General features: G+C 38.5%; 3 protein-coding genes across 5 annotated transcripts; 1 reads left to right on the forward strand and 2 right to left on the reverse strand.

Annotated features, from left to right (window-relative positions):
* Positions 1-19,631: 19,631 nt before the first annotated feature.
* Positions 19,632-22,627, forward strand: LOC114461600 (keratin, type I cytoskeletal 13-like). Of its 2 annotated transcripts, none has more exons than XM_028443834.1 (8): positions 19,632-20,146; positions 20,460-20,542; positions 20,623-20,779; positions 20,892-21,053; positions 21,190-21,315; positions 21,908-22,136; positions 22,227-22,240; positions 22,336-22,627. In XM_028443834.1, exons 1-6 carry the CDS (start codon positions 19,727-19,729, stop codon positions 22,130-22,132), a joined length of 1,173 nt encoding a protein of 390 aa, XP_028299635.1. In that variant the 5' UTR covers positions 19,632-19,726; the 3' UTR covers positions 22,133-22,136; positions 22,227-22,240; positions 22,336-22,627. The 2 variants fall into 2 exon arrangements, with proteins under 2 accessions (XP_028299635.1, XP_028299626.1); XM_028443825.1 differs by having other exon boundaries at positions 21,908-22,128.
* Positions 22,628-32,864: 10,237 nt separating this feature from the next.
* On the reverse strand, positions 32,865-58,463 carry LOC114466499 (stromal membrane-associated protein 1-like). Of its 2 annotated transcripts, none has more exons than XM_028451967.1 (10): positions 58,161-58,463; positions 45,572-45,704; positions 41,839-41,927; positions 41,668-41,746; positions 41,509-41,571; positions 40,256-40,331; positions 38,885-39,012; positions 38,403-38,622; positions 36,801-37,138; positions 32,865-33,648 (listed from the first exon to the last, which is right to left on the reverse strand). In XM_028451967.1, exons 3-10 carry the CDS (start codon positions 41,910-41,912, stop codon positions 33,514-33,516), a joined length of 1,113 nt encoding a protein of 370 aa, XP_028307768.1. In that variant the 5' UTR covers positions 41,913-41,927; positions 45,572-45,704; positions 58,161-58,463; the 3' UTR covers positions 32,865-33,513. The 2 variants fall into 2 exon arrangements, with proteins under 2 accessions (XP_028307768.1, XP_028307773.1); XM_028451972.1 differs by having other exon boundaries at positions 33,514-33,648; positions 38,403-38,601.
* A 797-nt stretch (positions 58,464-59,260) lies between these two features.
* Positions 59,261-67,267, reverse strand: cenpk (centromere protein K). Its single transcript, XM_028453454.1, has 10 exons — positions 67,197-67,267; positions 66,853-66,942; positions 64,609-64,665; positions 63,957-64,020; positions 62,594-62,640; positions 62,408-62,490; positions 62,202-62,300; positions 61,953-62,088; positions 61,827-61,880; positions 59,261-59,621 (listed from the first exon to the last, which is right to left on the reverse strand). The coding sequence occupies exons 1-10, from the start codon at positions 67,197-67,199 to the stop codon at positions 59,466-59,468; spliced, it is 789 nt and encodes a 262-aa protein (XP_028309255.1). The 5' UTR covers positions 67,200-67,267; the 3' UTR covers positions 59,261-59,465.
* Positions 67,268-69,216: the final 1,949 nt, after the last annotated feature.

Below are 69,216 nucleotides of genomic sequence, written 5' to 3' on the forward strand. Positions count from 1 at the left end.
ATAAGTCAGGAATCACAATGAAGACAGTCTTACAAGAGGCACATGAATGCAAACAAACCCACACCCCACCCAACCCACCCAGCTAGGCCAAGGAAAGGAGAAAAATAAATAAAGAAACAAAGAAAAGAAAAATAATAAAAACTATAAATTCAATCAAAGAAAAAAAGTAATAATAATAATAATAATAATAATAATAATAATAATAATAAAATAAAAAAACACCTATTAAAACAGCCCACTTACGTTAACTTGAGTCTAATCATCCTCCAAGTCAGGAGGAAGATTAAAAGAATCTATAAATCTCAAAAAGGGATCCCAGGTAGAATTAAATTATTTGACTGAACCTTTTAGTGAAAACTTAATTTTCTCAATTTTCAGATTGTAGAGCACTTCACGAATCCAGTGGACATGTGAGGGGGGATGAGGGTGCTTCCAATTTAGTAAAATGAGTCTTTGAGCCTGCAGAGACGTAAAGGCTAAGGTGTAGGTGCATTCGGAACAGGTGGAACACCAAATATACAGTAGCAGAAATCGGATTGAGGGAAATAGTGAATTTATAAACCCTATATAGGATTTAGAAAATATATGCCCAGAATGGACTTAATTTGGGGCAGAATTCCACTGTTGATTGATCAGCAATATGTTAAGGCTCTTTTCCCAAGCATTTTTAATGACGTTAAAAGATGTTGATGTTTCTAACCAAATAGACCTAAACAGGACCAAGATACATCCTCCAGTAAAGGGTTCACAGAAAGAAGAGAGTCGAGGATTTTGGGGGGCAATTTGGAAAGTAGGGGAAAAGATGGTGTTTTGGGAGCAATCAGTTGGTCAAAGGACGAAAAGTCTTAATTGATTTAATCCCTCGATGCCAGATCCTGAATGCTGAATCAATCCTCGATTGATATATTCTTGTTGTTATTTTGTGTTTTTGGAGTTATCTTCATGTATTTTTGTTGTCGTTTTGTATACCTCCCTTTCATTATGATGATTTTTGTTAGCACAATGTGTATTATGTGGATTTTCTTTGAAAGTAAATTTGTGTCTTTTGCTGTATTTCATACCATTTTGTACTTGTAGAGGTCAAAATTGCAATTATCGATAGAGTAATATAACGCAATGTATTTCTTCGGGATATATTGCATCATGACATGCAAGTAGTGAATCATCTCGTCAGATTCAATGCATTGCACTCACCTCGTAAAAGTAAAAGTTGCTAGTTACTTAGAAAATGACCACAGACTGAACACATTCAGGAACTTCAGGGACATTTTAGTGGAAAAAAAGCTGCTTTTTACTCATTCAAACACTGAAGCTTTAGCTTTGGCTGCTTCACACTGACTTTGATTGAGTCCAACTCTACAAACAAAGCACAACAGAACCAACTTTGTTCTGACAAATCTCTTGTTAGACTAAAAGCAAAACTAAAATGCAGGGTGTCTAACATTTTCCAGTTTAGCACAAGCTTCTGTAAAATGTCCACAGAGTAGCAATAAAAACTTGAAAAGGCTTTTTTTTTGGGGTCTAAATTCCCCATTCAGTGTTTAAAACAATCAAGCTGTGTTCAGAGGGGGAGGAAAGGGGAAAAGTAGCAACATTACAGTCCAGACCAATCCAGATGAAGCTCACACTCACCACCCTTCATCTGCTCTCCACACCCACTTTACTAACACACTCACACACACGCACACACACGCTCACACACTCATGAACAGCTAAGTGATGAAAACACTACGCCAGAACAAGAAAGACGACATTGTGTTTGCGGATCACTCAATAAGTCCAAAGCTCAGTTATTCACGCAGACACGCTGTGAAAGTGCAGTTGTGTGTAAAGAAACACACATTGTGTGTGTGCGTGGATTTGGTTTTTAACCCTGCTGTAGTAGAGTTACACCAGTCACATTTAATATGCCTTCTATTCAAACCTGATTAGGAGGAGTTCATTATCTCTTAAATTGTGATTATAAGTGAGATTTGTGACTTATCTTGAGTAGAGTTTGCATGTTCTCCCCATGCTGTACACACCCATGGTACACTTACCATGTAGGGATGAATGTGTTTCTCTGTCACATGATTGTCTGATTATATCATCCCATTGAAAATGTGTTAAAAGTTTTACATTTCTGTAGCATTTTTGTCACACACAAAATTTTAACATTTGTTAAATTATCATTCATCTAAATCAGTGGTTCTCAAACCTTTTTGGTTCAAGTACACCCTTTCTCTTATTTCTAAATCCAAGTACCCTCTATGTACAACTACAACATTTTGCTCAGATTATTATGAAAAAACAACTATAACGATGGAATGCATGAGCATTAACACATATTTTGAAGAATCACATTTTGTAAATAATGTTTTTGTTTTACTGTAAAATGAAACTACAAAAAATGAAATGACCAGACATCAATCAAATGCATCACATCATAGGCGACCAATCAGATCAAACGTAATGCATTGTTTTCCTAGTTTTTGAGTTCATAAATGTAGCTACACTTAGAGCATGAGCATTTTTTCATTTTGAATTGAATTCATTGGTGTTATTTTATTTAAAAATTAATAATTGTTTTGACAAACCTTTTATTTTATACAAACACCTTTATTGAAAATAAATCAAGTTCCAATTGTGGAAGACTTTGGTCTCTTCCTTTTTAAGTTTATATATGAGATGCATGTTTACTGTATATAAGGAAACCCTGGCAAAATGTATTACCAAAAATAAACATTAAGGGTGAAATTACCAAGTAACTTTTACTCTCAGTACTACTGCAATAAAATAACTAAAAAAAAAACACAAAATTACAGGAAAAATACCCAAAATTACAGAAAAAAAATACACAAAATTACTTTAAAAGAAAATCCACATAAACACATTATGCCAACAAAAATACCCATAATGAAAGAGGGGTGTACAAAACAACAACAAAAATACTAACAAATAATAATAACAACAAAAAACACATGATTAAAAAAATCGATTTGGACATTTTTTGCATTGATACGATAATCGCATGGTGAAATGTCACAATATATCGCAAATGTATTTTTTTTTCACACCCCTAATTTTTACTTTAAGTACTATTTAATTGAGCTTTTTTTTTTTTCCAAAATTACGGAAAAATATACAAAGCTGCAATACAATTATATGTAATAACACAAAATTACAGAAAAACAGCCAAAATTACAGAAAATTACCCAAAACAAGAGAAAAAAATACACAAAATGACTTTAAAAGAAAATCCAGATAAAATACATGATGCCAACAAAAATACCCATAATGAAAGAGAGGTATACAAAACGACAACAAAAATACTAACAAACAATAATAATAATTATAATAATAATAATAACAAAAAAAAAACATGATTAAAAAAATCGGTTTGGACATTTTTTGCATCGATACAATAATTGCGCTGGGAAAATCATAACATATTGCCAAATCTTTTTTTCTTACACCCTTTATTTTTACTTTGAGTACTATTTAATTGAGCTACTTTTTACTTACTTGAGTACAGTTTCAATTTGAGATGGCCCGATACAACTTTTTATATTAAATGGTAAAATGAAAAAAACCAAAAAAAAAAAAAAGACATTTATCATAAACCAATGAATTACATATAATTAACCTTTTGGAATAAGAATATTCTATGATTGAATCAAAGAAATTAAAATATAAAATAGAAGAAATTGAAAAGAAAAGAAAAAAAACAGTATATATTATATCGGGGGTTTTGGATGCAGTCTGATAACATTTTTCTGGCTGAAATCGATCGGATCGGGACACCCCTAGTTTCAATCCAGAAACAGTACTTCTCCATGAGTAGGATTTATATCAGTCCTCTTTACACCTCTGCTGTTACTGTAGCTTTGACTGCTTTCTTAGGTGTGAGAATAGTGAAGGTGGAGTCGTTTGAGCAGTGATATGATCAGACCTCACTAGATGGTGCACTACAGCAGGATATATGACCATCATCAGTGGAACAGGAAGGGTGTGGCTCAGGGAGTTTCTGGGCGAGCTATGCTACATACAGTACTTCACTAGAGTCAGTGTTGATTTCCTTTGAGATTACAGTGCTTTTTAATGAGTCCTTTGTCTAGTAGTCAGAAAAACAGGTTGATGTAACGTTGGCCTTTTTGTCAGTGGTGTTGGAGAGAGGAGGGTGTAACTGTAACTGTGCAGCTAACACCCAACAACAAACAGTCAAATCCATATCAAGTCAGATAAACCTCTTCAGTCCACATGAATGTGTCTAATATCAACCTAATAATTGCACTGTTAAAATGAGACGGGGCAGGTCAAGTACGCAGGTCGATTTGTGTCTTTATTATTTATTAATGAAAAAAAATAAAATAAAATCAAACAAATGAACGATCACGTCAATCAAAAAAACAAAATCAAACAAGAACATTTCAATCTAAAAAATTCAAAAATAAAATATTTGAAAACCAAACATATGCACTTTTTTGTCTTTGATTGAACATGTTTTTTTATTATTATTATTATTATTGGAAAGTTGTTTTTTTTAATTATTGTTAAAGTCATCTTTTTGTATTTGGGCCATATTACGGATAGTACATTTGTCTCTTTATTATTCAATTAAAATAAATATAACATTTCAATCAAAGAACAAGAAATAACATGTTCAAATATATATATTTTAGCATTTTGACACTTTTTTTTCCCTTTGATTGAAAATATTTACTTTTGATTGAGGTAAACTTTTTTTTTTTAATTTTAATTATTATTATTTTTGAATAATAAAGACACTAGTCTACCTCCATTGTCCAGATGCTTTGGGTTCCTACAGCTGTAACTGTGTCTGTATAATGTGTGAGTAAATGTTTAACTTCATCCCACATTGGCCAACAAGTCACCCCATGTAGTACAAAGTGACACACACACACACACACACACACACACACACAGTAGTGATCCCAGCACTCAGCACATTTCACTGCACATGTTTAGTCAGTGGATCAGAGCTGGACCTTTGACAGATTGGCAGCATGAGGCAGAATATTTGAGCAGGATGTGATACAGTCTGAGTAAAGGTGTGGCACATTGAGAAAAGACTCCAACGACTCACTCTGTGTGTCATGAGATCCAACATTTAATCCTAGTGAATGTTTGCTCGCCAAACAGCAAAGTAACTCTCAACACAGAGCCAGGGGTGGAGCAGCCATTTTAAAAGTGAGGGTGTTCTAAGTGTAGGGCAAACGTGTCAAACTCATAAACCTTGCCTTCAAGATGGATTCTCCTGGTGTTCACAAACGTCAGAATCCATCTTGTGCTGCTCCCGCCCTTACCTTTGGTAAGCCAACCGAACCGGTTAGAACCAATCATAAGGCAGTGTTGTGGTTTAGGGCGGGACATCCGTGTGTGACGAAGGCAGAAACGCGAAAAAAACTGGCGCATGCACAGTTGCGGGGAGAGGAACTAGCTGGGCTACCGCTATTAGCATAGCTCCGAATCAGAAAAAAAAGATGTCGACGCAAGAGGATGAACGTGTGAAAGCCTGTTTATGTGACCAAAAAAGTCATAATTATGAGTTAGTAAATTCATAATTATGAGATAGAAAGTCATAACATACAAAACATACAAAAATGCGACAGCATAATTTTGCAATAAAGACTTATTTATGTACTTCTACTATTTTCTACATTATGTACCATGTGTTAAATCCCAAAAACTGAATACAACAAACAACAAACAGTCAAAATATGTTTTGAATAAATTATTATTCAAATTGTAATTAAGAATGGTGACTTAATGGTCAGTAGACTGCTGCACTTGCTCAGTTTGTATCTCATAATTATGAGTTAGTAAAGCCATAATTATGAGATAGAAAGTCACAATTATGAGATGTAACAGTGACATTCAAAACATATTTTGGCTGTTTATTCAGTTCTTAGAGTTTTTTATTTATTTATTTATTCAGTTTATTTCCGACATGGTTACATTCACTTTTTTTACATTTTTTTGTTTTTTGTACATGCCGAAAAAGGAGACGAGAGAAGCAGTTTGCTCATCTCGGTCCCGTCCCCCGTCAACACATAGTGTAGAAATGTGCATGAATATGTTTTTATTGCAAAATTATTCTGTCACATTTTTGTATGTTTCTTTGCTACTTTACATAAAAAATAATTTTCTCATAATTATGACTTTCTATCTCATAATTATGAATTTACTTTCTCATAACCATGATTTCCATAGTCTTTTTAAAAAAAATTTAGCGGTGGAAACAGGTTTCCATAAATAACTCTAGCAACAGTTCATTCTTTTTTTCTAGAATACAAGCATTCTAAATTGTTGCAGTAAAACTGCATCAAACAACAAAACGATGTAACAAAAGAAAACTAAACATCACTCGTTGAGTTAAAATCAACTTCTGGCCGCATCACTTTTGCAGTGCTTTACTGTTGACTCTTTGTTTACCTTTTTGGAACAGCGGCTTTGTCAAATAGCTGGCTGTGATTGGCTTGATCACCATTCAATCGATCTAAAACTGGACCAATACATTCTCAACAATGAATCCCTCTGTAAAAAGTGAGAGGGATGATTTTTTGTTTTTGTGAAAGTCCACCATGAGTGAAACGTGCCTGGACAAAGCCGAACCCTGTGCTGCACACAAAGGTCACAGAGGTGAGCGCAGGTTAACGACAGTGCTAGCTTCTACACAGTTGGACAGCCATGTGTTTACTGCACAAATACTACCGTGATTAGAAGCCCAACGAAAAGGGAAGAGTGTGAAAAAAACAAAAAGAGTGCTCCACGGCAACAGAATCATAACGACACCAATGCGCGCTCATAAAGCCTTTAAATCTGTCAGTACAGTTTGTTAGCATGTCAAAGAGAATACATCAAAGGAAATGGATGGGGCTAATTCATTTGCTTCTGTGTTTGTTTAGAAAAAGAGTAAAAGTTAACAATCTAGATGTTTGTTGTGGTTCTCATCCAACTTTTCCCAAGTTTTGTGTATTTTTCTGTCATTCTTTGTTGTTAATTTGTATGTTTTTGGAGTCATTTTCTGTATCTTTTGTCGGTTTGTGTAATTATGTTGCTATAATATTTATTATTTCTATTTAATAGATAAGTATCCTAAAATAACCTTAAATGTAAACTTTGTACTTTGTGGTGCTGTGTTTTCTGTTTAAAGTTAGCTGGTTTAGGTTCTTCCAGTGCCAGTACGGTCACTCTGGTTACTCATGGTTTCCTCCCACGGTCCACATGCACGCTTGGTGGAATATTTCAATGGCTGACAGTGTGGCCTGTGTTTTCTTTACTTCCTTTTTTTATGAAGGGGGTCATGCTTTTACATACAATTGTGAAATAGTGAATACGCTGCATTCACATAACCAACTGGTTTTATCACTTCAAAGGTAACCAATGGTTGCCATGGTAGCGCAGACTGACCCGTTTTAAGGTGTTTTCCTCGTTCAGCTGGAATGCATGTGTGGATCTGTAGTAAGATGGCTGATAGTGGCCTATTATTATATCATATATCATACAAGAACACACACGAAATTCCAAAGACACACAAAATAGCAACACAGTTACACAAACCAACAAAATAATACAAGAAATAACTCCAATAACGTACAAATTGACAACAAAAACTCAGACAATGACAGAAAAATACACAAAATGACAACAAGGGCACAGAACATATTACAAACACAAATAATGACTGGAAAATAACACAACTTGACAGTAAAATTTCCCTTCAAAATAGCAGTAAAATACACAAAACAACAGCAAAAATAAAAGAAATTATTTCAAAACCGCACAAAATAACAAAAAGTCATATTATAGAAAAATTACAAAATGGTTTAAAAAATCTACAAAGTGACATTAGAAATCCAAAAAGCCAAACAAACAGACAATAAACAAAGATAAACAATTTGTTGTTTGTCTCTATCTTACTGGGCTTTATCACTATTTGCACAATTAATAGGAAGAATTTGCATTTTAAATTTAAATTACGCCCAGCGCCCAATGAGAGACCCTGTGAAACAGGAGCAAGTGGGTTTGAAAATGGATGGATGTTTAGATCCCCTAATAGGTGCCAAGCTTCTGCTTTGATGTTAAAAACCACTCGTTATTTGATCACTTTTTGCATATTTGTCAAAAAAAAATCAACCTCCAATGCAAACCTGCTGAGCTTAAATATTTAGAAAAGTAATGTGAGCTGCATCATGTGACAAACTGTAATGAAACTAAGAACGATGTGAAGCATTTGTGTCAACAGTGACGGAAACAAACTGACACATTGAACAAAGGTGCATTGACGTGTCACCTTCATACGATATATCATAAAGTTCAATAACAGAAGTCTTCAGAGTGTTTGAGCACCATGGGAACATCAGCCACGTCCAGTTCCCACTTCATCATGAGAGTGATATAGAAGATGCTGCACCCGTCTAAACTCAGATGCAAGAATCCAGACATTCCAGAAGTGTAGACAATAGAGGAGATTCACACCTGAGCAGTGACACATCCACTCTGACACCCTGACATCCGCTCTGTTGCTATGCTGCGCATAAACACTAGATTATTTGTGAGATCGCTGGTGTAGCTTCAGCAAATTAGCCCACTTCCCTTCATGTCTGAAACATGGCCTTGATCACCTCAGGTCTCGACTCTCTTTGTTTTTTACATTGAATGGGAACCAAACTCATCATCTCACTGCTGGGGAAAGAACAAAGCGAACATAACAGGATGAATGAGGTGCTCATAGCTGCTGTTTTCAAAGGAAATCTTTCTGATGATTATTCAGTCTAGGGCAGGGCGGTATAACCAAAAATGTACATCAAGCTATTTTTCAAAATTCTAACAGTTTCACGGTGTACGACGGTATTTTTTTTCATGCATAATCAGGTGTTCACAGCATTTTCTACTGGTTGAGAGATGAATTACTGCAGTAGACTGATTTAGGACAGTTTTACTGTCATGATGAGTGAATATTGTAGAATAATTCCACACTCGTAGTAATACAAGTTTGCAACAGCAGCCCAATGGCTAGCTTAGCTTTAGAATTAGCTCGATTTCTAGCTTTAAATGTTGCGTACTCAGTGTTGTGGTGGTTTCTTATGGTGAATAAGGGAGCGTTTTGTTTGCAGCTCCACCAGGACTTATTTCTGCTTTATATGAATTACAAATTGCGATCCTTTGCTCTATTTTTTTGTGTATTACTGCCGAACTGCCGACATGCTAAGCTAACCGTGTCTCTGTGTTCGTGAGTGTTGTTCTCCTGTAGCAGAGGCATGCGCACGCAGGCACATGCGCACATGCAGCGTCAGAGCTTTCAATTGTCTTTCTTATTCATTCACATTTACTTTTACGTGACTAACACCAGAGCGCTACTGTTTACCTTCCTATTTAGAAGTGCAACGTTGAAAAGGGTCCGATGTGAAACGCGTCGCAGCGTAGCGCTCCGAAAGTTGTGTAATCAAATACACCAGTAAGACGGTATAATAAAAATGTATATCATAATGAGAATATATACCGGTATTCGGTATGAACCGCTATACCGCCCTGCCCTAATTCAGTCCACAGCGCAACACTGTTAATCATGACCGCAAATTTAGATTTAATTTTGGTCAAAGTTTAGTCATCAGGTCTGTTTCAGTTATAGTCTAGTTTTAGCTAGCTAAATGACATCACAATATGTTACAGATAATAGCCACGTTTACATGAGAGCTTTAATTTCCGCTTCACTTCCACAAAAAAGTTAAATCCTCTTTAAACTGTCCATGTAAACACTTCATTCCAAATGCAAATGTAATTCCCAAATAAATCTAAATCTGAATTTGGTGGCTGGTTTATTCTTATTCTAATTCCAAATGAAATAACTCCATTATCTTGCAAATGCTTAATTCCGCTTTAAATTAATTCCGGTCTTCCTGCGGCTGCTCGACTTGTCGTGGCGATGCAATGGTGACGACATAAGTCGAGCTGCTGCTTCCAAAAAAAAAGTAAAAACAGTGATTATGTGGTCATCTATGTTGTAGCCGAAAATAAAAGATTTGGAGTGTGTTTTATCCCAATAGACTTGAATACGTCCAATCAGAACCCTTCCCAACCCCCAGACCTAAAGCGGAATTAAAAAAACCCAAATAAACCTGTTTTCCATGTAAACCTCAATTCAGAATGACTATTTCCATGTAAACACAAAGCAGAAGACTTTAATTCCGAATAATCTAATCGGAATAATTAATTTCAAATCAAAGAACATCATGTACCCGTGACCATGGTCAAAATAAAATATGAAGTAAAAAGGTGCGTTCACACAGAAAGTGACCAGCGACTCTGGTGACTAGATTACATTCAAAATCAATGTAAATGACGTCAAGAAACCTCCTTTCAAGTGATGCAACTCATGCAATTCCAGCGACTCAATCCGTAAGTATACATTGAGTGACCCTGGGGTCACACCCTGGGTCACAACATCCATTCGGACGTCTTGTCCGAGGTATCATAAAATAAAGTACCGCGTCTCAGCTTCCGTCATTTCTGGATTTTGTACAACAAGTACAGTGCCGCGATCTTGATCAGATCAGCCATGTTTTATGTCAAAAATAAAATGGAGCCAGAAACGGGCTTTGAAATTAGCAAGCAGCTGTAGTCGCTGAAGTCGCGTTCATTGGTCATTTTTCAAAAATTCAATTAGCATTGATCAACCTGATATTGGAGGGTTGAGTTCTGGTAGATTTTGTCCAATGTGACAAAATTATAGATTAGTCATATATAAATATCAATACATTTTGATGTAGTTTTTGTTTTATTTTTTTAAATTAGTCAAAATCCCATTATTGTCACGTTAAAAAATCTTGTCAACAAAAACTATGATGTCAATTTTTAGTCAACAATATTAACAATGTGGGACAACAAAAATAAATTAGGAACAGTTTGGCGCAGACAGTTTTCTTCAGTCATAATTGGACTGGGTAATGAATTTAGCAGTTTATGCCTCAATTCATCTCATTTTGAAGTATTTTTCTAATTTTCCAACTATCCATTAACATGTGATTGCTGGGCAAAAAGCCACAACTTTCTGCTGTTTGAACTTGTAACTTTAAGCTGTGTGAAGAAGTGCAAAGACATTAATGCAGTCTGACCCACTGTTCCCAGGCGTGCTAATGTGCTGTAAGAGATCACAGGGTTTGGCCTGTAATTCTGATCCATTTTACTTAATCTGTGGTAAAATTAGATGTGTTTTATATTTCACGTATTACATCATTAGGACAATACACACTGAAAAGTCACATTACATGGTGCTTTTAATGTATAGGGTGTGCTGGGGCTCAGTTATTTAAAAAAAAAAAAAAAAAAAACTTAATTTTTTTTATCTTTTGTGCAGTTTGATGTTTGATTTAATACATTTAACACCCATGCACTAAAACGTTGCATAAGTAAAAACAGATTGCATCGTCTTCCAGCCTGAACAAGCTGCTTCTGTAAAGGTTGAAGTCTATTTATGGAGGGGTCTTATCTTCTTTTGGGGCCTCCCAGTAAAAAGGAATTTGCAGTAGGGAGTGGATGGGGGTGTGAATTGTGAGTCACACAGTTGGCTGCAGTGAAACTTGGCTTTCAGAAAACAAAAGTAGACACATTCACATTTAAATACACTTGGGCATTTAAACGTGCTTTTAAACATTCAAGACTATAGCTACATAATAGACCATGAAGCTCCCATGCTATAGCTGCAGAATGAGCCAGAGTTTCTAAAACCCTGGAGGAGTCATGACATGTCCGCTCGTTCACAAAAGGATTTGCACAGTAAGTAACACTTAAAGCTTCGAGAAAATGAAAGGCAGTAGAGGTACTGTGGAGATTTCACTCGGCCTTGACCGCATGAGTCACACTGTTGATTTTGGAGCAAGACTGGGCGGAGCACACATGAACTCGCCCATGTTATCTCATTGTTCTTGTAAGACAGTCATTTGTCTTGATGAATCTTTGGACTGTACCTGCCTGTGCCTGCACCTCTGAGATATTTATGATTTACACATCAATAAGGGTTTAATTCATATGCACGCTGTGGTATTTTTTTGATCTAAATATCCTCAGTGTTTGGTTGGACAGAACAAGCCCCCAGTGTCTGGCCTTGTTTTTCACCAGTGAGGCACAGAGCTGCCCCTCACAGTGTGTGTTTGTTTGCAGGAGTGCACTGGCCATCTGCCGTACCGGGAATCATCCCGGTGGGCCGTTGACCCAAATCAGAGCGGTCCGGTCTGCTACGTCTTTGTTTTTTTACGAGCGAGTGGATATGGTAACAGGTGGCCAAAAATGTAGTGTAAAGTGACTAAAATAGGCCAAAAGCAGTCACGAGGGGCCAAAAAATGGGATAATTAGGTAATATGTAATGCAAAGGGTAGCATTAATGAGCAAAATGTGGCAAACAATAGTAAAATGGGCAAAAATGTGGAACAAAAACAGGCAAAATGTGGGGAAAAAATGTATTTATTGGGCAACAGTTAGCTTATTGGGATGAAAAGTGGCCTAAATAAGTTAAGAAAGAACATAAATTGGATTTAAGCGTCAAAAAGAAGTTGCAAAAATGAACACAAAATAAGGAAAATAGGGTAATTATTTGAAAAAGGTCACTAAGTTAGTAGTTACAAAATAGCCAAAGGAATAAGGAACAAGGGGGTTAAAAAGTTTCTTGGTGAATGATCATTAAAATTAAGACATAATGTGGAGTCCTCTGATAATGTAGTGGGCTGGTCTGGACACAAAATGGAAGGGCAGCATTTTTGTCCCAGTCCATCCGTGTTTGTGTGTGTGTGTGTGTGTGTGTGTGTGTGTCTGTTTTTTCCCCTCTGGGCTCTAAGTAGGAACGTTTTCATGTTCTCTGTGAGCATCTAAACATAAGAGTCTTTGTTCGGCCACTGGTTTCATTATGTGTGCGCTGACAGTTCACTTGAGACCAAGCATATGGAGGCAGAAGAAAAGACACAAAAAAACTCAACATGATTTCTTTCTTTTACTCAATCACTGCTCGCCTTGGACCAGCAAAGGAAGAACTTTAGGCTCTAGCTTCATTCAAAGTGTTAACTTTAGTTACTTCCCTTTCACATTTCTGAAACAACACAGAAACTCATAAATCTTGTTTCTACATTGTTTTTTAAGGCTATAAACAAAAGCATAGCCTTTTGTTTCCAAAATTCTTGAAAAAATCATCGCAGGCCAACTATGTGTTTATCTACACAGGAACAATTTAATACGAGAGCTTTCAGTCTGACTTTAGAGCCCATTATAGCACAGAGACTACCTTAGTAAAAGTAACCAATGATCTCCTCTTAGCCTCAGACAGAGAGTTGGTCTCAGTTCTGTTGCTCTTAGATCTCAGTGCAGCCTTTGATACAGTGGATCATCATCTACTGCTGCAGAGACTGGAAAGTGTTTTTGGGATTAAAGAAACGGCGCTATGTTGGTTTAAATCCTACCTATCAGACAGGCCCACTTTGTTCATGTTAATAATCTCTCCTCAGTGCACGCCAGAGTTAATCATGGAGTTCCACAAGGTTCAGTTTTGGGACCAATACTATTTACATTATATACTGTATGCTTCCACTAGGTAAGATTATCAGAGAACATAATATACATTTACATCGCTATGCAGATGATACACAGCTCTATTTGTCAATGAAATCAGATGAAACTCATCAGTTATTAAAACTCCAGGCCTGTCTTAAAGACATCACATCCTGGATGAGCCATAACTTTCTCCTTCTTAATCAGGATAAAACCAAAGTCATTTTATTTGGTCCAAAACACCTTAGAGAGAAATTATCAGAGCAGATAGTGTCTCTGGATGGCATTACTCTGTCACACAGCACCACAGTAAAAAACCTTAGTGATTATCTTTGATACTGACTTATCCTTTAACTCGCATATTAAACAAATCTCAAGGACAGCCTTCTTCCACCTCCATAATATCTCTAAAATAAGGAATATCTTGGCCCAGAGTGATGCTGAAAAACTAATCCATGTATTTGATTATTGTAACTTCCTACTGTCAGGATGTTTCAATAACTCACTAAAAAGTCTCCAGTTAATTCAGAATACTGCAGCTAGAATACTAACAGGTACAAACAGTAGAGAGCATTTTTCTCCAGTCGTGGCTTCCCTTCATTGGCTTCCTGTAAAATCTAGAATAGAATTTAAAATCATCATGTTAGCATAGAGCTCTACATGATCAAGCTCCTGTGTATCTTAGAGACCTGTTAGTGCCCTATCGTCCGGGCAGAACACTCTGCTCTCAGTTTGCTGGTCTTCTGGAAGTTTCTAAAGTGTCTAGAAGTAGAACAGGAACCAGAGCGTTCAGCTACCAGGCTCCTCGCCTTTGGAATCAGCTCCCAGTCTTAGTACGGGAGGCTGCTACTCTCTCCACCTTCAAAGCTAAACTCAAAACCAACTTATTTGCTAAAGCATATATCATATAATTGCAATAACCTGAAACGGACATGGTCTCGTTGTTTTGGTCCCATATTGACAAATTATGTAAAAATATCAAGTTTAATCTAGCAAATTTCCGCTCAATCCGAAATGAAATGTCAACCGAAGCTGCAATAATTTTTCTACATTCCATGATTTTCAGCCACTTCAACTATTGCCTAACAAGTTGGTCTCAGGCAAGTCAGAGTGCAAAAAGACCTTTGAAAGCATTATACAAACAAGCCATTAAAGTCTTGGATAAAAAATCAAGGCACTATCATCACTGTGCAATACTAAAAAAGTACAACCTTTTAAATTGGGACAGTCTCCACAGATTTGCAGATCTGAGTCTCATATACAAAGTAACACATGATTTGACCCCAGCTCCTCTGGCAGAGTTCGTCAGCCAAAGAAACAGCTCTGAGCGCGTCACTCGAGGCTCTGTAAGAGGCGATTGTGTCATCCCTCTGCGCAGGAGTGCTTTCAGTCGCTCGGCCTGGTCAGTTAGGGGCGCTGCTGAGTTTGTCTCATTAACATGTACATCTGCCAACATTAAAAGCCGAGCATGTTGCGCTGCATTGTATTGTATTAGATAACGTAGCCTTCTGAACACGTGTATTTTGTGTGTATTTAATATTGTAATAGGTAAATGTATTGTCATGCTTGTATTTTAATGCCTTTTTACATCTTGGCCAGGGGACTACAGATGAAAAATAGCCTTCTGGCTAATTCTGGCTTTTTTTTAACCACGTTTGTTCATGTGTTATATGGAATTGCACTGTCCCCTTTCAAATAAACCAGTCTAATCTAATCTAATCTAATCTAACAATCAAACCATTACACGTAAATGGTCAACACCTCAGACCACCTCAGACTAAACCCCAACCGGAGATTTCTTCTCGTTATAAAAACAAAACACGGGATTTTTTTCTTCCCACTGTCGCTAAATACTTTGGTCATGTGGATCTTGTTGGGTTCTTTCTTTCTTACTATGAAATGTATATTGCGCTTTGAGATGACTTTGTTGTTTTCTGCACTATATGAATAAAGTTGAATTGAAATTAATTGAATTGAATAAAAGCTGGGCAAAGTAAAACATGGGGCAAAGAAAAGATTATAGTTCTCATCAGTGATTAAAGATTTATGGATCTGTTCAGAGGTTTTATTGAGTGACCGTATATCTTACTTGCTATTAAGTAGTGATACTGACAGCTGATCGCTGCAGTAAGAAGTTACAATGACAATAATTCAAATTAAAAAAATTAATCCCACAACTCAAAAATAAAAATAAACATATTTGTAAAAAAAAAAATGTCCACAAAAACATATTACACAACATGTTGGCTTCACTGGTTTAGAACAAATGGTAAATACAGATTTAATTATCCAGACATGAGCAACTGGTGGCCAAATGTGGCCGTTGGTCAAATTTTGTGAAACCCCCAAAGTAAATGCCCAAAATTACTCCAAAAACACAGAAAATAAAACAAAAATACACAAATAAAAATCAAAAATAGACAAAGTGACTCTATAAACCACACAAAGTCACAGAAGAATAGCAAATACACAAAAGAATGGAAGATACACAAAATAGCAACTAATATACACAATAAACACACAAACCAACGGCAAATAAATCACAAAAAGACAACAAACAACGACAAAAATACACACAAAAATGCAACGACTATTGTTCTTTACTTATTAATGCTCATATTGGTCAATTTTCTAAATGCTGATAGGAATATTGATACTGTGGCCCTCGGAACAGAAAATCCCAATTTTGTGGCCCCTGCTGTAATAATGTAGAAGACCTGTGTGACACTTGATAGAATCTTTAAATATTGTTGAAATTGTGAACTGAATGACTAAAAAACACTCAAACTGAATGTGAAGATACTGAAAGCTGCTACGAAAAAAGCAAAACATCTGCTGGCCTTTAAGCGATACGAAACCCATCACATGATTAAACAATCCATGTGCTCCAGGTCCATGTCTGTCAAGCTTGATGCAATCAGATCAACCTCAGCGACCTGATTCAGCCGCAGCTTGTTTGAAAAGAGCCGTAGATCATGCTCCAGTATCAGCTGTTACTGATTAGCCTGCCTTTCATCAAACCGCCATTAGCGCCCATGCTAACAATAAGAGCGGCTCATATTGGAACTGTAGGCTTTTAAAAACACAATCGAATGTTATTACTGCAGGTTCAGTGCAAAACTCTCACTGGCAGTTTGATGAAACAATGAACTTTAAAGAAAAAAGTGATTATGCAATATTAATGACTCAAGTACTGACTATAATTTGCACGACATTTCAAAGTTTAACAGAGGATCAAACAGAATAAACACAAATGACAAAAAGGCTTACAGTATATACAGTTTAGTGCTAATTGTTATATGACAATAATCTACTTTAAAAAACTGCTTTATCTGAATAATAATTGTATATTATTCATATACAATTAAATAAATAATTGTATCAAAAAAGCTGCTTTGATTTACTGTGCTGGAATACATACAAAGTAACCTTTATGATTTATTTTTTTCACTATTGTTGTTTATTATTACTTCTCCCCTCTGCTATGTTGTTTTGATATCCAGTCAAGCTTTGATATCAACACACTGAAGAGTTTAAAGCTGCTGTAAAAACACTTTTATGCATTCTTCTACAACACTACACATCCCACAATGCAATGCATGATTATCTCAATAAGAGTGTTCACAGTGGAGATCAAAACTAACCTTGGAGTGCCAATTTTCATTTTTTACATTCTTTTTTGAGTAAATGCATCTTCCATGTATTGATCTATGAGGCCTACGATCTATGCCTTTAGGTGATAAAAATGTTTAATCTTCTTCACAGTGCACTGGGAGATTAGAAATGAGGTCATTCTTTTGAGTGCAAGCATGTGTGTTGAGCTTTAACCAATCCCCCTCAGACATTTGGGATTTATCAAGTTGAAAGGAATGTGTGAGGTCACAGTGACCATTAAACGGGCCAGTTCATCAGAAAGTCTGTGTTACAATTCATGGCTGAAGAGAAGATCTGTTGACTTTTTGTAGTCTTAAAACCAATTGGATCAAAGATAATGTCCATCCAACACTTAAACTACACAAAATAACTGGGCAACCTTAAACTGTAGCATTTGTAGCTCATTGTTTTTCAATGTTGACCATATGTCTATGGTTTACACAGTACAAACTGCAGCTAGCTTTGCTTACAGTCAGTCAGGCAGTAGACGCTCGCAGGTTAGCGCCTAGTTGGCAGTGGTGACTCTGATCTGACTTTACAGGAATTAGCGGCTGTCAAGTATTTTCCCTTTCTTGTCTGCCAAGTGCACAGACAGGAGTGTAACAATAACCGTTTTGTGTGTCAGAAAACCTATGCACTGCTTATAAGGGTGCACCGGTTTTTCTTCTATGTGCACACCCATGAGGAACTGAGACTGCACACATGGAGGTCTGTGTGTGTAATAATACTAGTGCAGTCAAGAGGTTTTAAAAAATTGAGCGATTAATTAATCATGCTGTGTAATTAATTAATTAAATTAATATCTTTGTCATTTATTGTTTTTAACAGACTTGAACCATTTATATTTCGCTGTGCTATAAAGTTAGCACATCATAAATAGTAAGAACACTTTCCTGAGCAATATAATTATTGAACACCAAACACGGCGTGCTCGCAACATGTTGCAGCTAGCACTGTCCAAGTGTCCGTGCTAGCTGTCCAGGCAAGCTGCTACATGTTTAGCATTGAGGTGGTAGCTGAGGCTGCAAAGCTCCGGTGATTGGCAAACTCTTTCTTGCACAATTTGCAACACAACTGGGCTTTTGTTTTCCATCCGATGTTTTTATGAGACAAAATGAACGCCAACGAAAGCTCAGTCTCCCATCTTGTATTGTAGTCTGTGCATTAGTATTATGGGTATACGAGAAACTCCTCAACTAAGAAAGGTTTGGAGTGCAAAAAAAGCGATTAACACCGTTATTTTTTTTCTGTAATGAATCAATTGCAATTACCGCGTTAAAGTGACGGCCCTATATAATACATCTAAAATAACATTAAAGGAAAAGTTTAAAAATATTAAAAAATGTTTTGGATTAATCGGTTTGTGGATCATTTAGTAAATGCCCATATTATCTTCACAGAAATCCAGATTTCAGATAAATTATGTAAAGCACCAGATGAAGGGCCAACAGTTCCCACTAACAGAACCAAAGAAGCATGATTCACTCACTCCGAATGAGTAGTGACCCCCGCCCCCTCATATGCCCCACAAGCTGGTTTACAACTCACACACCAACCTCCCCCAATGAACACACGAGTGTTTTGGTGATTCCCTTAACAACGGCCTTGAAACAGGAGCAGAAAGAAAGTAGACTCAGGATATAGGACTAAAAGAGGATGTTGTGTGGGATATGGGGAACAATGGAAGGCTTTGGAACTCCCACGACTGAAAATATAGGAAGAGTTTAAAGTTCTTGATGGAAAGCTTGCATGTTGTCAATAATAAAGTCTTTCGGTGCCATGACTTTGTTAACGGTTAATTATTACAACATAAAATACATCTTTTACTGACATTGATAATTGTCAATGTGTTCTTATGGTCATGGGTAATTTCTTCCTGATTAATGAGATGAAAAAAGAAATTCCTGTGCTGCGATGTGTTTATTGTGCATGTTGACTCATGGAGGATCATGAAAACAACAATTAGCTCTTTTGTTTGCACTAACCTACCTTCTTACTGCTGTGATCATTACTGTTATGAATGCTGACACTTCTCATACAAGGATGGGCACACACACACACACAGGCACACACACACACACAGGCACACACACACACACACACACACACACACACACACACACACACACACACACACACACACACACACAGGCACACACACACACACACACACACACACACACACACACACACACACACACACACACACACACACACACACACATACACACACACACACACACACACACACACACACACATTCCAAAGCTGTTTCCTCACAAATGTGGAAAGAAATTGAACCCTGGTCCTTGAGAGAAAACAAATGTCTGTTCTGCCAAGCCCATTTCTGAACTGTAAGGGAAAACTTTCTCCCTCCTTCCCTCCCTCCCTCCTCTTGGTCAGGACCGCCCTAAATCCTGGACTATATCAAGAGCCTGCCCTTCTCTATCAAACTCCACAGTCCTGCCACGGTCTACAGCTGTGTAACGGTCGTCTCTTCTCAACTTCTCAGTCAGCCAGCAGATAGTCAGCCAACATGTATACCCAGGTCAGACAGTCACGCAGCACCTATTCATCATCCGCTGCCCCTCGCAAGGCTCTCAGCATGTCAGGATACAACATGGGGGGCCCCCGCATTTCTTCCAGCTCAGTGCGCTCCGTGTCCTCTGGATATGGAGGCGGCATGGGCATGGGCATGGGTATGGGCATGGGCATGGGCATGGGTGGCTTTGACCTTTCTAATGCTTTGGATCAATCCTCCTCCACCCTGAACGAGAAGGCCACCATGCAGAACCTGAACGACCGTCTGGCCTCCTACCTGGAAAAGGTCCGCTCCTTGGAGGCAGCCAATTCCAAGCTGGAGCTACAGATCAGAGAGTACTACGAGAAGAAAGGCCCTGCAGCCGAGAGAGACGACAGCCACTACTGGGCCATTATCAATGACCTGAAAAACAAGGTATGGGAGTGGAGTGTGTGCCAGCCTCTGCAGTCTGCATGCCGGACCAGTTTAAATATTTGCAGTTACGCTAATGAATAACAAGGGAGGGCCGCCAAAGAGGGACTGCTTGATCCCTAGTGCCACTGATCCATTGTCAAATTTCAAATACTTTTTGATAAAAGAAGAAAATAAATGATTGTCAAGCACTGAGAAATGTGAAGATTTTAGACTCCAAAGGGATAAATTGCAAAGAAAAGCCCGTGAAAAATGTAACCCTGCATAGAAACATGACATACACATCCTGAAACCATTTCATTTTGACTCTTCACAGATCCATGGTGCCACCATTGGCAATGCAAACATCCTGCTCCAAATTGACAACTCTAAACTGGCAGCTGATGACTTCAAAACAAAGTAAGCAACACTCTTATGACTCTGCATCTTGGTGGGCTTAGATTTTGACGGTTGACAGGTGATGTGTCTATTCTTTTCAGATTCGACCACGAGCTGATGATGCGCCAGTCAGTCGAGGCCGACATTGCTAACCTCCGCCGCCTCCTTGACCAGACGACTCTCACAAAGGCTGACCTGGAAATGCAAATCGAAGGGTTGCAGGATGAGCTGGCGTATCTCAAGAAGAACCATGCTGAGGTGACCAAAGCACTACAATCCAGACTACAATACAGTAGCTTGCAATCATTTTTTAAATACTCCTACTGTGCTATCTTGCAAACTAAATGCTTTTCCCTTTTGGTCTGTTTAGGAGCTGGCAGCTCTGCGCTCTCAGCTCACTGGCACAGTTAACGTGGAAGTAGACGCAGCACCGCAGCAAGACCTGAACAAAGTCCTGGAGGAGATTCGTGCGCAGTATGAAGGCATCACCGATAAGCACCGTCGTGAGCAGGAAAGCTGGTTTAATGACAAGGTGCAAAGACTTTCCCAAACACACATCCATCATATCACCCACGCTGCAAATGATGAGGGTCACTGCCTCCACAGGAAAGTCTGTAATTAAAGAGCAAATCACTCATACTTTTATATTTGATCTCTTTTCTCTCTAGTCGGCAGCCATAAACAAAGAGGTGGCAGTTAGCACAGAGACAATCACAACGTTCAAGACAGAGATCAACGACCTGCGGCGCACCCTCCAGGGTCTGGAGATTGAGCTGCAGTCCCAGCTCAGCATGGTGAGTTCTGAAAAAGTTGTTGAAACCTAAAATCTATTCTCAATTTAGCAATGTTGCCTTATATGAGCATAAAAATACACACTTCCCCTGTCCTGTCAGGGAGAAGCAGAAAGTGATCGAGCGTAAAAGCAGAAGGGAGGGTAAGGGAGGGATGAGGAGAAAGACAAGCATGATGAAAGCGGCAGGGAAGAGGAGGAGGGGAGCCAAGCTCAAACATTTCACAGAGATCTGTTCAAATTCTGAGACAAAAAAGCTTGAGGAAAGCTCAAGGAATGTTGAGGTTCACAGGCTGAAAGTTGTACTACCATGAATAATCTGCACACAGACACTTTAGCAGCAACAGACATCCAGCGTTTCTGTAGAGAAGTGAAGTAGAGGCAAGAAGACACTCAAGAATAAAAAAAGTCATCCATCTGTCTTTTATTCCTGCTCAAACCAAGGCAAAAGCCTTCAGTGAGGGTGTGGCCTGAGGCAACATACAGTACTTTGTCAACTTGTTGTTCAACAAATGATTTATTCAGAGGAAATGCCGCGTCTCATGTCACAAGTGATGCGTGCGGCCGTTGATCTTTCCTTTCAATCCCTCTGATAGAAAGGAGCTTTGGAGAACACGCTAGCAGAGACAGAGGCTCGTTATAGCGCCATGCTTTCCGGCTACCAGAACACAATCAACATGCTGGAGACAGAACTTTCTAACGTACGTGCGAGCATCGAGCAGCAGGGCCAGGACTACAAGATGCTGCTGGATATCAAGACAAGGCTGGAGCAGGAGATCGCAACTTACAGGAAGCTGCTGGAGACCGAGGAGTCCAGGTAGGCAGGTAGAAACACACACCCAAAAACCCAGAAACCTTTCTATTCAGTTACAACTCACTGACATTATTTTTTCTTCTTCATCTCATTCATTTTAGACCCTTTAGCGGAGGTAAGTTGACCAACTAATACACAGCAACATGGACAACCCTCTTATCAGTACCTTAAACTGTGACATCATTCCTTCTTTCCTTTGTTTGTTAACAGGAAGCACAAAGACCACAATCTCCACCACCACTATGCGCACCTCCAACTAAGAAGTCCCACTGGCAGGACATGCTGTTCCTCAGACACACACTCCCCACATTCACACACATCTTTGTAATAAAGATTGTTACCTAGATGATTGAAACTGTACTGACAAGCCGAGCCGCAGATATGCTGGTAAATGAAACCCATGTGTGCAGAACTTTTAACACACCAGAAGAGGAAAAAACTGTGTGAGTGTGTGTTTGTGTGTGCCCTGTCTGAGAAATAAACATGCTGATGAACACCAATACAACATGTCTATTTGTGACTTTATAGTTAAAGTGGAAAACTGCACTTACATCTTTTTCCAATACTCTGCCCTGCTTATGTGGTTTCCTTGACAACTCCATTACTCTCTGGGAGGTGGGATTTGGGTTTGCGGAAATAAAGGTTACATAACAAGCCTGCTGTCAGGAAATGAGGGAACAATGGCTACATGCTCCAATCTGGATAGTGGAGGGATTTGGAGAAGGGGCTTTTGCAGAACTTAAACAGGTCAAGAAGACTGTGAGAAAGTGCAAGTTTTGCGGCCAGCTCTGAGGTTCGCCCAAGGAGCGTTCTCACACATGACTCACCCAAATGGTTGACTAATTCTTCCCTGAATGCTTTTAAGACACCGTGTTACCGCAGTCTCCTAGAAACAAGAACACACCCAGGTTAGGACTTAAACTGAGTGGGAATGTAAACGGCGTGTGCGAAAACAAAGAGTCATTGTAGAGACAGGTGCTATCACTACTGCACTTTGGCCTCGTCTATGAAGCCTTGATGGATTGTAAATTGTGTAAATATGTCACTTTCAGTGTATTGTTCAGGGCGAGGCAAAGGCGTGGAGATGTGTATTTTGTGTAAATTACAGACTAGAGTATGAGTGTGTGTCTGTAACAGGGCAGTTTGCACAGTTGGAACCTCTGAGATTGATTTAAACCCTGTTCAGAGTTCACACATATGAAGAAAAGATGGAATATTTGAAGAAGCTGGAATCAATCCTAACCCCACCTGGACAGAGTGGCAGTTCAGCCCTGAAAAAACATGTTACTAGTTTAAAATCAATACCTACTTCAAATGTATTTGTCTCAGGGAATATCTTGATGTGTATTTGCTTAAAAGAAAAGCAGGAAGGCTGATAAAACTTCAACCACAGGAAACATAAGGGTTACAGTAAGGAAGAGCATTGATGGAAAAGTATCTATCATACTGACAAATAGAACAAGTAGCACCATTCATTCACCACCACAGCGTTAACAGAAAAACCAACCAGTCACACAACATCTTAGCAGTAGGGAGCAAAGGCATAGGAAATAAACCAAACTGATAATAATACAACAAACCTGAACATACTGGTAAAACAAAAGCATTAAGAGAGCACAAACCTCAGCCAAGCGGCAAAACTAATCTTTGCCAATTATCTGGATCATTGATCCTGATCATACCATGATTATTCACACTTTAAATTTAACGATACAGTAAAGTCCAAATGTATGAACCCCTCTATTATTTTTAATTTCTGAAAGATCACAATGAAATGTGCTATCTGAGTCAATGTGGCAATTGAAGAACCACCCGACCTAACAGAGTCCAATTTCATAAACACTGGTCAATTACGAACTGGATATAAATGTATAAATTTTGACCAATGATGAGTGTGCATTGAATGAGCATTCCCTCCAAAATGTATTAGACACTTCCATAGCGTAATGGCTATCTTTTGTCAAAATTTTGTCAGAATCAGTTTAAAGTAATCCTTACAGACAAAAAAAAAAAACAACAAAAATGTTGGTTAAAACATTACCTCCTTGGCTGAAAACTTAAACCAAACTAACTAACACTACGACAATAAACCTGAGCACACGTGAATTAAAACTGGAAGGGGACGAAGTATGGATGGCAAAAGCTCCAAACAAGACTGGAGTAGAAAAAGAGGATGATTAGCAAAGGTAGACTGAACTCAGAGGAATCCACACCCACAGACAAAAACAAGACAGTGACTCAATAAGGCAACAGCTAAACTGAAACAAAATCATAACAAGGCTCAGACAAAGCCCGACTAAAACTGAAAAAACCCCAAAAACTCAAACATCACATAACCTATAGGTTGTGGCTATTATGGCAAGCTTCCAGCTAGGGCTGTCACATCCATCAAAGTAATCACTTCTAAATGAAAAAAAACATCCATTAGGAGTGCGTGAGCACTTAAAGTAATTGACTGTGTCTCTGTTGATCTACAGGTGTGCACAGGTGAACTAGCAGCAGTCACTGAAATAAGATCAGGGAACGGCTGCAATTGAAACAAGTTATGAAGAGTCACTGAAGTGGAAATTTAGTATCATATCTCAATGGTCCATGCATGGTTTTAGCAGTAATACTTGATTCCTCTCTGACTATGAACTACAATGTAGAGAACAAAATATTTGAAGTTACTAGCATGGGTTGCTTCTTTCTTCTGAACAGATACAATTTGTGAAAAAACAATATTTTGTTTTTGTGTCTTCGGCTTTTCTGAATTTGATGTCATCACCTGCTGATGCCAAAACTGTTTTATATAATAACTGCATATTGTTATTTAATTCATTTTCTATGCTGCAGAAGTATGTCCAAAGCACGCACTGAAATCCTGTGAGATTACGGAGAATGAGATTTTGCAACTAGATTTGACAAGCAAGTCTGTTTTTGCTATACTTTTTGTTGTTGTTTTGATTTGACTTTTTTCCCCATGTTTTATATGCATATCAAAGGTTAACACTGTAAGAAGTGTAATCGCTTTGCGACAACCATGCATGTTTTGTTTTTGCAAAAAAAAAGAAAAGAAAAGAAATAGTACGATTAATATTTTTGCTTAATTGTGACAGTTACTAGTCCTCTCTAGGGAAGGGTAAGCTCGACTTTATCAGGAGAAAAAATATCTAAAAAGGTTTGATTAGACTTGATTGTGTTTTTTTGTTTTATTTTGTTTTTTTTAAACAATTATAATTAATACATTATAATTTTTTAATTTTATTTTAAACGTTCGTTTTCCACAATCAAGGAAAAACGGAGGCATGTAGGTTTCTAAGCATAATCACTGTAGCATGGTAAAAACCAGTACAATAAATAATATAATAAAGATACAAAAACAGTGACAAAATAAGTACACAAGCATAGAAAAAAAAAAAACACAAAATTGACAAAACACTATCTTGAAATAGTCAAACAGCAAGCAGACACTCGTTTTGCTTGTGTGTTAAACCTTGAGTATGTCAGTGTTTTGATTTCTCATGGTAATGTATTACAAAGTTTGGCGACCATGAAGGGTGACTGTCCAAATGTTATTCTGGGCTTTGCTTTTCCCACAGTTGACTCCTGCTCTGTTTGCTTACCAAGTGACACAGTCTTTCTGCAGCAAGATAATAAATGACAGTAACACTACATGTGGAAGAAACCCCCACCCCCTGCAGTGCTTTCAATGCATTTTTTCCTTCATTCTATCCTCATTTCTCATTGCATGCAACAAATTGCATGAACTGTGGTTACCATGGTAATAACCAGCACTAAATATAGTGGCAATAGGTGATTAACTATGTGTGGGAACAGAACGTCGGCCCACAAATACAATAAAATAATCATTTAAATATTAAACGTAGCTAATTTTGAATAAACTGCAGCAACTTTTATAAGACAAGGCTAATCAATGATGACATTGCAAGTATGTAAATTGTGAATATGTCATAAATCAGCACGAGAACATCCTACAATTTAACTTCTAGCCAATATTCAGTCAAATGTTGAAAATAATTAGCGTCCTGAACAGGTATGGAGTAATAAATAAGCTGATGATGAGCACATTATCCAACACAGTTGGAGGATTTACTTCAATTTGTAAAACGACTTCCCTCTGTCAAATGAATCAGCTGTCACATTTACAAAAAGGAGCTGGGAGGCAATGGTGTGAATGACTGATTTATTGAAGGACTTGGGCGCGGCTCATAAAAAGGTATTAAATCTGCCTGGGAGGTGTAACTACATTATTCTTTGAAACATAAATCTTAAAAAAACATCTACACATTGCTGCAAATAAGAAAGGTAAAATGATTTGGTGTATAAGTGCCAACACTCATCATCCCTGTATTAGCCTGTTGTGATGGTGCCAGCCATTCAAAGCTAGCCTGAGGCCCTCAAACTGACTTCATCAGAGAGGAACCTTTTTTTGTTTTTCTTTTTTTCTTGTAGTTTGATCAATTGAAAAACTTAAAACACAAAAGTCCAGCTTATTTTAAAGACTGCTGAAGATCTCACTACCAACACCAGGGCTGTGATGGATGGCTTTATCAGGACGCAATTAAATTTACTGTGAAGCAGGGGTGGACTGGCCATCTGGCATACTGGACCGTCCACCCAAAGTGGGCCGGTCCGATCCGCTCGGTGTTATTTTATTTATTTTTTGACGGGCAAGTGGAGGTAGACATGATAACAGGTGACCAAAAATGGTCCAAAAGTGGCAAAAATGTGGCAAAAAAGAGTGAAAACTGACTAAAATGGGCCTTAAGCAGTCATGAGTGGCCAAAATATGGGCAAATAAAGAGGAACCAGGTGGTATGTAATGACAAAGGGTAGCTTAAAAGAGCAAAATGTTGCAAACAATAGTGAAAAAGGCCAAAATAGTAGCCAGGAAAATGTCCCACTTCCTCAGCGGAGCGATCGCAGTATCACCAGTATTTGTAACACATTGGTTTTGCAGGCGAAACGGGGAGGGACAGATGCAAACTGCAGCCTGTAACCCTTCAATATCGTCCGTAACACCCAAGGTGGAGCCGCGAGCTCTCTCCATCCCTCCATCCTCAGGGAGAGAGAGGTCAAGCACTCCAATGTACCCACTGAAAGAGGAGCCATACACGGAGCGATTGCGCCCTCTCCCAGAGGCAGACCGTAAGCAACAGGAGAGCCAAAAAGTGGCCTGACGGCGCCCCCTTTCAGAGGCCGCCCGCGCAACCTGAGGCGGCTCAATTGCATAATGGTGGAGCCCCCTTGCGGCAACGGACCAGGGGCTCCGTCCGCAGCGCTGTGGAGCCGTCTGCCGGTGGCTGCCCGACCAACAACAGAAGAATCTCCCCCTGCCTGTGGAACAGGGCAACACCCCCCGGGGCGAGCACACACTGCTCGCACCAAAGGACAGGGTGACAACGGGGAAATCGCCATTCCCGACCAGGAGGGAGCTGAAGCCTTCTTGCGAGTAGGAATAACGGGACCCGTCACAACTCTGCTTATTGTAGCAGACATTGCTTTCACATGATGTGCCCCTGGCCTTTGGCCTAGGGGTGTGAGCGATGAACACGTCACTCTGTTTTGAACATGTGTGTGGGTGCGTGCTTGTGGACATGCATGGGGGGGCAACAGCCAAACGTCCTGCGGAACCAAACTGTCTCTCCCAAACAGCAAAGGGCCGAGCCTTGGCAAAAGGGAGGATGGGGCGAGAACAGCCCAAAAATGCACGGGTAAAAGCAAAGGAGACAAAGCTGGAAAACAAGGGAACATCAGCTTCGCCATCAGAGGAGAAGAAAGTGGTCAGGCAGTCTTTTTCTTTCTACTTGACTGCGTGCGCTGAGCAGGTTACACTGGCGCAGCAGCAGCTTTAAACTGCAGACCCTGGAGAGCAGCCTGAGGGAAAGCCCTTTGTCGTACCGGTGGAGACGTGAGCAGGGGTTTCCTGGGGAGACATATGTGTAGTGCCTCATCGTCCCTCTTTTTCTCCTCGCAGCGCTGCCCCATCAAAGACAAAGTGGAGCCGAAAATCCCTTGGGGAACAAAGGGGGCATCCAGGATGTTGCTCTTTTCTGCGTCAGACAGTTTGACGAGGTCGAGCCAACGAGCTTGTTCCTGGAGAACCATGTTGCTCCTCACCTGTCCCATAGCGTGCACTGAGCAGCGTTAGGTGCAGAGACACACATCGGCAACTGTGGATATTTCCTCCATTGTCGCAGGGTTCTGAGACTGGGCAAAATCCTCACAGAGTTCAGCCTAATAGGCAGTGAGGAGAGAAAGACATTCAGTGCCCTGACAGAGAGCAGCGGCCGCATATGTCCTACCAGACAGTTCTGACTGGAGACAGTCCGCCCTGGACGGCCACGCGGGTCTCCGGGGGGACACAGCAGGCTGTCGAGGGAGCAGGTGAGCCGCAACAAGGGGCTCCACTGGGGGCATGCGAAGCAGTCCGAGGCTCTCCTTTGTCTCACAGTCGAGGGATGAAGGACCTGACACAGGGGTTTTCCCGATGAACGGACGGTACCTCCAGGTGCGCGGTACCTCAACGAGCAGCTCAGGAAAGACAGGAAGGATTTGTCTCGGAGCGCCCTTTGAAAAGGGAAGCTTCTTCCCTTCGTAAAGGGGCCCGGTGGTTTCAGTCATGACGATGGGACACAGAATGGCCAGCTGAGCCGCAGCACGTTTACACACGTCCATTGTGTCCAGGCTGGGAGGATAGGAGACGGTCGTGGAACCCTCCATTTTCTCCTGGGAGGCAAAAGAGGTGGCAGGAAGCGCTCCCTGAGCCGGGGTGATGAAAGGCTCGTCCTCCTCATCCACACCCAAGCCGAGAGGGTCAAAGGAGGATCAAACTCTCCACAATCTCGAGGACATCCTCATGAAGCGTAAAGGTGGTCGCCAGGTCACGCTGGGAACCCCAGTTGGAACCCTGAGCAGCCGCAGCTTCCATCAGCAGAATCTCTACTTCACCCGCTTCTAGTGGGACACCGTGAAGGGGGAAAGAGTCCTGCTCCGACAGGCGTGCCAGTCTCCTGTGAAGGCTCCGTGTGTTAAACACGGCGCAGTGCTTACACAAGCCCAGAGTTTCGACCGCCATGTGGGCATGTTCCAGACCTAGGCAGTTGGGGCAGACTTTGTGCCTGTCCTTAGTGGTGAGTTTACCTCCACATGGACAGAGGCGAGACCCAGAGCATCCCGCTCCCTCGGTAAGAGAGGCCTTAGCTTCCATCACCACATGACGCAGTTAGGAGAGCAGGTGGCTAGCTTGTGCTAGCTGGGATGCAGGCCATCATGTGTTGGACCGTCAGAGACGTCAAGGACAGCGTTGGTTTTTGAGACAGCAGCTTTCGCTTTCGTCTGAACCTCGGATACCATAGTATGTGGAGCTGGAGCCGGGCTACACACTTTTGTGAGAGCTCAGGGGGAAGACCGACGTGCGCAGGAGCCCGTAAACGCCAAGGGCAGTGGGGCTGAGACAACAGCAAGGTGTGCTGAGGTCAACACACCGGCCTTGCAGATATGAGCATGCACCGGGGCTAACACCGGAGTGAAAGAGCCACTGGGGACCAACGTGTGCCAGACCAACAGCGTTGGAAGGAGCCGTCAGCCGGAGCTGAGGCCCGGAAGTTCACTACCTTTCGGTAGTGAAGGACAGCACCTACCAAGCAAAGCAAGGTAAGCACTGTGTTTTATCCACTTCTCGACTTGTTGTGGTCCAGAGCAGGTGCTAGTTCTGCCAGCGTCCGTCGACTGGAATAAAGAGAATCCGCCTGTGGACAGTTAAGCTGGCAAAAAAGGTGAGATAGCTGAGAGGAGAAGAGGTGTTTGAATGGTGCGTCTGTCTGTGTCCTCCTTTTATTAAAGGTGGGTGACCCCCCTAGTGGACGGACGCGCTTCACCGGCCAATCGGTATTGGTAATAAAAAAATAAATGCTTCTGAGGAATGCAGACAGAGGTTGCATCCCATAGTGAGACATCTCACAAAATATTACGAAACAGAACTGGATTTTTTTTTTTTTACGGATTGATGATTTTACCTAATTAATGAACATTTTAAAGTGCACTGACATGTAAAGGTCAATTCCAAAGGAATGTTTAGTTACTTATGAGTCATTTCTTCTTCATTTAAACAGTGGGATGATGTCTTTATCAGCAGGAATGCTGATATCTCAGGGTCAAAAAGTTCATAATGAAGCTGCGAGCAGAGGGAAAATTCTTCACTGGGATGGCGGACTATTCTGGAGCAGTGTTAGCTTTGACACAGTCTGAGAGGAATGCCTAACCTCTCTGTTAAAGGCCTCAGATGCTGCATGGCATCAGACCTCCCTGTGAAAGTTTTGAGCTGCAGCAAAGTGAGGCACTGAGTGGGAAAACAACCACGCTTTCAGGTCCGGCCATTTTTTTTTAGTTACTTTTGACCAGATTTACAGAAATATTTGTGAAATTTGTGATATTTATTTCTCTTAAAAAATATGTAAATGTTAAATCTAAATGTTAAATATTACATCTAAATCTAAATGTTAATGTAAATTTAAATGTGAAATATTACATCTAAAACTAAATGCAAATGGTTAAATGAGGCTAAATGTAAGTCCTAAATGGTAAATGTCAATCTAAATGTTAAATGTTAAATCTAAAACACGGGTGAAACTAAATATTTAGCTACCATGCAAATTCACCATTTAGCATTTCAAATTCAAATTTAACATTTTAAATGTTTATTTACATTTTCATTTACATTTATATTTAAATTTGGATTTAAAATAATATCACAAATTTCACAAAATTGCTGTAATATCACCACCCCCATAATATGGAGGGTTTTTTTGTTTTTGTTTTTTTTAACTGTTTACTGAATAATTGCTGGACCTACTATGCACATAGAAAGAGCTTCCATCAATGTACAGTATTCCCACAGTTACAATGTACTTTAACCTCTAAATACATAGTCTGAGGCTGAAAATAGTCCATTTAAAACAACAATAGGGGTGCTTTTAGGCTTGGCTACTCGTGGTAGTTTAACAGGTAGGGCTAGTTTCAGGAACCACACCCTGCATAACACATCTGCAGTTTGAAACAGGACTTGGCAGTGCTTGCAGTCAATATTCCAGACACAAAACATGCTTTTATAAACATGATCGTTCTACCTCCCACACAGTCGGAGAATCTCATTTTACCCTGGGTGGGGGTTGAAAAAGTACATGATTTACCACATACCAAAAAAACTGTTAGTCAAAATAAACTATAAATGTAAATCCTCATGAAAATAATAATAATAAAATAAAAGAAACACTGAATTAAAGCTGCCCAGAAAGTGAGTAGTGATTCAAATTTCCTTCCACTGCTGCTTAGTGTGACCATGATTTTCCAGATTGTGAGTGAATGAGCCTCAATTACTATCCACAAAAGGGCTTTCAGTCCATTGATCTACCAAAGAACAAGAAACTATTAAAAATAAATTATTGCATAAATGGAAATACACTCATGTCACACTAAAACAACATTAAAAAAAAGAAAAAAGATACAAAAATGATTGATAGTGCACACTGAATCCAAAATAAAGTGAAATGGATGCTATGGTAGTGTAGTAAAGTTGTTCCAGAGTTGTTTTCATTGCACAAACATAAGTAAATAGTCATTTTCAGTCCCTTAAACTCAAAACACATGTAGGACTGTTTCAGTTTTAAGGAAGACAAGGTCTCCCTGTAGGGATTCACATGTGAAATGATGTTTAGGCCAAAACATTTTGAACTTTCAGGATTTTTTCTGCAAATGCAGTGACGTTCTGACCTGCTGGGTTTATCTATAACAACGCTGCCATCTAGTGGAGAGAGATGGACATTAGTATTTATAATATCAGCAAGTGAACGTATGTGGTTTGACTTTGACTGATGGATTTACACCCAGGTTTAACCATTTTATGATATTTTCCATAAAGAATACAATGCAAACTGATAATTATACAGTTCTAAGCATTAATTTTTTTAAATACATTTCTGTTTTGATCAATTTTAAATCTTGGGTTTTTAAAAATGAAGTCATTGAAACTTAGTTTTCAACATACAGTACAGAAACACTTAAAACAATAAATAGTTCAAGATTTATTTTGTTTGAAACAAATATCAAATACGCCACTCTTTGTTTATTTAATTTTTAAATGAACATGTAAAATAAAGCAGTTTGAGCTACAATAACTAATTCTGTTGGATGGGATCCATCATTTGATTTTTCATTGTTTTGCACTAATATCAAATATTAGTTCAAGAACGTCAATGTACTGAGTTTGAATTAGAGAAAATGTTTAATTTCACTTTTTCAAATGCATGTATGCACAATGATATTCAATACATGAGTGGGGTCAAGTTAAACATTTTATTTCATATTGTGCATTGTTAGAATATTTTTTTTTACATTATTTTAGTTGATTTATTCTTTGAAGTTTTCATTTTATCTTTACAATCGCAATGGTTTAAATTTAGCGACATAATACACATTTCTAGCCATAAATGCAATGTTACTAATAGTTTGCAAAGTACGGTATTTTCTTTCGGTGTTTTCGGTCTTTGTTTTCTCATTTTTCAATGTTGGCTAAGATTTTTCATTTCGATGCATTATACCTGTATATATAAGCCATAACAAGATGAATCTGAACCACAGAGCAAGTGAAGAAGTCAGCCTTACAGTATTGATATCTCAGATTGTTTTTTGTTTTTTTTTAGAAAACCTTATTTGGCACATACACACACACACACAAAAATGTTTAACTATCACTTTATTTATAGGGGAACCACAAGTACTTTAAAAGAAGGTTATACAGCGCTGTACATTGGGGGAGCAGTACAGTGGGGACTGTGTAGTCCTATAACTTCTCCCATTAAATACTATTCATTTAAATGTTCTCTATAATCTCACCATGACACAGTGATACAATAAAAGCTTTGTGTAACTGGTCCTGCAGCTTTTCTGATATGTAAATAGGGGGGAGGAACTACATTTTTTGGGGTGGTTTTCTTTTCCAAAAAAGGAAAATAAAAGTTATGATCGAAAAACTGTACGACAGGCAAAAACTGCCAGGCTGTAATCCTGTGTAACTCCCAACTTCACTCACACAATAGAGAGAAAGAGAGAGTAGAGAGAAGAGAAGAGAGAGAGAGAGAGAGAGAGAGAGAGAGAGAGAGAGAGAGAGAGAGAGAGAGAGAGAGAGAGAGAGAGAGAGAGAGAGAGAGAGAGAGAGAGAGAGCGAGAGAGAGAGAGAGAGAGAGAGAGAGAGAAAGAGGAGAGAGAGAGAGAGGAGAGAGAGAGACATTTTTGATGTTCTGAAGGCTGGTCCGTGATGGAAATGGGCATCAGTTCATAGTGAGGCACTTTCCACAGCCTCCACTCTAACTCCGCCCACTCCAAGGCTCACTTCCACAGCTGAGTGCTCAGAGTCTGACCGGCCCCCGGTGCAGCCCAGCCCCCCATCGCTGAAGCAGGCTGACCGAAGGCCATGGGGGCCCCGGCCCCGTTCAGGGCCAATCCTGACATCTGCTGGTTGACCTGAGGGTTGCACAGGAGGCAGCGTGAATTAGAGCCCTGCTTTAAAACCCAAGAACAATAAGAAAATACACAGGATTATCATTCAATAATACGTATGTTAAAGGTAGGGTAGGGGATTTTCTCCAGACACACTTTTTAAGTTTTTGGTTGAATTTGTCTTTGTCCTGACAGAAATTAAGATGTTATGTGCTCTGAAAAAGGAAAGAAGAAAACCCATCATCTGTAGCAGCTGTAAACCTGTAATAACTTCGACCAATGAAAAAGACGTTTTTTTTTTTTTTACCAATCACGTCTCCCAGCTTGTTTTCCAACCCTTGCGTGCATGAGGTCACACTCAAAGCACGTCACAGCAGACAGACTTAAAACTGAGTTTTTAGTCACATTTTTTAACATATATAATGATAAAGTTTATTGTTTACTTACTACTGAACGAGACATGAGATGACAACGTTTCTACACAATGCAAGCGATGAGCTGAGGTCTGCTTTTATTATTTATTCATTCGTACAAAAAAATTCGGTAACACTTTAGTTTAGGGAACATCTTTTAACCGTTAATTAGTTGCTTATTAGCATTAGTAACATATTGGCTCTTAATTAGTAATTATTAAGTACTTATTAATGCCTTATTATACACTTAATGACAGTCTCGCAGTCCAAAGAGGGTTAGGATTAGGGTTTGGGTTAACCTTAATCCTAACCTTAATCCTAACCCTAGCATGTTAAGATTGTAATTCATAAACAACTTCCTTACTTAATACTAGTAAGTAATAATTCTGAGGTTATTGAGGGAAAACTCTTAGTTAATGGCTTACTGGTTGTATATTAAGGCCATGCAGAATAAGGCATTAATAAGTACTTAAAAATGACTAATTAAGAGTCAATATGTTACAAATATGCATTCTAATAAGCAACTACTTAATGGTTAATAGGTGATCCCTAAACTAAAGTGTTACCAAAAATTCTTGTGTGAGGTTAAAATGTTTGCAACCCATTGGTTGATAATAAAAGGGTCAGTTTTTCTCATACCTACAGTACTCTGAGTGATATCCCATAATAAAGCCTTTCCTCACATTCCACATTGCAAAATAAGCAATAGTATGTATAATTTGCACTGAAATCCTATTAGATAAAAGCCGTATCGTTTAATACACAAGACCGCATCGATATCGGTATCGTATTGGATTAGAAAAAGTTGTGTCTGGACAATCCTGCTTAAAAGTAGCACGTTAGCTGTCACCTGCATTCTTTGATGCTTTCGATATGAGTGACAGGTTTTTACAGGTTTACACTATGGGTCTGATTTACTAGAATCTGAATAAAAAGCGCTAAATTAGGAAAATATAATTGCACAACAACATGCTGAACAGAAAACTCTTGGAAACAACTTTTATCGGTAACATTAAGTAAAAACGTTTTCCACTGCCCTTACTCTTCTTCCTGCTACAAATGACTAACTGCTACAGGAAGGGTAAGATGCTGTGCTGCAAAACTCTACTGAACATCCCAGTGGGATGGAATGGGATCTCCTGTTGTGGATGTGGCTTCCAATACCATTGTTAATTCATGTCATAAAGAATTAAAGCTGTTCTAAAGGCAAAATTGGTTCCAACTGGATTGTACCAAAGGGAACCTATAACAGAGTGGCCAGTGAGAGATTTAAGCCCTGTAATGGTAGAATTATAGTACATTATGTATATCCAGAGCTTATAGAGGTCGATATAGATGCTTATATACAGTATGTATAATTCTCCCTCCCTGCATGATCTCCGTGTTGTCTTTCCTGCAGATAAGTTCACAAACGTGTCTCGTTCACACAGGAGATTTTCTCCGCCCGTGTCAGACAATCATAACAAGGTTCTTGCAGGTGTGCTGAGCTGGAAAAACCTTATGCCCCTCCCTCTGTTATGTGATTAGCCAATAGCAGCCTTTCTGATCAGCTCTCCTTTTTCATCCTATGAGAAATCTGTGGCGTTATGGTGTGATTTCCGCCACTTTTTGAGCACTTGAACACAATGTAGGATGATAATAACGTCTGATCACAGCAGAGTTTAGGTTTGGAAAAAAATATGTGACATGTATTTTAACTTTACAGTTTGACCAACATCCCATCTGTTATCATTGAGGAGGCGGGGTTTATGACCTATACTGCAGCCAGTCAGCAGGGGGAGCTCTAAAAAATAAAAGCTTCACTTCCCTGTGACTGTGCGTCGTCCATTCTTTTTACAGTCTATGATCTGTACAGTCTTTGTTCATGCCAGACCTCTGAAATAAACTCCACGAAAGATCTTAAGGTTCATTGTGACTTTATTTCATCAGACCTATTGTATGCTGTGAAGATTTCCATAACAACTGGTGTCAGAAGTGGGATAGCTGAAGAATGGTCGGTGGACACGACCTAAGTTATAAAGACAAGGGCACCGAAGCCCAGCTGATACCTGACGGAGGCTTCACCTCTAGCCAAACAAACTCAACTACACTTTGTCTGGTGAGATTTAAAAAAAAGCTTTTGTTTTTCTCTGTTTTTATGTTCTTCTGGTTTATATATATTATTATTATTTTATTTTTTATTACTTTAATTTTTTTTTATTTTACTTTTTTATTTGTTTTGTTTTTAAAAAAATATTTCATTATTTGTGCTTTTTTCCTCATTTCATTCTTTGGGGTTTTCTTCTCTATCTGAAAGTGTTGACAGTAGCTGCTTCCCCTGCTTACAGAATTAAACAGAATAAACAAAAAGCAGAGGTTAGACTTTGTCCTCTATATACGGTATATCATTGTCCTACCGACAACATAGAATCACAGTAGTTTCAGTGGCTCACAGCCTAATGTGTGGAGTCCTTTCTACTGATACACGAGTTAACGTGTGATAATGTACTTATTGTGTATTTCTAGAAGTCAAAATAGAAGCAATATGATGAAAACTGTATGATTAAAAAGTGGGGGTGGGATTAAATAAGTCTTTCTTCTTCCCAATCTATTTTGAGCAGACATATTATTGCAATTATACGCGTACATGGATCTCATATTCTATTTTGAACATCTCTGATTGTTTTTCTCTGTTGGAGTTTCCTTGTGCACAAATAGTTATTTTGTTCCTTTTGGTTTAAAAAAAAAAAAAAAAAAAAATCAATAGAATAACACGCTCCGTACCTGACCCATGTTCCACTGAGCCTGCTGCCCGGGCTGGATGGTGTACATGCCCTGTGCTGGCATCATGCCAGCAGGCATGGCGCCCCCGTGTGGCCCCATCATTCTCGGCGCCATGCCCATCATTCCAGCAGCCGACGCGTTTCCCATGAAGCCGTTTGGCATCGTCATCCCGACCATCATTCCCGGGCTGGGCCCCATCATGGCAGCCCCGCTCTGAGCCATCATGGCACCCATGACGGTGGTGGGTGGCATGGCTCCGCCCATGCCGGGATAGGCCTGGTAACCAGCAGCAGCTTGGACTGGGAACTGCATCTGAGCGCCACCCATGAACATACCAGCTGGGAGACAGAGAGCAGGGAGAGGTCGAAGGTGAGGAGAGTTTTAAGACATTTTCCCTTCATTCGTTTCTCCTTTTACCACAAATGCTGTGTTGTAAATGTCATACTAAGTCTGATGTCAAAATGAGTATGTAATGCGCTCACATTAGACAGTATGCAAAGTAAGGCTGAACGACTAATTGCATTTGCAATATCACGATATCATAAAATGCGATTTTCTAATTGCCAAGGCCGCAATTTTTTTCTTGTCCTGTCCTGTTAAGTTCAGATAGTGTTTAAGAAGTGCAGTCCACATGTTTACATGTTTCATGAAACGTGAAGTTAGATATGTTAAAGAGGTAAAGCCATGATTTGTTTACTTTATTGTTCTAATCTGTGCTTTATCGCTTGTGTTCATTGAAAAATACATGACATGAGGCCCTTGAAAAAATAATCGCATATCGATTTTTTAACAAAGAAACCATTTAATTGCGTTAACATATGCATAGCACGTAAACGCCCAGTCACTAGGCGTCAGTGAACCACTTAAGACTTTGTTAAACAACCTCACTCCTCAATGCACTTTATTTTCAGAAAACATACTGGGCATTTTTATAGATGTGGTTACTTTTTTAAAAAAAAAAGAAGAACTTAAGAACTTAACAGAATCAGAATCTGTTGTAGAAGCATAAATGTGACGGTTTGATAAACAAACTACTTGTTTTAAATATTGGTACTTCAATTATCATTTACTTTTTCTCGCAAGTTTAAAAAAAAAAAAAGAAAGAAATTGTATTTCATACCATTTTGTACTGTAAAAGTGAAATTTACAATTATTGATATCGTGATATATATCGCAATGTACACCTTATTGTTTTGTATTGGGATATATCATATCGTGACATGCAAATCGCGAATCGTACCATATCGCCAGATTCATGGCAATGCACACCCCTGAATGAAACAAAGCACCCAGACTTAATTGTGTTTCCAAAAAAAAATAAATACCTATGTTTGCAGGGTTCAGTATAAGGTTAAGAAACACTGATTTAAACCCTTTTCTGTATCAATCTCAGTCATTTTCTTGTAAGTGAATTAATTTAATCATAACATAATCATAATAAGTCAAATACTAACTTCTAATAATGAACATAATCACACAAATCCATTCAAATTACTAATTTTTTAGATTTTCCTAAAGCTGAATCCCAGTAAGTCAAAGAATCAACATCACTGAGTTAAAGACCTTCATTAAAACATGTTTAACACATTGTGACTTCCTCACCAGCAGGGGCCTGCTGGGACATGCTGTTGGTTCCATACAGAGACAGGATGGAGTCCTTGGACAGAGGCTTCTTAGCCCCATCCTCAGTCTTAGTGGTGCTGCTGTTGTCACTGAACAAGTCCAGGTCTGCCTGCGCTGACCCTGATCCGGCTGCTCCTTCAGCTTGTGTCGGGGTCCCCGTCGAGGTACTGGAGCTCCCCTGGAAAGAGGGGAGCGGCATCTAAAGGTTCAAAAGGTGATGACGATGAAAACAACAATCAATTCATCCAAAGATGTTGCCTTGGTGGAAAAGTGTTGATTTAACCTCTGCAATTTCTGTAACGTTGCAAAAATTATCATGTGACCAGATAAATCAGATTAAAGTGGTTTTGGGAGCGTTTCGCTGTCTTTACACACTTTTATTCAACTCAATCGTTAACCTCAACAATGATCACAGAGGTTTGAATAAGAGCTGAAGCAAGGAGAAGTGCTCATTTGTTTACCTGGGAAACCTGAGCTGTGGGTGTGGATGCAGGGAGGGGATTGGATACCATGGGGCCGAATATATCCAGGTCATTGTTCTGGTTTGTGCTTGTGCTACCATTGTTAGCTGCTGCAGCTGTTGGTGCGTCTGTGATGGAGAAGCAGAGATACTGGTTTAAATGGCTGTAAACACGCACACACACCACATAATGAAAACACTTAACAGAGCTCACGAGCAGTTTCCCCAATGATACTCATTCTCTGTTCATTAAGAATTCATGAAAATACATAAATAAGCTTCTGACGCAGCATCCAATTACAATAAAAAATGGTTGAAAAACAGTAAATGTTTCATTTGTTGATGTAAAAATACGAGCTTTTGTTATGTAAGTGGGATGCCCTCCTGGCACTGAACCGCAGTGGGAAACAAAAGCCCAAACAATAAAAAATTAATCAAGCTGCTCTGTTTAACTAACCCGCCACAAAACACACTAAGAATAAATGTAGAGACAGTGGAACAGGAAGCTCCATTAGCCCAGTTTACAAGCTTAAACCTTTTCTATTCCATTAGGGTGAATGTGCAATCTTTAGCGGCATTATAATAAATCCCACTTTCAATCTGTTTAAATCTAACTTTTAAAGCCTATGCATAGTTGGGGTCAAAGAAATTCACAGTTTGCAATTTACACAAAAACAACACTTTTCTACGCGTATCTGCTTCATATGAATCCATTTTAAGATGCCAGCCAGGGTTGGGGTCAATTACAACTCAATTATGATTACGCTGACCAGCATTTTTCCAATTACAATTATTATTTTCTCCCCTGACAGTAAATTACAATTATGTTCTCAATTACTAAAGTTTAGTTAAAATTAATCACAATTACTGAGTCTGAAAAAAATAACTCCTTAAAATGTGTTTAGGGTCTTATGATAGCCTTATGTCAGAAAAAAAAGATCTTACCTCCGAAATGAGCGTGTTTTTCCACATTTTAGTTTTTTCATACGTAACTGCATCTTCACCCCAGTTTAAGTAAGCCCATCATATTTGAACTAGTTTTTAGGGTCTCATTATTATTGTTCAATTTTATGACTTGGCACTTTTCAATGCCAATTACAATTACAAAATTAATTATCAGAGCTCAATTATTATTACAACAGCAACATATTTTTTCAAATACAATTATGTATTAATTTTAAGTAATTAGCAATTACAATTATAATTGACCATAACCCTGATGTCAGCTCTCTAGAATGGGTGTGTGTATGACCCAATCAACCATTGCAACATTAGCATAGTTAGCATTTAGTTCATTTAACTCAGATGCCTGATTCAATAGAAATGTGGAGTATTTGTGCTACTGCTGACAAATAGAAAAACTAAAGCTCACCAAGGCCTAATAGGTTCACAGATGGCTCTGTAGTCTTAACAGGGCTGCTTTTGGGAAGTGGCCTGGACTCTTCACTCTGTGAACAAAAGAAAAATCAAATCAGAATCATTTTTATTGCCAAGCAGAATTTCACAATAATAATAATTTAAATACTGTATATATAAGTAGTGCAGACAGTGAAATGAAATGAGAGAAACAAATAGGCACATGAAGAATTACATTGGAATATGATCAGCACACTGCCATCCTTAACACTACAAAAACATGTAGAAGATCAGAAATCATAGAAACCATAGAGAAAAAATGAAACATTTTTTATCACAGCGGGGGCCACAAAATGTGATTGTCTGATCTGAGGGTCACATAATTAACATTCATGTCAGCATTTAGAATAGTGACCAATTTGAGCAATAATACAGGAAAGAACAAAGGCTTTGTGTGTGTGTTTGTTTTGTCTTTTTTTGTTGTGGTTTTGCATTTTCTAAGTCAGTTTGTGTATATTTTTATGGTCGTTTTGTACATTTTCTCTGTAGTTACTCTTGCCAAGGAGGTCCTACTTTCACCGGCGTTTCTTTCTTGTCTGTTAGCAGGATTATTTAAAAACTACTTAAAGGATTTTGAAAATTTTACCACAAAATCCTCCTTACAACATGGAGGATTCCAATAAACAATTAAAGGGATCTGGATCAATATATTAATTCTGAATCAGTCTCAAAAAAAAAAAAAAATCCCTGTCTCTCATTATTGGCAACATTTCAAAAACTCATATCCTTGGTCTTGGTCGTAATGAAATTTGACTCGATTATGTCGAGTATTATTATAGTAATTTAAAAAAAAATGGTGGTCCCCATACATTTGCACCTACTGTATGGTTATTAATAGAAAACATTTGAGTGTGAATTATCATGATACCATGATCAGGATCAATGATCCAGATAACTGCCAATTATCTGACAGAAGATTTTTGGAACTTGGCAGAGGTTTGCGCTGTGTGTTGTTGTGTGTTTCCGGAGTCATTTCGGGGTTTTATTGCCTTTTTGGATATTTTCCTGTTAATTATTTATCTTGTGTGTTTTTTAGTCAATTTGTGTGTTTTTCATTCAGTGTATTTTTGCTGTTTTTGTGCACTTTTCCATTTTTTTTGTGTTTTTCTGTAATTTTGCACATTTATTTTAGGGGCTACACAAATTTACACCAAGAGTTTCCATTTAACCTTCTGCTGCCTCACAGATCTAATGAAGTGAGGAACGTACCTTGTTTTGGGATGTGGCCTTGTTCCCTCTGTCCGGCTCCCTCTCCTTCTTACTATCTTTTGGCTGGGGAAGCAGAGCCAATCACATCATCAGAAAAAGGATCCCATTAATCTACTTTAAATCAGAGCCGCGATGATGTGCTTTGTAGTTTGCACTTACGCTGCTCCCATTGGTCACATTCTTGGAATTGTAATATTTCTTCCTCTCATACTTATCCCTGATAAAGAATTCCACAGCTCTGAAGTGAAAGTTGAGATGATAACAAGTAGCATGAGGAAAAAAAAACATGTAAACAGTGTGTGACACTGGGCAACTGATGGTGAAGGATACTGGTCTGTTTGAGGTCTTCTGAAGTTATCTGGGAGGTTGGACTCATACAGCTGCCTTGCCCTGGTGTTGCCCATGTCCTGTATGCTCTGAAAAAAAAAAAACAATAAAAGTAAACAAAGCATCAAATAATCAAAGAGTAAAATACAGATTTAAATTATTTGCAAGTTGCTCTTATCTAAAACCCAGATTATAGAAGAGTTTATTAACTGTTCTTTAAATAATCTAAATTGAAGACTTTAGAGCATGGGTGTCAAACTCATTTTAGTTCAGGAGCCAAATACGGACTAGTTTTAACTTTAGAGGGCGGCAGATTTTAGGTTGAGGAAAACCTTTAGCATCAGTTGTGCCCTAGTTTTTAATATCAGTCCCTGGCAGATCTTTACTTGGATTTTATAATCAATTTTTGTATAATTTAAAGTAATTTTGTGGAATTGTTTGTGAGAAACTGCAAGATTTGTAGGAAAATTTAGACTTCTTTTTACAATTTGCAATTAAAAATGACTGCATTCATGCGATACAAGCAAAGCAAAAACTGCTATAAAGAGCTAGATTTGGCCCCCAGGCCTTAAGTTAGACACAGGTTCATTAGAGCATCCCATTCGGTCTGCATTAGTAAAGCAAAAATTATAGAAATCATGAATCTCTGTCTAAATTACCAAACAATTCTTAAGTAAGAATCTCAGCCATTCCAATTACACAAATTCAATGAAACTCCACAATACTTGCAGCAGTGTTTCCTATTTCCTTGTTTCTACACGTCACTCTAATCACTTTTAATTGTAAACTGTCAGAAGGGCTCTCAATTTTTTCTAAGATCCTGCAATTTCTCACACACAGTCCTACAAAATGTAATTAAATTACACCAAAAAAGGTCAATAAATCATTGTTCTCATAAACTGGTGGCCACCCGAAGTCCAAAGCTTCTGTGTAGGAGTGATATTCAACCAGTGTGTGAGGATCACCATCATGTTGTACACCATGTAAAGCTGCTAGATTTCACTTTAAACATGTGTCTTGGCCAATATTACTGTTTTTATTTAGTTGAAAATGTCTTAACAATAGCAGAGTAACAATTCTACGATATGGGAAGCATTGTGTGTTAAAGGAAACTAAAACTGTCTCCTCTGGTTTGAGTTTCACTTCATTCAGGAAGCTTCAAACAGGAAGAGAAGGAACAATGATGACAGGAAGGACTGAATGCATATGTGCAACGTACAAAAATATGTAAATAACAGCATGGTTTTTAAAGTCACTGGACATTCATCCTTATTTAGAATAAATAATTTCAGACAGTGGTATTATATTAAAAGGAAAAACCACAATAATCGGTCTATATATTTTTTTTGCAATTTACAACATACAAACAATTAGCAAATGTAAGAAAGTAAAAAAACAAAAAAAAACAATAATATAACAGGGCAAACATTTTCAGGGGCATTTCCTGGGTGTGTTTTACTTCCTAGTCATTCTCAAGTGATCCAGTTAATTGTTGGCATCGCTTCTTGTAAACAGTAACACTTCTGCCAGTTCTTTTCATGGTTATGTCCTTTAAGCTTTCTACAAGGGCCCAGTTTGGTTTTTGCCTTTTATGTTATTGTCTTTCATGTTTCTTAATCGGGATGTAACTGAAACTGAAGTTCCTAACGGAAAAATTAAGTTCTTTGAATTTGAATTGAAGCTGCAGTTGGTAAGTCACTTTTCTGTCATATAGATGTCCTGGATGATCAATTGGTATCTTTTAAATTGATCTGTAGAAAACTTTGATGCCAAGGTTAAAATGTATCAGTGAAGTTAAAGCTGGTGTCAGCAGTTTGAAATCCCACTCTATGGAAGTCCATATATAGTTTATTATATAAAGTCATAAAAAACACAATTTTTGACAAACACTTAACAGAGAATCCACTATTGTCGTGCTGAAAGTTAGCAAGAGCTAAACTTAAGCTAAGCGTAAATTTTGTTTTAGTGCCTTACAAAGCAGTCACTTATTTCAGTGAGAGAGAATTAGACATTATGTGCCTTTATGTATTACTTGTGCAGTGCCCGTAGGAAGTATGCATTGAGAACATATAGAAAAGTGGGAGGTTTAATATTTAGGACTGTAATATAGGCTAGCATACATCTGCAGCTTGTGAGAGAGAGAGAGAGAGAGAGAGAGAGAGAGAGAGAGAGAGAGAGAGAGAGAAAGAGAGAGAGGAGAGAGAGAGAGAGAGAGAGAGAGAGAGAAGAGAGGAGAGAGAGGAGAGAGAGAGAGAGAGAGAGAGAGAGAGGTGTATGTGTTTGAATGTTTATTCTTGTTAATGTTGATACGATTTAGAACAGAAACTTGATCAGTTTTGTTGCTTAATGCGCATCTGACATCACGTTTTTCCCTCTGCTAATTTATGTTCTAGAGTTGTGTTGGAATGGACTATTATTCCTGGTTTCTTTTGTGTTTAATACTATAATTATATATATTTATACTCAATAATCCTGTTAATAAAATATATCTTCAGTCAGGCCAACTTCTGTCAAAGCTATTTTCAGGACAAGGACGAACAGTTCTCTTTCATAATATTTCATGAGAGTGTCTCTTTATTTTTTAACATTACCTGTTATTATTATTTGTTAAATATGTTTTACTTGGTGTCGTTCTACCTCACCTTTGTTAATTTCAATAATGTTTCCTTTTTTTAATTGAGACTTGTACCATTTGTTATCATCATTGCGTAATTTTTATGATGTAAACTGAGGGGAGCAAAAGTAGTATCGGCTCCAATATCGGCTCAAGAAATTTGGCAGTATCGTATCGGTCATCGGCTAAGGCTGACGGGAAAAAAAATCGGTATCAGAATCGGCCCTAACAAACCCATATCGGTCGATTCCCTAGGCAGAGTACCACTCCCGCCTGACCATTTCAATGCTAGAAATTGAAAAATACAAGCGCAGGAAGAATGGCAGACCAAGCTGTTGAGAAGCCCGAAAGCTTCGACCTAAGTTTCTAAAGTGTGGTAACATTTGAAGTATACAGGTTGTATCCAGGATGTTCTGATCGCCGCTCCGTCTACAGTAACAGTCAGCCAGTTTGTAATAGTAGCATAACAGCATAAAGTTGCTATATCACCACGATGGATTTGTTCAGAAGGCAATCACGTCCATATTCTGACTCAGAGTCCGACGCGCATGTGATGGCTCCATGGTAGTTCAAGGTAAGAAGAGCAGACGAAGCGGTGTATCAGTCTGGTTCCAGTAAAAAGTGACCAGAAAAAGCTGTAAATGGACTGATATGTAGACGTGGGGCAGTGAGGAGGAGACTTCATGTAATAAAAGAAACTTAACAGCTGAACCCGGACATTTCCGTAAAACATAACTTGAGTAAAGCAGCCCACCTACGTACCCGTTCTGACTGGCCGAGTTGTCTGAAGGGCACCCTCATCAGCCAATAGAGTGCGGCCTATGTTAGGCTGCAGCATTTGTGGTGGATTTTTATTTGAAAATTGCTAAATTATCGTTATGCGGCCAATAAACAGTTGTCTTTTCTAGCCCGAATTACGGTATATAAACAGATATCACATGCACAGTGGTTTACAGTTCAAACAGCATCAGGAGTTAGTGCTGCTTTTTTAAAGAGAACTGTAAACAAGATTGAGACAAGCAAAACAGGCTTCCTAGCATCTCTCCTGAACTGTGTTATAGCTCTCAATAAATGCCCTAATAGATGGGATATTAAAATAATACACATCAAAATCTAGTACCTGATTTGTTCTGAGGTCCATTGGTCCAGGTTTACCTACTTCCACTCGGGATATGTGCACTCCCAGGTTCCTGTGAATGCCTGCGCAACGGATTGCAGATAAACACACCGAGGTTCCAGGACGCCCATCTTGGACCTGGAGAACGGAAGGAAAACCACTTTAATGCTCTTCTGGTTTTCAAATCAGAGCTCCAGAAGGATACATTCCAGAAAGATGTTAGAGGTCTAAACTCTTGTTAAAATAGCTGGTTTGCATTACAGAATACAATGAGAATAACATAGAAAATGTTAGAATTTGAATCACCTTGGATCTTTTTGCAGGAGGAGCTTTTATGAAGAGAAAGAGTTTGGTCTTAGTATTGCTATAAAAGACGCTACAGTGATAATTCAGCATCAATTTAAGTGTCATGAATGTACAAAATCAGAAGCTAAGAAAAACTACATACCATAACATAACATTTTACATGTTTTATCACCACACGAGTAAGACATGCAAGTGCTAGTCCTCCATTGAGAACAACTCAGGGTTAGTGCCTTGCCCAATGGCACATTACTCCATCAAACAGGTGTAGCTTTGAAATTGATTTACCACCTATTGTAACTTATAATAGGATTGTCCCAATACAACTTTATTTCCGACATGGTATCGATATTGCAGCCTTGCGTATCAGCCGATACAATATCAGCATTAATCATACATACTTTTATTACTTAAAAAAAATAAATAAATAACTTATTTTGTAGTGTGGAATGTTAGAAAAGGCTTAATCAAGTGATGTCACTCAAACAGAGTCAGCAACAGTAGGTTTGAGAAAAACTGACCCATTTATTATTTAACTAGTTGGTTGCATACATTTTTTAACCTTCAACATAATATCTAAAGTTTTCTACAATTCAATAAAATAAATAAATTGAATTGCAAAAAGAGAGAGAAATTTGAATCCGATATCCGATATTTCTTTTCAGGCTGATATCGGATCAGGACACCTCTAGTATTAAGTTAATACTGATGCATTAAGCAATCTGTAGAATAATGCCAATATCAACTCATCAGATTTTATATCATTTATTTTATTGGTTTATTTAACAGGGACAGTGTACATAAATATCAATGCCAAAAATATACCAGATTTGCCTAAAGGCTATTTTTCATCTGTAGTCCCTGAACAGAATAAAAAAAATCATCACTTCCCTCAACCTTAATTATAACTTTGACTCAGTTTAGCTTCCACACTGTAATACCCTCAGTTTGAGCATTAATTAGTGTAATTTAAGGGGAAGAGCTATCTGCTGACTGGGTTAACCTTTAACCGTACCAGTACTTCATCTGTCACAAGCAGCCAGATAATAGGACTACCAAAATATAGCTGTGGTTCTGACCTTATTGGGTTTAAGGATTGAATCATTAAATACAAAGCTAAAAAGCCGATTGGAAAAACTTTTCTTTTGGACAAGAGTTCCTTTTGTCACAGGCATTAAATTGCTTCAAAATAGGTCTATTTTATAACCATTTCATACTGTAGCTGTAATGGTAGTAAATAATTATTCTCACCTAGGGCTGGGTTGATATGGATCAAAACTCATATCTGATATTTTTTCTGAAAATGGCAATATACGATTTAAATCTCAATATTTTTAATTCAAATAAAGTCTCACCAGAAAGACAATTCAAGGTTAAATTAGCTGAAGCAAAATGACAAACAGGGACATTTAGTGCTGGGCGATATATCGAATATACTCGATATATCGCAGCTTGTAGTCTGTGCGGTGTTGAAAATGGACCATACCGTTAAACTCGCGGACTTTTTTTTTTTTTTTTTTTGATTTTTTTTTTTTTTAAATGTCATCTTAATGACAACATGCACAAAAGGGCACTATTTGTTTTAAAATATTGTAGTGGCATTATGTACAAAAAGTGCACTTTAATTTTTGTGTTTTGAAATGCCATGTGAGTTGCATCCTGCACTAATGTCTTGTTTTGAAATGTCTCTGTGACAATTTCGCACAGAACGTGCACTTTCTGTTGACAATTTTATGTTTGAGCCACTCACTGTTTAATAAATACAGTTATGTCAACTTTGACTTAGTTGTGATATCCCCTTTTTTGCATGAAAGTTTAAAATTGGCATATATTAATGCAGTATGATCAAGAATGTTTTAATGTAGACATATAGAATCATCATACTGGTGTGTTTTTGTGCATCAAAGTGTTAATTCAAGGGTAATGCAAAATATCGAGATATATATCGTGTATCGTGACATGGCCTAAAAATATCGCGGTATTTATAAAAGGCCATATCGCCCAGCCCTAGGGACATTTATTACCAAACAGCTCCACAATATGTGCCACTTTTGGCTTTTTCTCCTCTGTGGGACAGCATGTGTGAGTGAGTTCTTTTGTGCGGCTTGTTTAGTGGAAGGTCTGGTTTAGGACGCACTCAGAAACACATCCAACTGTGCTTTTAATGCTAAATACAAACTAAGCTATAAAATATAAAATATTTATCTATATTAATATAGGCAATGATGGAATTTCGTATATCACCTGTTGGGGCAGAATAATTAGTTATGCTTAATAATATAATTACTTATATTTTAATCCTTAAGCCTTGGGGTGTAACTTTTCATTGTGTGATTTCTCATGTCTTCAACTTTAACTTGTCTTCACTCTGGGTCAGACTGCCTTGTCCAAAGCACATGATATGCTTACACACACACTCACATAGTCCCCAAAACATTCCCAAGGACAGGTGCGTAGGCACTCTCTGTGTGCGCACTCACATGTCACACACACACGCCATACACATCCATTCATTCACACACACAAACACAAACGCACACTCCTCCGTCTCTATGACAACCGACAGATACAGGACTGGTTGTTTAGACCCAAAAGAACAAACTGTCTTTCCTTTTTTCTCCCTCTGTCCTCACCTCCTCCCTCTCTCTGTATCTCTATCTCCTGGGGGGAGGAGGGAGGGGGACTGAGGGGAATATACGTATTGGATCAGAACTGTCTCACTCTGTCATCGAACGTCTGGCCGGACGGACATAATTTTGTACTCTCTTTTTTTACTTAGTCTTAGTCTTAATAAATCTTTTCTATAAAATCATCAATGCTTCTCCTGGATTCCATCATTCAACCAGAGCAATGAATCATGTCTCAAATGAGGTCAACCGTAAATTCTGCCGTAACAATTGGCGATCACGAACAGGACCATCTTCTGTCCACCCCTCGGACAGAGACTGGAAGCACGAACCATCGGTTGAACCTCAAACACCAATTCGGACTAAGGTAAAGCTGCCTTTATAAATATATATATATGTAAATTTTCATTTACATATATATATATTCGCTCTGTGTTGATTTTTTTTTTGGAACCAGTCAAGCATTGTATTGATTTTCAGCTTTGAGCTTTGATTTTGATCCTCAGCTGTTCTGTGTTTTGACGCAGTGAATAGCCATGAGAAGGGCTCAAATGGTTGAGGTTCTGTGCTTTTTAATGCTGTAGGTTCTCTCTGGTTTTCTTCGGGCTCGGATATTTTGTTTAGGTTTTGTTCGGACACCCACAGACAGCCTGTGAGGTCCTGACCAGAGATAGACGGGCAACTAAAGTTTCCAAAACATCCCAGCGGTGCCATGATCTGAGTTCACCTCTGTACCGAAAGCAAAATAGATTAAAACCCCGAATCTAACCTAAATTGTGTTTCTGTGAATCAAACAGATGAACAACCCAATAAACAAATAATATATGCATACGCATATACAATCTTGGTATGATGTGAACTCAGATCATGCTTTCAGGCGAGTTTTACTTTTTTTTATCTTTGTTTTTATTTTGTTTAAACGTGGAATCAGATTTCTCCCTTTGGCTTGGCTTTAATGCTTTCATTTGACGAGTGTCAGCTTTTTAGAAAGGGAGAGAAATACAGAGAGCCAAACACACACACACGTCGCTGCTGTGTTTTTTTTTTCTTTTTTTTTTTTTTTTTTGACGTGTGAACACACACACACACACACACACACACACACACACACACACACACACACACACACACACGTACAGAGAGAGAAAGGGAGAGAGAGAGAGCACACACACAGGCACGCGCACGGGCGCACGCACACGCCACACCCATCCCAAGAGAGAGGTGGCGCCCCTCACTGGCCAGTTTAGTGCACTACACACTTGTGACACAACATTGTGATTTCTCACTTCTCCCCTGCCGATAGAATAGTGCCATTACACACAGACACTATTTTTATTTTTATTTTAAATTTTATTTTGATTTCATGTTTGATGGGCAACACACACACACACACACACAGATGAATACAGTATTTCATTTTATTTTATTTTAATATTACTGTTACCATCATTATCATTTTTTATTATTTAAATTGTTAGTTTCTGTTGGCTTTGTGGTTGCCCCCTGAAGAAACGACATCTTCAATGAAAGAATGAAATCACCTTCAACTCTTCTAATGGAATGTCAACATCATTCAAAGGACCAAGCATCAGAAGGAAATGGACAATCAAAGGTGTGTGACCTTTCAGGACTCAAGGACTCAACTCCCATTCAGCAAAGCAATGCTGAAATAACTCGCTCAGTCCCAAGTCAACTCTTCATCGTCTATGAATGGGCCGCATGCCAATGCTGGATTAACACATCCTGCCCCATCATCAAAGACTGAGAACCTGTGGGCGTCGGAGTGGACACTCCCCCCACCAATGAGTTGCGAGTTAAACGCCACGACTACTGCCTGAATGATGGGCAGCAACTGCAGACTGGTCACACGTCTGCTGGAAATCTTCACCAAAAAGACACTGTTTCAAAAGCCACAAGGATACCAAGCCACAAGAAGTCCACCACAGCCTTTGGTGGTAGTGCGCACGCACACGCACAGGCACGCGCACGCACAGAGCTAAATCACTTTAGCCTTGAACTTTGGCATGGAGGGGGACAACTAGCAAATAGCCAACAAGCTTCTCCTTCGCACAATACTAACCCCTCTATCTTCTGACTGTGCACTAGATTATTTTGTTTTCATTTATTCTCTCACACGCAGACAGACCAGACATACAGTCACACACCCACATTCACAACTATGAGAAACACAGGACCACCAGAACTTCACACAGAACCCTTCTGTTTGCCACATGAGATCAAGTGTGCCCATCATTTATCTTTGCTTTTATTCATTATGTTGCTCATTTATTTACACTGCTTTGGCCTTTATGAGAAAACAACAAACAAAGGGGAAGAAAATAGTGTTACTGATAAGGCTTTTCTTTCATTTATTTTCTTGATTGAGGGGAGGGCCCCCACAATGCAAGATATGGTTACATCCGCTGAAGACAGAGCCCTCTGTTGCCTCAGCTTTTGGAGCTGAAGTTTTAATTTTTATTGGCCATGATTTTTTTTTGAGCTCACACGTTTTTCTCCTTTGTTATTTCTGAACGATTCTTCTTTTTCTCTTTTGTTTTTACTCAATTTCAGGAAAATTGAGACAGAGATTGAGGACTGCAGCCTCAACAAGTTTAAATTTTGACATTTTTTTTGACCGATACCCTCGTAAACAATCTGTACCTTACCCTTTTTGAAGCTGCTTGCGACAGACAGCCTAGTTCAACATTCATTGTTTTCATTTTGCGCGTTTCCCCCTTACCGCGTCGGACTGTCTGGCCGGCCCAAAGCCACTCGACAGCATGGGGGGGGGGTACCAAATTTTTCCTGAGAAAAAATGTCCCATTAGTTGCTATGAGTACATAGGCAATTACTTTTCAAACAAGAAGTCCTGGTTTAATGTGCAGAAAAAGGATAAACCTTGCTAGGGAAAGCACTCTTCGGGGGATAGCAGTCCACCTGATTTGATACATGCTTGGTAACCGAATACCGTTCTGAACAAATTTCTACGTTCCCTTAGAGTGAGGGTTATTAGAGGTTGCGTGCTCCGTTCTATCTTAGAGGTGCCCAATAAAAGTCCTGACAGTTGTGCGAAATCTTCCCTCGGTTTGGTACCGAGGTTGAGTTTATGTGTTTTCCTTCAGTTTGGTACTGAGGTTGTGTTTTCCTTCAGTTTGGTACTGTTGTGAATTATTCTCCCAAACTCTTATTTTCGAGAGCGGTGGTTGAGCCCTGCTGATTCAGAGATCCTTTTTTCTTTGGAGACGGACGGCGGGTGAGTTTCCTTCAGGTTTGGTACCGGAGGTTGTGTTTTCCTTCAGTTTGGTACTGTTGTGAATTATTCTCCCAAACTCTTATTTTCAAGAGCGGTGGTTGAGCCCTGCTGATTCAGAGATTCTTTTTTACATTTCTGGAGACGGACGGCGGGTGAATTTCCCGCGGTTTGGTACCGCGGTTGAGTTTGTTGAGTTAGACACGGCTGTGCTATTCCTGCCTGATCAGCAGATGAGCAGACTGTCAGTACCACGGGCGATAATCTAAGACTCCGCAAAGGCGGAAGTAAAAAGGAGCGTACCTCTTAGTAATCAGATGATACCAGTAAAAAGCAATTAATTAACACTAAAAGGTTGCCAAGCATGGGGGGGCAATAAGAGCTCATTGACCCCGAGAGACGAGGTGGACTGGCTATCGCCATTGGTGGGTTAGATGAGACCTATATTCCACTTAGACACTATGCAGCAAAACCTTGTGAATGCATGGACGTGAAAATTGAGGCATGAACGTGTGCGGTGCATGAGTGACTGAATGATGACACGTTACGTATGCCTGAGAGAACCGCGTTGTGAGTGCGAATGTGCCGTGGACGTGTCATTGAGTGATTGACCGATGAATGGCTGTTTGACTACACATGTTCCTCTGTTTCACCTTCTTTTCTCCTGGGTTTTGATGCACTAGATCTTCTCCCTGTTTTTGCCAATTATGTAGTGGGGTGTTCAGAAAACACTGCTGCTTGTTAAAAGAACTATGGTTTTAGGCCTTGGGCCTTCTAAAAAGTTTACCAGGTTTTAAAGGGTTTTTTTCTGGATGTTTAAAAACACCAAACGACGTTTTTTTATATATGATACCACTTTCAGTGGAATGACTGGCTTTGACCTTGACTGACCTTACATGTTCAGTGTCCATGTTTTTTGTTGTTATATGTGTATACTCGTTGTGGTGTGCACTTGTCTACGTCTTCGTCTTAGTTGTTGTTATTATGTAGCTTTTTCCAAAATACAGGTCGCTGTAAGGAGACGAATCAGATCCAACTAAAGAAAAGAGATATTTTAAATTATCCAGTTAAGTCTTAATGGTTTCCTCTCTTTCTGTTTCTGAGTGTTTCCTAACAGAATGCCACCGCCTTTTCGACTCCGATCCTGTCTCCTCCAGCCGCCATGCCTGGTCACTGCTTCTTATGATGAAGGATGAGAATTAAAGGGAAGTATTGTCCATAACTGTAACTGGGAAGCAAAGGGGAAATAGATTGAAATAGACACGTGACAATATGACATATTGTGGATGTTCTAACATAATATCTATTCCAGAGACTACAGAGACTTCCAATCCAACTGCAAAAGTGGGGACAGATCTTCAAATTTCCAAAAGGAGCGTACAGTTGACCCTGGCTTTGACCTTTATGGCTGAGGAGAAGGAGGTCGAGGAGGTTGGAGGGCACAAAGGCAGGCGGACACAAGAGAGAGGAAAACGGAGACACATCCAAAATGATCAGATAAGTGATTTTCCAATGATATTTATCATATGGTTTTAAGAATCCAAATGTATTCTTATGTAAAAAAAGGGAAGGGAGGGGCCAACGTCCCTCTGATTTTTGATTTATATTTTATCATAGGAAAATAATATACCCCAAAACCCTCCAACCATTTTCTTCTTGTTCCAACAGCACTTAGCGTGCAAGACCATAAAACACCTTCACTGGGTTTAGACACGTTTAAGGGAAAAATTAATTGTTCTCAACATTGGGTTGGTGGCCCAATCTGGGTCGCCTGAGATTTAAAAAAGGGTCCTCCTGAAATTCTTGATAATTGATTGAAATAAGAGATAGTTTAAAGTTAAGTAACTTCCAAGCATTTAAGGAAGCTCTCCAAACCGTGCTGGGGCTCGTCACCCCTACGAATGGGATAAATACAGAGAGCAAAAGACAATATGATTGTTCGACTCAACTTAACTTTAATTCTGTCTAACCTTAAAGGGCCAATAATCTCGCTAAACTCTGGTTCAGACACAGAATAGGAGACACTTTTGCCACCAATTGACCTTCAAAATTAAGTAAATTACATCTCAAATAATAATTATGAGGGAAAATAATGAAATAAATGAACTGACAAATTCAGCTCTATAAAAGAATTAGGCTATGTAATTAGGTGTGGAGTGTTAACATTATTCAGAATAAATAAAGGATAGAATAAGATTTCTCCTTCACAAATAAGAGATAGCAAAGAAAATAAACAAACAATTTAAATAAATAAATAACATTATTTATTTATTTGGTTAAACTCAGTTAGCTTTCTCACATCTCCATGTCTCCCAATTGTATGTATTCATCTTAAGAAGACATGTAATCACACTCCACACTTCTCCGTCTGACTTGCATGTCCTTCTCCGTCCGACTTGCATGTCCTTGTAAACAGTGGTTCTCAAATTGCTTCTCACCAGGTAAGTAGATGTACCACAGATAATCACTGCAACTCCAGCTATGCTTCTTCTTACTCCAGGAAAAGAAAATCGAATTAATACTTCCTGCTTTTCTTTCAGCCTCATATTTTCCCACTCGCGTGCGAATGGGCTACAGAGCTAGCATGGCTAAAAGCTCACTAACCCACACCTAACCATTGTGTGATTGTGCAGCAGCACCTTTTAGGATCTGAAAAGCTCTCAGATCCTGACCTCTGACCTGTCTCTGCCTTCCTGGCCATACTAACTATTCATTTAGTTAGTTAACTAAACCTAACACCCCTAAACTTTTATTCTATTCTATTTTATTCTATTCTATTCTATTCTATTCTATTTTATTTTATTTTATTTTATTTCATTTCGTTTTATTTTATTTTATTTTATTTTGTTTTATTTTATTTTGGGTGAGTGTTTTTCCCCCCCACCCCTTTTTTTTCTGTCCAGGTACCAGCTAAAGCCTCAGTAGTGGGATCGCGCCTGTGTTCAGGTACCAGCCAATCCCAAGAGTTTTGTTTTGGTGTTTTTCCCCCTCTTCTGTTCAGGTACCTTCCGATCCCAAGAGAGGTTGCCAGGTGTGTGGAGACTACCCTTCCACAGACAACAACCAATCATCTACAACGCCGACCGGAAACGAACGACCCACACGGCTGTGAAGGTCGCAGAGCGAGCCACGTGGATTCACGCATCACACTGCAGGAAGGTGCCAACACCAGTCGACCCTGATCTTGAGGCGACTGGTCCAACGGAGGAAGTACCAACATCACCACTGATCGTGGAACCGCAGTAAGGAGCGTTTCCTCTTTTCTGGATTAGGAGCAGTGTTTTGAGGAGCCTTTGTGTGCCCTGAAAGTTGCAACGAAGGGCAGAAGAAAAGTCCCCGGGGTTACAAGCTAATCTTTCTAACGGGGCATATGGTCTGTTGAAACCTTTGAAATCCAACCTTGAGGACATCGTGGGAGATCACAAGCATTTTCCCGCTGTGATGAAGAGGTCACGAGCCCCTCTGTTTATGCCCCAGGAGCAGGCTGGAATTATGCCATTATTCTGTCGTTTCATGTCACTCGTGTTCTGGTCATCGATTGGGGCGATGGTCCTGTCCGCGGTTCCAGTACTCCTCTGGCTCCTGGCCTCCAGGGGGACAATCGAGGACACTGGACTTGAACCAATGAATACAAGTGTTGTTCCTAATGAATGCTTCTTTTTACAGGGTGACGAATGCAAGCAGAAATAAACGTTGGATAAACGACATCGTCCTCCACAACACTTTAGCTGCGACCAATGTTCACGAACACCTGGTACCGATACGCGCACTATCAAGCTAAAAGGAGGGGGCCTATCCAACTGTTTTTGTTCTTACATGCCTGTGTCATCAACACCCCCCCCGCTTAACCGATACCAATGGATGCTTCCGACTCCTTTTGTTATTTGTCTCACTCTAATTTCGGCATGGGGGACCCCAACCGTTGTTCTAAACCGCCAGTAAAAAAACTGACTACACTACGCGATGACACATCTTCCGCTATGTATGTAGATTACACGCGATCCACACTTTTTTCCCTTCTGTTTCGCCAGAAACGGAACTCGCAAACTAGGCCAGATTCCCGGTCATAATTTCAATTTTACTTAGTCCTGAATGCGACACCGCACATAATTCGCACACATGTGCCCACATTCATACACCCGGGACTAATAGCTTTCATCCACACGACGATCTGGGGTACGGCTGCGCGTCGAAACCTTAGAATACAGGTTTAAGTCCTTTGTTAACGCGTCATTTTTGGCCCTTACTGGCCTCTCTGGGGGAAATCACGAATATACGCTTAATGGTCCCACAAAGTAGAATGGTCCTAGACCTACAGACCGTGGCCAAAAGAGGCGTTTGACGCCATGAACAAAGACCGCCACGTCCTATAACCCTTCCGCCGCCGGAAGCCCAGCCTGAAGTGTTTATGATGAGTGTTTTTGATGTCTCAGATGATGACTCTGCTTACTGATGACACCTACATATGTTTTTGTTGCTGTGCTGTGCTGACATTTATACCATGTGTGTTTTTGCTACTAGTGATATATATTCCACATTCATTGATCACCAATGATGTTAGTTGCTAAGGATATTTGATTTTATTGTGCAGTGTCCCCTGAAAAAAATAATGCTTATATCCATAGTGTTATAACGGTGTCAATATCATTTGTCCTACGGACCATGAGGTTGCGCTAGAATTACACTAATTTTGATTAATGTTTTATGTGTTTTGGGCTGTGCTAAAGTTAAACAACTTACTAACTAATTTCGCTTTTTTGTGTTGGACTTTGTCCAAAAAGAGTGGATTGTTGGGGCAGAATAATTAGTTATGCTTAATAATATAATTACTTATATTTTAATCCTTAAGCCTTGGGGTGTAACTTTTCATTGTGTGATTTCTCATGTCTTCAACTTTAACTTGTCTTCACTCTGGGTCAGACTGCCTTGTCCAAAGCACATGATATGCTTACACACACACTCACATAGTCCCCAAAACATTCCCAAGGACAGGTGCGTAGGCACTCTCTGTGTGCGCACTCACATGTCACACACACACGCCATACACATCCATTCATTCACACACACAAACACAAACGCACACTCCTCCGTCTCTATGACAACCGACAGATACAGGACTGGTTGTTTAGACCCAAAAGAACAAACTGTCTTTCCTTTTTTCTCCCTCTGTCCTCACCTCCTCCCTCTCTCTGTATCTCTATCTCCTGGGGGGAGGAGGGAGGGGGACTGAGGGGAATATACGTATTGGATCAGAACTGTCTCACTCTGTCATCGAACGTCTGGCCGGACGGACATAATTTTGTACTCTCTTTTTTTTACTTAGTCTTAGTCTTAATAAATCTTTTCTATAAAATCATCAATGCTTCTCCTGGATTCCATTATTCAACCAGAGCAATGAATCATGTCTCAAATGAGGTCAACCGTAAATTCTGCCGTAACACACCAAAACAGAAAACCCGATATATCTTGAATCTCAATATATTTTCCAGCCCTATTCTCATCACAAAAGTCGTATCTTAAAAATTCAGACTGTTTATCTTACATATCTCATCGTATGAAACCTTTCTATAAATATATTGTTTAATTTTAGTGGCTGTGATGAAAGGCACTCTTACTCTTACCCTTTTTTAAAAAACAGATACACAAAATTATGGAGCAGTTAGATATAATACATTACACGCACCTATCATCATTATTCATCACACTTTGAAATGTACCCTACACGTTTCCTCAGAAAATTATTTATTTAAAAATTGTATCATCGACAACCTCAAAAACAACTGTAAGAAAAAGCATATTATATAGAGAGTTGTTTAACACGGAATTACTGAGAAACAGAAATACTATCTAAACAGAAATACTATCTTCTATACACAAAAGCAAGAATAGATTATAATGTAATGAAATATTTGAAGTAAAAGTATTTATTTTTGTTTATTTTTTAGTCATTGCAAATGTCCACATCCAGCTGAAAATAGATCCGTGATTCCAGTTGAAAACATCTGATATAAAGTTAACTCACCTAAACTAATCATAGACAACAATGAATGTGATGTGAAAGGAGACAGCAAGGAATTGTGGGAATATTCTCGCCACATTTTTTTATTTATTTTTTTGGGGGTGCGGTATTTGTTCCCAAAAACTTTTACACTTAGTCAGGGGTCCATATGTTTAAAGTAACATAATAAATACCATAACAACGTGCTGAGGTCTGCGGCCTTCACTTTGAGAAACAATTAGTCTGAGGAGGAAGATGGGTCAGCTGACCTGCCTGAGCCAATAACAACCTGGAGAGTTAGCTTAGCAAAGCTAACCGGCACCAATTGTACCGTGTCGGTAATTGCTTATTGTGTGGAAAGGTGTAATGTCGCCTTTGTAAACATAAGGACTTTCTGCTGGATGTGAACGTCGTACCTTTGGCCTCACAGTCGGCGCAGTACTTGTTATCGTCCTCCCTCAGCATTTTGGACAGGATGGCCTGGTGCTGCTCGTTCAGTTTCTGGGCCTTCTCCCTCTCCGAGCGGGTCGTCATGGCAGCGGCTTTAGTTGGACTTTACCCTCCCGGAAAACTATGATCAAATAAAATCGTCAGTGGAGAGAAGTTTCCAATAAAAGACCATAATCAGAGGTACTACGGAAACCTCCGGTGGGGATCTGACAACACCCGGAACCGGAATCTGAGCTCCGCCCACAGGAATGTGAGAGGCGAACGCTGACGCAGCGCACGCGCTGGATTGGGCCAGAGCTGTGACGTCAACGTGACGCACAACACTTTAGAGGAATGAAATATTAAAACCTTTAAATCTTTCAGAAATGTTCCCCCAATTGGTTTACAAATGAGAAATTTACGAGAACTACCTATTAACTGAATTCGGATCAATTACATTTTTCAGATAAAATTACGTTTCTACTTACCCATGTTTAATTACTATTACAGTGACCGCCATTTTTTCTAATTTCAATTAATTTACAATATTTTTTGTCCTCAGAATATCAATTACAATTATGTTTTCAGTAACAATTACTGAGCCTGAAATAAATAACCTAATAACAGTTAACCTTCCTCTTGTGTTAGCATCTCTTATAACGGGTCCTAAATCAGTTGTAAAATACACTAAAAACAAATATCTATCATCTAATTTCTTTCCTATCTATTGGTTACCTTGGTAGGCTTCCTTATCAATGAAAACATAGGTTTTAATATTTTTGCTGTGGGCATCTGAGCCTTTTTTGAGTCAGTTCCCCTTGATTTCAATTTTTTTAAACGGTAAAATGTGAGAAAGCTTGATATGAAACATATTTTAATAATTGCTAACTACTATTAGCGTTAAAAAGAAAAAAAAAACAGTAATTTTTCAGATATCTCTTACAGCCCAGCTGAATTCACAAGTTTATTGGACATAAATAAAATGTGTGCAAATAAAAACAAAACCCAATTATACAGCCATCTAAAAGAGGAATTATATTTATAAGATCAAGAACATCAGAAATCAATTAATACAAAATAAGTACTGTGTAAAGTGGTCAATTAAAACATGCAACTTAAAAAGACTTAAAAAGGCTTTTTAACATGGATTTTAATACAACTGTCATCTCCTGATGACTTTAAGAATTTAGACTTTTTAAAAACATTTAGTTAACAAAGGTTTCCTCTTATTTAAAAAATAGATGCATGGTTAGTCTTCATCTCAGTTTACAGAAATATGATGCACAGTTGCTCTAGAAAAAGGTTTCCAGCCGGATCTTGAAGTTATTCTCTTGGTGCCTCACAGCAATCCCATAGCGAAGTAGCATCTCAATGTACGGGGGCCAGAAAGTGTGATCAATGGTCACGTAGGGGTCGTGTGGCGTGTTCAGGACCTTGTTCATCAGCACCTGAGATGCACACATGAAGAGAAACCATAAGTACATCTGCAGTGCAAGTGGAAGTAATGGGACAGACTTGTTTATTTGGTTTGGTTGGTAATTCAGTTTTATTGGAATGAAACACTTAAATAGTCAGTAATAAATACGACTGGATGAGGCTGCTCAGTGAGCGCGGCTAGAGTTTGGCAACTCATCATCACAACTAGAAGACTGTAGGTATGATGTATTGATTTCCCCCTTGTCCCTTAGTTACTCTCACGTCCCAAAAATGCGTAAGGTTAACAAGAGACTCTCTTATCTTGCTAACTTTATTTGATGTGTCCTGTACTACGACGCTGGTTAACTTCTTAAGGGGCTAAATCACCATGGTAACCTAGGCTGAACCCCTAATTATGACATATGAAGTGGATAAGATCTGAGAAAGTACAAAAGTCCTGCCTCCTGACCAATCAGTTCTGTTGAAAAATGACCTGTCCATTGTTAGAAGATCCTGGTTGGTACAGATCTGACAGCTGCATTTAGGAAAGAAACAAATATGCAATCCTTTAATTTACAGATTAAATCCTTTAGGAAAGATATCGATTCACATCAGATGGACTGATCTACAGTCAGCTGATGAAGCCTGTGTCGGACACTCGCCGTATGCACAGACGGATGAACTCATTCATTCATACATACATATACACTATAGCAAGGGTCACCAATCTTTCTAAAGCTGCAAGCTACTTCAAAGTTACTGATTAATCTGAAGGGCTACCAGTTCGATATACACTGAAATAGATTTCACGGTCTTACTTTAATCAGAGGCAAAGATAATGAAGCATGACTAAGCATTGAGCACTTAAGTTTCAACATGCAACACTTTATTCATCTTAATTTATGCAATTCTTTCATTTTCAAATGACCACTTTGAACATGTTTCATTGGAAATCATCTTGTTCCTATTTCATTAGCCACTAACTACTTTTAACTAATGGAAACATGTTTCTAAAATTCAAAAACTATGTAAAATTTTATCAAACTTTTTAAAAACATCAAAATCCAAACACCAAATCTGCACCATCTTTAACAAAAACCTATCTGTGATACTTGAACACATTTGTCACAATGAAAATACCGCTAAACATTTAAAGAAAACGTATTAAGGGCATCAGTATTTAACTCTACTAAAACACTGTTTACATCCATCATCTATATTTATCATAGTGAGTTTGAAGCCTTGCAAGTAATTTTTAGACTGAGCTCATTGATGTCTAATGATGTTAGAACACGGGCACCATGTTGGTGACCCCTGCATGTGTGTGCTGTGATAAAGTGAAACTGATCAGAGCGCTGTCCATTTATCATCCCATGGATTAATATTGTATAACCTCATGCTTTTAAGCATATCTGCATTCCTTCCATCCTCCTTTTTTTGCAGCAACAGTGTTGTTTTTTGCCTGAATTACAGATTTGAATTTTTCATATTACTATCTCTTAGAAGCAGAGGGTCTTGGGTTCGCGTCCCACTTCAGTTTTTTAATGACATTTTTTTGACGTCGAGATGACTCTGGTAACAATATTACATTAAAAATTTATATAATTAATGCAATATCAAGCGACAGTCACTGTCTTTATAGCCAGTGTAACGGGAGGGCTCTCTATGCAGTCATCCTATGCTGCTGCCACGTCTCCTCAAACACATTTTATTCATATTATTCCCCACTCGTCATGTCACTGAGGCGATAGAGTGATGAAGCAACCAAAAAGCGTGACTAATCACGGGTGATTTAAGCCACTATAGTTCTAAAAGTGCATTCAGTGTGAACGCACTTTTAGAACAGGCTCATATTCCTCAAACGCCGGCTTATTTCACCCATCAGGGTGAATAAATCACTCTCTTCCGGGTGGTTACCATGGTAGTTCATGTAACCTTTGATCCATTGATGATGGCTTTTTATCACGCACGTGCAAGTAAGTAACCCAAGGTTGATATACTCAGGGTTGATTGACTCACTTCATACCAGCTGTAATGGAATGAGATACCCAGAGTTTTCCATCGTGGGGTATGTTGACCCAGAGTTTAGAGATAAACTCAGAGTTTGTTAACCCTCCTTATTCAGCTTCGAAGTATAAGCCCTTAAAGTCTCAATGCTAGCCATGCAGTTTTTAAAAGCTACTTCTTTATAAAGTTAGAGTTTGTTCCATATTAAAATGTAATCAGAAAACACCAACCTCCAGAATTTCATTCAGTGAAATCAGGTCCTCGTTTATCTCCTCTCCAATGGTCTGAAAAAAAAAAAGACTTTCTAAAAACAGAATGAATGAAAACTCATTTTGGTTTAAAGTAGGTCTTTGCACCTTCTTCTTTTTGCTGCTACTCGATTCATTTTGTGGAAGAGGAAGGTGCTTCTCCAGGAGGTCCCCGAGAGACTCCATCAGTCTCTCCTGGTACGACTTCATCTTCTGGATTTTTTCCTTTGTGTCCTGCAGAACACTGCAAAACAAAAGAGAACTTAAATTTTTCTATGAGTAGTAAAATGTTACAAAGCTTTTTGTTCTTTAAAACAACATTTGTCCCTTGCCTAATCCCTGTGCTGTTGAACTCACCTGAGCTCTGAAAATTTCTCCTTTTCATCTCTGAGTCGTTCAAAATGGTCACTAGCAGCAAAGAGCACCTGTTTCTTCTCCTCCAGCCACTTTAACTCACTGAAGAATAAAGGCACATTAGAAAAAAAGAGAAACACAAAGAAAATAATCAGTCACTGCTGAAGGAGCGTGGAAAAAGCTTCTAGTGCAGTAAAACGGTAACACACAGCTCTTTAGTCTCTAGCAGTTTGTCTCTCCTGGCTTCATAACAAGAAGCAACCATCTCGAGCTGAGAGCATAGCTTCCGTATCTGCAAAAAAACCATAATAAAAAACTGACTGTGAGGAAAGAAAAACTCAATAAATTTCACGTAATGAAAAAATATGCTCAGCCAGTTTTACAGATTATCTTACCTCGTCTTCTCCAGCTTGAAGTAAAATTTCAGAATTTGTTGCAAGCACTAGAAGAAGCACAATAAGATATTTACGATGATCATATATTTGTTTACACTTTGTGGACATCCATCTGTCCTCTGTAGTCAAGCATCGAAAATGTTGCCGAACGCAGCCCTTATCTAGACAGGTGTGTTCTATTCCAAATCATGGTCAATCTGCTGGATCTACCACAGGTGGACTCTAATTACATTGTAGAAGAATGGAAATATGAAGCACCTGGCTTTAAAGCTGCAATATGTAATTTTTTTTTGGTTTTATTTGGTGAAAAATCCATAATCATCTCATTGTATTACAGTATATTGCATATTGTAATCCAAAGTGTTCTGAGTGGACAGTAAATCTCTTCTCCTGGCTCTGTAAATGAGCTTTGGAAATACAGGAGCGTGACAGATCTTTCTACCTACAGGGAGATCCCATGAGCTGTTTTAAGCATTACTATTGGCTGCTCGTCAAAAGTTGATACACGTTCCCAATATGAGAGTAGGAACAGTCCCATGGCATTATATTCCAGCTGAAGTCTCTAACGTGGCTTTTGGCACAGCGGGTACACGGAAAATCAAGAGGAAAAAAAAGACTGAGGAGCAGAAGCAACAGAATAAAGGCACAAACATGTTCCGTACAAACGCTGTCCGCGGAGGTCCCTCTGACTCGGTATGCGGCGGACTGCGAGCGATCCGCTTTCAGTCCGTGTGCTCTCTGCCCCGAGTCAGAGAGAGAGAGAACAGACGGAATAAATAGCTTGTGAAACTAAGAGAAACATTATATAAGGTGGAGACAGAGAACCGACCCATTTCATTTGCAGTGTGGTGTGTCTGCTCTGATCAGCTGTGATCAGTAGGTGGAGGAGTGTGAGAGGAGCGGCTCTGAGTCTCTTACTGTCCTCACAGCAGTGAGTGATACGTGTCTCTAAAACATCAGAAAACTCTCCAATAACACAAGATAAAGTCCCTACATTTGTTACTAGTCTATATGGTGAAAACAATCGCAAAGAGTTCCACAGTTGTGCGCGTGCACGCAAGGATTCCCAAGGAGACCGGTGAGTTTTTCAGGAGCGGAGGGAGGAGTGTGGAGCACCTCACGATTCTACATATTGCAGCTTTAAGGTTGAGTCCCATAGCAAAGGGTGTAAATACTTCTGTACCTGGTATATTTAAATGTTTTATAAATTTACAAAAAGGATCAAAAAACATAATTATTATGGGCTATCTTTTATGAAAACTTTATTAAATCAGTTTTAAGATAACAATGTAACATAACAAAATGTGGGGAGAAGTACAGCTGTGTGGACACTTTCTGTGGTTTGTTTGAGAAGAGGACTCACATTGGGGCTCCGTCGACAGCCATTGTTTCAGTTCAGCTTCTGTGGCCATCACTCTGTTTATTGACTGGTACAGGCGAGGGTTCAGAGAAACATTTATAAAAACAGTATTCTCACAGATTTAAACACATGATGTTAAGTTAGAAGGATAATGAGAGAGATTTCTAAAGTTCACAGTGATTTAGGAAACATGTAAAACTAATGTTTAGAAATTGTTGTTGCTTTCAAAAAATTCCACCAAACTGGAACAAATACCCTGTGATAAATGTTCAACTTTACCTATAAATAAATATTTACACTCAGTTGAGCTGCTTAAGTCAGAGATGTTGAATGCACAGCCAGAGTCAAAGTCAGGCTATTTAATGACATTCAATAGTGCAAAAAAAAAAAAAAAAATTAAATTAAAAATCAGAGAAATAACAAACTATGAAGTAAAAGGCCTTGTTGTTCATGATATCATATATTAGTCTTTTATTAAACACAGATATTCAAGTGATGTAAGGATTTTTTTTATTAGATGTGCTCAGTCTAAAAATATCCTACAGGATATATATATATATATGAAAGCTAATATATTGAATTTGTTGTTTATTTCTCAATTGTCAGAGGAACAAGTGTCAGGACTTTGGTAAATGTGACATTCAAATAGACTCACCTGATCCTGTGGATTCCCCAAACTTTCAGGTTCACTCAGTATAATCTCGTTTAGAAGCTGAAACACAAACAAAACAAAAGTAAAACTACAACCAAAACATTCTCAAGAATCCAATACTATGTGAAGCAAAGATTAGTGTTTGTCTCTTTTTGTCTTTAGTTACATACTTAGCTAAAGTGAATTTCAATGGAAAATAAATGATGGTCCATTGAACACACTTTAGTTTGTGGCTGTGGTTCCCTGAGCGGCTAGAGAAGAAAAATAGGAGCCAAATATTGAGCAGTTTGACCATAAGTGGGTCACAGCTTTTAGATGGGAAAAAAAGAGCAATTCCAAATTATTGTGTCGTAGTTTGCACTTCCGTGTATAACTGATATAAACAGTTTGGAGGTACCAACAACAGCGATAAATGATAAATATCATTCCCTGTGGCACCTCCACTTCCAAAGTTCTTGATTTTGAGACAAATTTTTCAGTAATTTGGGTCAATTTTGTAAGATTGCAGGATTTTAGAAAAATTCTGAGTTCTTTCCACAATTTGTGACTGTAATGTGATATATGCATGGGGGAAAAGCGAGCTCCAGCAAATATTCTGGAGCTCAATTAATTTATTAATTTGGCAGCAATGAGATATTTATAACTACCAGTGGAAATAGGGCTGGGCAAAAAAATCGATTTAATTGATTAATCGAATTTGTAGGTAAAACAATTTTTATTTTGCAAATTTGAGTTTAAAAAAATAAAAATACACACATATATATATATATATATTTTTTTTTTTTTAAATATTTTTGTTTTTTCCCCACCACAGTTTTTTTGGACTTTTTCGCATTCCGATGTGAGCCAGCCCCCTCTTTGTTTACATTTGTTTACCCTATGAGTAGGCTATATGTGCACCACAGGCATGTTAATTTTTTTATTCGCACTATGCTGAGATGCTAAGGGAATAGTTTTTTTTTATTTTTTTTTTTATTGTAATGTCATATGTTATAAAATATGTAGTTATCTGATTTCTTAATCAGAAAATTTAAGCTACTGTGAAGTTGCTGTTGCACTACTTACTTTTCATTTTGGGATTGTTCTATGCATTTTAACTCTTGAGGACAATCACAGCAATAAAGTTGCACTTTTGACAATATATCTGATGTCTGCAGTCATTTTTAAGTCTATTAAAAAATTAAAAAATCGAATTTTTCTTTAAAAAAATTGGAGATTTTATTCTCCCAGCCCTAAGTGGAAAATGCATTTTTTCTCACTTTTACTTTCTTTTGCGGGTCAATTAGAATGGTGTGAAGGGCCCCATTTGGCCCCCAGGCCTTGAGTTTGACACAGGTGGGCTAAAGGGTGTGATAAACGACTGAACAACTAAGACGTGTTTTTGACAACAAAACCCATTTCCTCCTTTACTGCTGCAGACTTTCAATTTCAAAGCTTTAGTATTTGAAGCTCAGTTTCTGCTAAATATTGAATGTCTTCACCATGTGTCCTTCCCCTGTTGTCGTTGCTTTGTTTTCATCTTTCTCCTAAACTTTGGAGCAAAACAAGATGTTTCAATCTCTCTATCCTGTTGTGTTCTCTTCTTACTCCATCCACGAGTCCTGTTCTCCTGTCTACAGGTTTCTTTATCTTGGTGTCAGTGTTTCTAATCCAAATCTTCATGCATGCTCATGTACTGTATCTAATTGGGGTTGTGAAAAAAAATCTATTAAAATTATTGACTACTATTAATTGATTCTTAAATTATATAATTAAATTATTAAATATTTCAAATTGTTATAAGAACCAGATGATTCCTCCTAATTTGGATATTTCAATTACAGTACGCAATATTAAAGGTGAGTTTAGCTATTAAAGACAATATTATTATTATTATTATTATAGTGTTTCTGGTTTGTTTTTTGTTCTTTGCACCATCCACCAAGTTAAATTCCTTGTATTGTTTTTAAACTGTACTTGGCGTAAATATAAAACTTTTTCTGATTCTGACTGTGAGTGAGGTGATGGTTGAAAAATAACTTAAATAATTCAGTATCTGACAATCAATAACTGTTAATAATTGAAAATCAAGTCTGTGCTCGTCCATAATCAAAAATCGTATTGTAGTGGAATCGAGGCTTTAATAATAGGACTGTAATTAAATCAGGAATATGGGCAGATTAACCACCTCTAATAAGCAATAGTTTTATAGGATTCAAGGATTTAATTTCCACTTTCATTAGGGAGGAACTAGACATCGTGTTTTACTTTTTCCAGTTGAGCAAACTGATCATCACAGAGGTCCATCAGCTCAGACTGAGCAGCTTCTGAAAGCTGCTGCCCTGCATTCACCTCAGCCTGAAAAACACACACACACACACACACACACACACACACACACACACACACACACACACACACACACACACACACACACACACACACACACACACACACACACACACATTATTAACAGTGAACCTAAAGGTGACAACACAAATGTTGTCGCTAGACACGTTAAAGTAGGTGTTTTTTTTTTACATTAGCGAAACATGCATCACTTAATGTACTATTACGTATAGTTATCAGTGGAATTAATGAGTTATTCTTACCATAATGAAGTGGAAAAAGCTACTTTTTCTAAACCCCACATAAACGGACAGCAACTCAATTTCAAAATACCGCCAACATTGATGACGTAGAGATCCGTCATCAGAGAGCGTGCTGAGGAGCGTAGCTGCTGCGCTAAAATGCGCATTTTTAATTTTTTAATTTAAAATAAAATAACGCATTTGGATTTTATTTAAAATAAAATAACGTTTTTATTTAATTTAAAATAAGATAATACATTCTTGTTTAATTTAAAATGAAATAAAAATGTTTGAAACCTCATTATACACATTAAAGCAGCAGGCTCCAACTTGTATTCATACGGAGTGATGAGTGTAATTACAACCCGACTAATATTGAGTGGTGAAATTTATTCTTGATATCCTAATATGAGAATATACTTTTAATATTTATGTTTTCCAATCCTAAAAACGTCGTACACGGAGTCTAATTTTGTCATTGGTGTTACGGTACATCAAGTATACATTTTAACTGATGACGGACCTCCGGAAACGTCACTGGCTGCCTCAGAATTTGCTTTATTTTCGATTGCTTTTTCGTACTGGGCTACTCTAAATGTTTATATATATCGTAAACAAGACTTGTCATACAAGAATTAAAGCACACATCTGAACGTTTTTTTTTTTTTTTTTAGTTTCCAACATCTCCCTTTGACCTAATCCAGAGATAGGTCACCAGATAAAACGGACACCAGTTAATTTTGCTACATCATGGTGACAAAATGCAACAATGTGTGAAATTCCCCACAGATGAATAATCCTCACTATTATAAACAAATTACTGAGTACATTCATTATTGCATTTTTAAATCAAATTAATTTATAATGATTAAAAAAAACACACATTAACAGCCTGTTCTAAAAACTGCGTTCAATGTTCCATAAATACCAGCAGATGTCGCTGTTTCTCTCGGATTGGACAGATTCAGGTGCGTTGCCAGATTATTTCTGTATTTGTACTTCATCTTTTTGTCAAAGCAAACATGTCTCACGTCTGAGTGTGCATTTATTAAAGCTGTTGAAACCTAGTTAACACTATTACACACATATTTTGACCATGTCCAATCCTAAAAGTATTTGTGATGTATTCAAGTTTATGTGCATTTTATAAGCTGTGGCTGCATGTAAATAAAGTTATTGTCCGTGATGTTTCCATTGGGTTATTTATTATGTGATTAAGATACATTAATCTAGTGGGGCTGAGGTATCCCCCAGTTCCTGCACCTTTGCTTACAGGATGGTAAAAAATAAATAAATAAATAAATTAAACAGCTGAATCAAACAGCTTTGTTTAATTCAAATAAAATATGGCAATATTCATCTTGAAGGAAATGTAATACCACAAATTACTAAAACCATCCATTTATTTTGATTTCTATGTTTTTACCTTCAAAATTACCCAAAAATCACCCATCTACACTTCCTTCACAAGATTTGAAAGAATATAAATTAATTTTCTTTTTCTTTTTTTTTTTTTTAATTTTGCCTATTTTTAAGTTTCATAATATTCCTATTATATGCCCTTGGTTTAATTGGTTATGTATTTTTAGAAACATCTCATCTACTGAAATTACTGTGTATTTGGATAATTGGTATTCGTGATTGCTCTGTTTAGTATCTGTTTTAGTTTTTTTTTTTTTTTTAGTTTTAAATCTCTAAGTTTTATTAGCAAACAAATGAAAATCATCCATCCATCCATTTTCAGACCTGCTTGTTCCTGTTTTTCAGGGTCACGGGGGTCTGTCTATCTCAAATGAAAATCAAAATGAGCATTAACCATTGCTAAAACAACAACAAATATAGCTTTAAAACCAGTGATATCAATGCAACTCCAGACTTTCTGTTGGTTGGTTGGTTGGTTGGTTGGTTGGTTGGTTGGTTGGTTGGTTGGTTGATTGATTTTTTTGGTTGATTGATTTTTTTGGTTGATTGATTTTTGTGGTTGATTGATTTTTTTGGTTGATTTTTTGGTTGGTTTTTTGGTTGGTTGGTTGGTTGGTTG

The sequence above is a fragment of the Gouania willdenowi genome, chromosome 1, assembly GCF_900634775.1.
Source record: "Gouania willdenowi chromosome 1, fGouWil2.1, whole genome shotgun sequence".
Taxonomy (NCBI): domain Eukaryota; kingdom Metazoa; phylum Chordata; class Actinopteri; order Blenniiformes; family Gobiesocidae; genus Gouania; species Gouania willdenowi.

What these genes read in the sequence shown, in the direction of transcription:
- LOC114461600 (XM_028443825.1), top strand. Translation starts at nt 19,727, where the DNA reads ATGTATACCCAGGTCAGACAGTCACGCAGCACCTATTCATCATCCGCT. An exon ending in GCTGATGACTTCAAAACAAA is followed by an intron (nt 20,543 to 20,622) that starts GTAAGCAACACT and finishes TATTCTTTTCAG; the next exon opens with ATTCGACCACGAGCTGATGA. An exon ending in TGCAGTCCCAGCTCAGCATG is followed by an intron (nt 21,316 to 21,907) that starts GTGAGTTCTGAA and finishes TCCCTCTGATAG; the next exon opens with AAAGGAGCTTTGGAGAACAC.
- LOC114466499 (XM_028451967.1), bottom strand. Translation starts at nt 41,912, where the DNA reads ATGGGCAACACCAGGGCAAGGCAGCTGTATGAGTCCAACCTCCCAGAT. An exon ending in AGGCCACATCCCAAAACAAG is followed by an intron (nt 40,332 to 41,508) that starts GTACGTTCCTCA and finishes TTTTGTTCACAG; the next exon opens with AGTGAAGAGTCCAGGCCACT. An exon ending in GTCCCAGCAGGCCCCTGCTG is followed by an intron (nt 37,139 to 38,402) that starts GTGAGGAAGTCA and finishes TCTGTCTCCCAG; the next exon opens with CTGGTATGTTCATGGGTGGC.
- cenpk (XM_028453454.1), bottom strand. An exon ending in TGGGGAATCCACAGGATCAG is followed by an intron (nt 64,021 to 64,608) that starts GTGAGTCTATTT and finishes CGCCTGTACCAG; the next exon opens with TCAATAAACAGAGTGATGGC. An exon ending in CTGCTAGAGACTAAAGAGCT is followed by an intron (nt 62,301 to 62,407) that starts GTGTGTTACCGT and finishes TTTATTCTTCAG; the next exon opens with TGAGTTAAAGTGGCTGGAGG.